At 35.0% G+C, this 72089-nt stretch overlaps 2 protein-coding genes across 4 annotated transcripts; one reads left to right on the top strand and one right to left on the bottom strand.

Moving 5' to 3' along the window:
- Window positions 1–29026: 29026 nt before the first annotated feature.
- Window positions 29027–31102, bottom strand: Gpr15 (G protein-coupled receptor 15). The gene has a single exon (XM_003469238.2). The coding sequence runs from the start codon at window positions 30957–30959 to the stop codon at window positions 29880–29882; it is 1080 nt and encodes a 359-aa protein (XP_003469286.1). The 5' UTR covers window positions 30960–31102; the 3' UTR covers window positions 29027–29879.
- Window positions 31103–38976: 7874 nt separating this feature from the next.
- Window positions 38977–46616, top strand: Cldnd1 (claudin domain containing 1). Of its 3 annotated transcripts, none has more exons than XM_003469237.5 (6): window positions 39081–39156; window positions 40247–40297; window positions 40490–40799; window positions 43439–43549; window positions 44919–45056; window positions 45225–46616. In XM_003469237.5, exons 3-6 carry the CDS (start codon window positions 40508–40510, stop codon window positions 45443–45445), a joined length of 762 nt encoding a protein of 253 aa, XP_003469285.2. In that variant the 5' UTR covers window positions 39081–39156; window positions 40247–40297; window positions 40490–40507; the 3' UTR covers window positions 45446–46616. The 3 variants fall into 3 exon arrangements, with proteins under 3 accessions (XP_005003449.2, XP_003469285.2, XP_023420622.1); XM_023564854.2 differs by having other exon boundaries at window positions 39093–39156; window positions 40254–40297; XM_005003392.4 differs by lacking the exon at window positions 40247–40297 and having other exon boundaries at window positions 38977–39156.
- Window positions 46617–72089: the final 25473 nt, after the last annotated feature.

Below are 72089 nucleotides of genomic sequence, written 5' to 3'. Positions count from 1 at the left end.
ATGGCAAAGTCCACCTCAGACTGTAGGGCACAGAGCCTTCGGGTACATCAGATCATGTATTCTACAAAACAAGGCAGAACCTGATTTTCTGATTCATTCTCTGAGGTCACTTCTTCCACATTTCCCTGGGCACAGTGAGTCACTAAAGCTAGTTCTGGATTCAAGCGGAAGAATTCAATCCCAACTGTTTAGGGGAGAGGCGTCAAAAAATTTGTGGCTTCAAAACCATCTCCTAGCTTTTCAAAGCCAAAACCACAAAATAGATTTGACTCTTCCTCATTGCTCTAGTCAGTTCCTGTTTCTGCCTTTGAGACATCTGATTTCCTTCTTCCTATTGCCAGCACCCTAGTTTGACCTCATAGTATCTCTCACTTAAGTTTTCCCAATATCTTACCTCCATTCTTTTCCTTCAGAATTATTATCCCAAATTCCATTGTTACTATCCTGATGAAAGATTCAGGGCACTTCTACTAAAAGGGTTTTAAACTTTACCTCACATTCAGTACACCCCACCATTGGTCTCTTGATTTTTTTTTTTTCAGACTTCTATATTTTTCTCATGTGGTTCAATATAAGACTGTTTTTTTAACCATCTCAGAATGACATCCTATCTGGCTTATCCTCCTAGAGCTGCTCTCTCGTTAGAATCTCACATACTCCTGTCCTTTTCATGTCCTGTTCAGATCCCCTCTCGCAATCCTTTGGAAACAATGTCTTATATCCTTTCAGCACTTTTTAGTATTGCTTTCACCACAATCTGTATTCACATAGTTGTTCAGTGTACGCAACACTGTACAAGATATTTAAGATGTTTTCCTTTATTTATAATACCGCCTTATGAATGACCTGTTAAGTTTTGTTTTCCAACATTATTTTTCAATGTATTGTGTTTCCAAAATTAGTGTGGGATGGCTATCAGTATAACCATCTTATTTGTAGTCTATAAAAGCAGAGGTTACCAATATACTTTTCTTTAAAGCCCATATAGATTTTGTTTTCAAGGGTGTATTTTTCCTACCAGAAGCATTAATTATGTAATTGAAACCACATGTAAAATTTAATTCTTCCCAAAGAAATACACATTAAATTCTAATGTCATAATAAATCTTATGTAACACATTCCAGTTAATGAAGCTTAGCTCTTTACAAATGACTAATTCTTTTTTGTTATAGGGAACAAGTTGCATATTGTACAACATAAAACTTAACAGACTAGTTTCTACAGGTGGTTTTAAACTCAACGTGTCAGCAGAGCAACGTAATTAAACCACATTCCATATTTTCATCAAGGTACCTGGTTCTACCCACTGAACCAGTATTTTAAAATATCTCTCACCTGCTAATAACCTTCCACATTTCAAAATATGTTTGGATATATTATTTGACAGAATTTAACCCACTGTGGTTCCAATGAGTTGACAGAAAGATAACCACTTAGGCAAGCAAATGGACTTCGTAGTCATTTAGAATTGTGGTATCATCCCTTCACAGATGGATTTGCTTATAGAATAGTTGGAAATCTATCAAACTTAAGTTTGATAACATAGCAGGTTGAATGCCTCTGTTATTCAACAGCAAGTAAATAATGCATTACAAATTAAAACCTTCATGTTGATGCTTAGGTTAGGTCATTGTTACTTTCATTCTCCAATTCAGTGGGGCTACAAGCCTTCTAGAATTTGTTCCACCCTGGGTTCTTGACATTCTAACTATGAGTATGATATGCAAGTCTGAGCCAACTTAATTTCTGGTAGTTCATGTTGTATCTGAACTGGTTTAGTAAATATCCTCAACAGATATTTTAATTACTATCTGTAATACCACAAACTAACATTTGCTGAAAATAGTTTTTATTTTCTAATATGTATTTAATTTTATTTTATATGCCAGTGGTGATGACTCTGTGGCACACATGCTGTAGTGGACTGTTTGTTATTGAAGGATCGAGGTCCATCATCACTGTTGCACACTATTTATATGAAGATATACATAAATGCAATGTATTTTTAGGAAGCAAAGAACAAGCACCTACTTTTCATATTTCCACTCTGCCTTTGCCCCTGCCCGCTTTAGTAATATGAAGGAGAATTCATATTTTCCTTATAACCTCAAAAGCCAGTCTTAGCTGACAACTTAGCTTGTGCAGCGGGAACAAGACCTCCCTTTTGTGCCCTATTGAAATCTATGACTCATAGACCGTCTGGACGTGAGAAAATAGTTACTGCGATGTGTCACTAAAATGGAATGGTTTGTTAAATAAATCTATAGCTAGAACATGTTCGATGCCATTAACAAACAACCCAGAAGAGTCGTTTTAATGAGCTAGAAATGCCTGCAAGTCTTCTGTGCTAGTATTTAGGAATGTGAGGCTGCAGCTCAGCTTAGAAGTTCAACCAAGTAACACACTTAGCAATTATTTTTGTAGAGGTGATAATTGAAAAAATAGGCAAACCACCTTAGGAGGTATAGGTAGTCTGATAAGAAAAGAGGTAACAGAGTTAAGGAGTGAGGCAAAGATATGAAAAAAAATGTCAAGGAAGGGGCCTTAAAGCAACTACAATGGGTTAGGGAAGAAGCAAATCAAAAGGCAGAAGTTGGATGTGACTGTAGTAAGGGTGAAAACATAGCAACTGTTTGAAAATAGAAGGTGTTAACATGGTACGTATGCCATTTGAATACCTTTGGAAGTAAGTTCTGAGTTAAATCCACATTATAAAAATGATCCTGGTTATTAACATTGATAAAGCCTCAGATACTAAAATTTGGGTAATAAAATTATTTCTGTTAATGTGTCAGACAGCATCTCCATTTTCTTAAACTATGCTTACACATGACGTCTTTGAAAGAACCAGTAGGTGGAGCTGGTTTGCTGGTGTTTTGGAGGGCGAAGGAGAGGAGAAAGTAAAGAGAGGTGAGGAAGAAGTGAGGGAAGAAGGAAGAAAGAAAGGTAAAAGGGGTAAAAGGAAAGACTAGAAAAGAAAGACACAGGAAAGGAGGGAACAAGTGAGAACTACATGAAACCCACGTTTTTGTGAACTGTGCTATCAGATTATTTAGGAGTCACTACAATATTGAATCAAGCTTTGCTGCTTATGTCTTGCTAGTGGTTTCAGTGTGTTGCATTTCTTACACTGTTTCTGGGATGTTCTGAAGCTGGCAATGTCTACAGTTGCAATGTATCCAGGGCAGAGTTCTTTGAGTTCCTAGAGAGTCCCTGAACTATTTTACCTGGAATCATGAGACACAAAATGTGTACATTTTCCTGGGTCCTTGATTTTCTATGCATGTTCAACATAAATAGCAAATAATGGTAGTTTGGCTCTCAAAGCATACTCTATCCAGACAGTGCATATGATACTGTAATATATAAAGATAAGAAAATATCTTTATCATTTCAATAACTTTGTGTGTAATTTAATTGTATTTATAATAAGTTAGTATACTATTGCATACATTTATACAGATAAGAGCATATTTGGGGAGTACAAAATTAGCATATAATATTCAAAATTTATTTGCAAATAGTTTATAGTTTTTTTATGTTTTGGGGCACTAAAAATGAAAAGGTCAGAAGGAAGAATAGAGTATCTTGATTTATCAAAGACAAAAAAGGCTGGATTCTTACTTACGGTTGCAGTTATAGGGAAGGAAATGGAAATATGCTATAGTACTATCTCAAGAAATGAAGAGCTAAGAAATTAAATGATATTATTTAAAGGTAAAAATGTAAACCAAAGTGAGAGACTTTAGACTAAACACAAAATATGCTGATGTTATTGCAAGCATACCTATCCCATATTAATAAAAGCATTGTATCATCCTACTGAAATACTATATTTCAAATGTAACTATAAAATAAAACCCAAATATGTTATATAAGAGAAACACAAGACAAAATGCTTCAGAAACTAAAAAATGACAGCTAAACAAGGTAAGTACAAAATTTTTTAAAATGAAGGGGTTATAGCAGCCACCATGGAATTGACATCTCAATGCATAAAAGAAAGAAATTAACAGTACTTAAAATGTGAATGTAAAGAAGTATGAATACTAATAGGCCAAATAATTGTTCTAAAAGGAAAAAAAAGCAACTAAAATAGTCATAAGGAGCAACTGAATTGAAGCACATTGTGAGAGATAAATTACTGTACTTCTAAATACCTGTCAAGAATAAATAAAGTATATAAAAATGTAAAAAATTTAATTCATGTGGCTAATAAGATATTTCTAATTTACACACATTTTAAACTTTGCACTCTGAAAGTGGAGCTAACCAAACTACTTGTGAGACATTTACAAAATTTGTCATATTATAAATTATAAATTTTTTTTTAAAATAGAAATTTTATTGGCAATTTTCTCTAATCATAAATGATCAAACAAAAATTAACAAATGCATAAAACAATGTCTCATATCATGTAAATTAAAATAATCTTTATCAGCCCTGGGCCAAAGGGGAAATATAAACTAAACTTACTCAATATCTACTAAATACTGTTAATATAAACAATATGGTCAGGATGTGTGGATCATATTGAGCATTAAAGATTTTAATATTTATTTTGATAAAAAGATAAAAAGAAACTTTTTAACCAAGAAGTTACAAAAGACAATAAAATCAACCAAGGAAAAGTGAAAATATTTAGACAGAAAATGTTAATTATGCTGAGTTTCACTAGTGTTATTTAATATTGTATTAGAAATGCTAAACTCATAGAACTATTAAAAATAAAGATTAAAGAAGTAAATAGATTATAATAATAAAAACTTGGAAGTTAAATCAATAGGAGAATAGATGAATTTTGGCATATTGATAAAATAGGATGCTATAGGTTTCACATGATGAGATCTCAAACATAATATTGAGGGAAAATAAAATGGCCTTCAGGATAATAATTATATGATACTTATGATTCCCTTTGTTGAAAACTCAAAACATGGAACGCTAGGCCATAGGCTGTTTAGAAACAGTGTGATGAAATTTAAGAAAAAAACAGAGAAAAATACCAGACTCAGGTGAGAGCCATGGAATTGAGGCAACATTCATGAAGGACTTCACAGTTTTTAGTAGATTTCTACTTTTTGAGCTGGATTATGGTACATAACTGGTTGTTGACATGGTTTAATAGCCTATTTCCTAACTTTCTACTTCTATTTTGCAAATATTAAGGTATATTAAACTTCGTCAGAAAACCTTTTTTTTTCTAATTAAGAAACTTAAATCAGAAAACCTCTTTTTTCTTAACAGAGATATTAACATCCATCTTGATTTGTTGTTGGCATCTTGATCTATGTTCCTTTGAAAATATTTCCCCCTAATATTTAAATTAACTTACATCCTTTATGGGAATTTTGGAAAATAAAAATTTCAAGGAGATAATAACAGCCATATTTTATTCCATCACTCAAAAGTAACTATGACCACTCAATATTTTGGTGTATTTTTTTCTATGCCACATATACCATATCTATATACCATATCTATGGTTTTGTATCTTGGTTTCTTCCTCTGAACTTTGCTCTTTTTAAAATATTCCTCCTTACAATTTAAACACTTCAAAGGCGAAAGACAAACTGACGCTGAAAATAGGGGCTTTCCTGAAAGCAAGCTACAGTGGTGGGTGGTGGTGGTGGAGGGGCTCTAACTTAACTGCCTACCGCTTTCCTCCTTGGGGACTTGACATCTAGCTGGATGGGAGATTTAAGAACTTTTTTCTGCAGAAAATAAATAGTTCCTGAGAAAAGAAAAGTACTTTACCCCTGGAGGCTTTAATATTGATATCCCCAGATAACAAAGGACAGCTTTTCCTTTTGACCCCTAGATTTCCCCCAGAGCTTCCGATCATCTTCTTCGTGTCTTTTTATAGGAATGAATGGCTAAGCATCATCAGACCTTTGTGGAAAATCTTCAGAAACAGACCTTTGTAGAAAATCTTCAATGATGGAGAAAAAAAAAAAATAAGCCAAGAGACACAGATTAGGTAGATCTCTAAAATACTCAGACACCATGAAAGTGAATAATGTCAATTGTGGAGATAAATAGAAGACTGAAAAGACTTAAAAGTGGTTGCATGTAGACAGCAGGATAAGAAGTTGATGAAAGGAATTAATATTTTTGCTATAAACTACTATTAATTGATTTTAGGATTTATTTCTCATTGTACTTATCACTAAACATACAGAAAGGTAAAACCATGGAGTTTTTTAAGCTCTTGAAACATCATTGTATTTATGTATATGTTTCCATCACATAAGTGATTGTTATCAGAAAGAATTTGCCATCGTTACATTAAATTTTTCATGAATTGGCATTACTTTATCAGCATGCTTCCTGTTTTGACCTCACTGTTAAGATTCATGATATACACATTATTTTTTAGCTACTTTTCATTTTAGGAAGTTCAGTTTGTTGTAGCTAGTTTTCAGCTTTCAGAAATTAGGTTTGTTCAGGGGAAGTAATTATCTAACAGTTCCAAAGTTCTTAAAAGTTTCATAGAATTTCCTGATTGGTATCCAAGTATGTTTTCTACCTAGTCTAATACGTAAAATGTTTATGAAATGCGATCCATTGAACAAATTTTGTATACCTCAAAGTACGTGGCAAAAATACTTCAGAGGGCGAGTGCTGGTTGATACTGGAGATCAGTGACTGCTTGAATGGTTTTTGCTTGAGAGTTTAGAGTTACATTTAAATTAATGACTCCTGAACAATTTCACACTATTTTGGGGGTTAGATTTTCTTTTCTTTCTTTCTTTCTTTTTTTCTTTCTTATTTTTATCGGTACCAAGGATCGAACTCAACAACCACATGCTTGCAAGGCAGGCGCTTATGCTGCTGAGCTAAATCCCAAGCCAAGGGGGGTTTTCTAAACACAGCAGCCCACTAACTTAACCATGAAAATATCTCCTGAGTGCTAGACAAACAAGTATATCATGTTGGTACAAAAAGACACCTTGAAAAAGAAGACTAGTTTTGGTCACTTTACTTTATGCTTTCTTTAAATTATATTTTAGTGAGAATTTGAAGGAGATGCTAACAAAACTTAAAAACTTCACGATAGTTTTCTTGGCATTCAGTAGAAGAGGAAAATGAAAAGAAAGTTAATTAAGGAAGAAAACTCCTCAACTACTTCCTGCCCCCTTGGTTACCACCAAATTAGAGAGCTTGTGTCCCTTGATGAGAATCTATTTATTTAAACTTCTAATTTCCCCCCCCAAAGGAATTAAGGTGACATACAATGATGTATAAAATTTAATGGAATGAATTTAATTAAAAAATAAGAAAAGTTAGCAAAGGTGAAATCAGAGCAGGAAATTAGAATTAGGCAGGAGTGAAGTCACTATCCAAATTTAAGAAGCCAGTTTGGCTTAGTGCTATGTTTCTGGGTATTTTGTGTTTTGTTTTTTTGGTTTGTTTGTTTTACAAACTTTAAATCCCTCCCTTTGAATGTGATGACCACAATGTACCTGTATCAGGGCTTTCAAGAGATATAGAACCAAATATATATATATTTACTTTTTTAAAGTGAAGGAATTAGTTCATGAATATGGCAGGTGGCAAGTACAAAATCTCCATTTCTAGGGTGCTGTACATTTACCTCTTGCTTGAGGGAGGCCAATCTTTTGTTCTATTTTGAATGTCCACTTTTTGAATGAGACCCATTTACTCATGCAAGGAAAACTGCTTTTTACCTTTTCTAAAAATCCTGTCATAGAAACATCCTGAACAATGAATATCAGACCACATCTCCACATCCTGGGGTCAAGCTATACTGTTAGGTAAAACTCATCCATGGCTTATACTACTAGAGCCTACTACTTGCCTTTGCCCTCGATCTTGCTTTTCTTTTCTTTTCTACCCCAAAAGTTTCTTTTACATTTTACTCCTTTTTCCCTCCCACCTTAAACTAAAGAGACTTGTAAGAATTGTGCAAGGACTCTAGCCATGAACACATATTTCCCAGATTGGGTGAGGTTTCTCTCCTTATGCCAATGAGTGCTTATGGGCTAGCTCCTGGGGTCTCCTGGCTTCCAACTTAGCTCTCTTCCAGTGGCTCTGCCTCCCTGTCTTCTCCATTGCCAGGTCTTTGTGCAACTTTCTTATCTTACTACAGATCCATCATGAAGCATTTCTACTAAAGAGTTTTACAGTGGGAACCAGGTTTGCTGTGCTGGGCCATATTTTCTAATGTGCTAATGAAGTACACAAGGCTGTGGCATTAACAGTTGGTTTCTCATGAGGGTGGACAAGCAGGACAGTTAGTGGGAAAAGTTCCACCAGACCACGTAGTCTAGAGCATCTCTAAGGTGGGAGGAGTCAGTCTGCCATGCTAACTCTCACTCCCTTGAGGAGTAGGGAGCCCTGATCATAGCCAGTGGTTACTGCGGTGAATTGCTTTCCTTGACAGGGCTCTGAAGTTTATGAGGAAAGGTAGCTTTCTAGCTTTTTTTCCAGAGGGAAAATAAAAACAAAAATGAAAGAAAAATGAGACAAGTGGCAACACATGAAATTTTTTAGGCAGAAATCCACATTATCTGCTTCCCTCTCCCAATTCTTTTTTAAAAATATGTATTAGAGGACCGGTAAATAACATGATGATCATTTCTGAAAGTTCATAGTATTCCCATAAGAGCTAAGGCCAGATTTCACTCAGACAGTCAGAAACAAGCTAAGAAACATCTGAATTTAACTCACCTGAAAAATTAAATGTGTGCCTCCAAAAATTACTTGCAGAAATAAAGGAAATACATTTGGGAAAACTGTAAAGTGTTTATTGAAATTAGGTATTTGGTAAATCAGTTAAAACAATATGTAAATATTAAAACAAATGATCCAGTATTTCATATAGGAAGCTGGCCCTATACCTATTAGCACTTTAGAGGTAGGAAAAAGTTAAAGATTAAAGAGAGAAAAATTTAATCATTTTCACATCATGTTTGCTTCCTTACAGTGGAAAATATAAATGGCCATATATCAAAATAACTTTTTTGAGAATAACAAATGTGAGTAATCTGATGAATGAATTTGGCTGGAAAAGTAAAAATCAATTCAATGAGAGGCATTTATAGATGTATCAAAATGTACATTATTTTATATGTACATGTTGGGAAAAGATAGCTTATTACTCTTCATATATTTTAATTATTTTGTGGTGTTGTCAGTTGTTTGACATTTTCTTTTTTTTTCCTTTGTGGTCAAGTTTACATTATAGAGCACCATAGCTTAGCTGAGAACATCGTACTTGTGATAACACGAGCCACATCAAAGGTGAACAAAATAATCTATTTTCTGGTCCTGCTCAAATCTTCTCACCCTAAGACACCACTACCCAGTGGCCCCAATCACTCCCACCAAGAATATCTCACCTCACTTTGAATCTAGACATATTTAGTATCTAGAACTCTTATCTGATTTCTCTTGACATTTGATAACTATTACTTACACTTTGTAAATTTAAATCTGCTTTTAAATGCTACATTTCCCCTCACTCTAGCTCATACTAACACAAACTGAGGGGTTACTATGTGTCAGGCATTGTTCTAAAGTTACAAGTTAATTTATTGACTATTTAAACTAATCCTATGAGGGGCTTGTTCCCATTGGAAGCATAAGACAAGTTGAGGGGTGGAGGATGAAGTATTTGCTCAACACTGCAGGACCAAAGGTTGAGCCAAAAGATACCTGGCTATAAAGTTATGTAGAGCCATTGACTAGGATATGAACGTTGGGTAGGACTCAAGATCTTTACTCACAACTCGGCTACTCCCAGCCCTTAGCCAGTGCTTGCATTCAATAACAGATCTGTAAATGTCTTTTTGATGCTCTGTGAAAACAAATTCTAGAGCTATGGAAATAAACAAATAAACAATAACAACAAAAAAACTAGAGAACTTGTATTTTATGAATACTCGAATTTTCTCTTGAACATTTTAGATGTTAAATTTAAAATTATAGATTAATAGGATTTTCTTTTAGTTGAGAATTAATAATATTGAGGCTTCTCTGGCATTGATTTTTTTCAAAGTGTCAACCTGTGATTTGATGATACAACTATAGAAATATGTATAAAAACTCTGTTATTTAACAAACCACTTCCTGCATGTGTTTATTCATTTATCTGCACCATTTATTTCTCTACTGTTAAGGTCATGTGCTTGAAACTATGTCACCACATAAAGCATATATTTCACAAGCTTAGAACAGTAAGTAGCCAGATTTTTAGGTTAGTATCCCTTGTGATTCTGTGTAAATATAGGTATCTTGATATAGATCCATATGTTAATATAAAATATGTTAATATGAAAAAGATCCATATGTTAATAAATCAAAGCACATAAATCAGTGTCAGGCACATAATAGGTACTCACTATTATTATTAAACTGTACAATTTCAGGGCATGTATTTAATTCAGTATTCTGCAACCAGAAGTTTCAACTCTGTCCACTTTGAAGGACTGAAGTGAAGACTTTATTCTCATAGAATCATGAGATTAGTTTTGGAAAGGACTAGTCTTGGTCCATTTGGGATTCTATAACAGAATACCTGAAACTGGTTAATTATAAATAAAAGAAATGTACTTCTTACAGTTCTAGAGGCTGAGAAATACAAGACCAGGGGATTTCCTCTGGTAAGGGCCTTCTTGCTGGTGACCTCTTCAAAGTCCTGAGGCAGTGCTAGATGGCACATGATGAGGTAGAACAAGGGTGCCAGAGATAGCTCATTTTTATAACTAAGCCATTCCTTTGATCTACTAACTGAGTTCATTATTTCATGCATGTAGAACTTCCAGGATCAAATTACCTCTCAAAGGTTCTACCTATTAAGTACCATTAACACATGACTTTGGAACAAATATATTTGAATTTAAAAACATTACAGATATAAAGCATAATACATAAAAAACTATGTATCTCTAATCACTACCATCTCTGATTCTGCTCAGATCTTCTCGCTTGGAGACTTTACCCTGCCTGCTGGTTCTGCCACCTACTGATACATAGATCTCTTAAAAAAAAAAAAAAACTGTCACAAAACAATTTTCCCTCTTTAGTGTAAGCCTATTTTTGTGAAAAAAAATCACTGAAGAAATCTTTTCATATGAGTATGTAAATATGTACTTCCATAGTTTATAATGTATTTGGGGCATTTTTTCCATAGCATCACATTTAGGTTGTTATTTTTCTTTTTAATGGATCTATAATACAAAACATTTCAGGAAGTTAAGAGATGTATATAACCAGTACCATGTAAATGGATATTGAGCTGTTTCCCCATTTTTGTTCTTTGATACTGTGGTAGTGATCACAAAAGTTGACTTCCAATGAGCCTTATCTCCTGATATTCCTAATTTTGTGTATTCCTTTTCTTTTCTTTTTTTTTTTTTAAAGCCAGTAAAATTTAGCAGTGTGTGTGGGGGGGTGGTATACCAACTTTAGTGACACTAATGTGAATAATACTTTTCTTTCTTGAGTTGAGCTGTGGCCTACGTAACAAGAAGATACTGTGGACATGACTGTACATGATTTCCAGAACCAGGCCATAGAAAGTGAGAAGATTTCTGCCTTGCATTTTTCTGGATCACTTACTTTGGTGGAAGGTAGTTTGCTTTTCTCTGGGTCCCTCTAACAGTTAGAGCAAGAAGTCTGCTTGGTGAGGTGCCCAGGCCCGCCCATAGGCTGCCATCTCCCTAAGTGAGTCTCACCACAATTGGGTCTTCTGGTCCCAGTCAAGCCTTCAGATGACGGCAGTCTCTACCAGCTGACTATAACTTGCTCTCCAGTCGGCAAGGCAGAAACTATATGAGGCAATTTGATGTTTATTATGACTTTCTGCTTTTATGTTTTGAGGTAATTTTTAATGCAGCAATGAATATATTGTAAGCAATGCCACAATGATCAGATACATGTTTATACAAGTCTGAAGACAATTTCAAAAAGAATTGAAAACAACTTGAATTGTAAATTTTACTTAATAATATTCAATTTAATTTAGCAATGTCTCACACTGAATGAGTTTGCTTCCCCATACTACCTTTGAACATTGTGGCTTATTCTAGAGTTTTGGCATTGTATAAATTTTAAAGGATTTTTTTTAATTTCAAATTTTTTTTATTTTAATGAGAAAAAATTTTAAAATGATACACAATTTTAAAACAAGATAGTTGGAAAGTAACAATGATAAAAAATGTTGTATATTGTTATCTATAAAGTAATTGCTTATATTATAAGATATAGGCATGCAAAATTAAACTATATAAACAAATCTCTCTTTACAGTGAACTAATAGCAATTAATAGTATAACTATCTTAACTATCATATATATATATATATATATATATATATATATATATGTTTTTTCTTTTCCCTTCCTTTTTTTTCTTTCCCCCATCCTAGTTTCTCTTTCCTTTTGAAGTTTCTTGCCATTTCACAACATCTCTTGTGCATTTTGGATCTTATTTACTCTTTCAACTTCTTAAGAGTATGGAGACAATATGATGTTTACACATGCATGTCTGATTTATTTCACTTAGGATTATGGTCTCAAGTTGTATCAATTTACCTATAAAAGTCTCATGTTTATCCTTCTTTATAGCTGAGTATTATTTCATTGTATAAAAATGCATCTTTTCTATCCATTCCTCAGCTGATAGGTATTTGGGTTGTTTCCATGATTTAGCTATTACAAATTATGCTATTATGAACACAAATGTGCATATATTCCTGTGGTATGATTTTTTAGTTCTTAATTATCGATGACATGAGCATTTTTCCATATGTTTATTGGCCATTTATGTCTATATTTCTGTTAACTGCCCGTTGACTCTTTAGGAATCATTATATTGGATTGCTCATCTTTTTCCTGTCAGAGCTCCTTGTGTGTACAATTTTTACATAATGTTACACCTGTGCGTGTTGGTTCCCACTGTAAAATTTTTATTGTAACATTATTTATGAGTAATGATGACTGGAAAATTGGTGCTCAATAATGATAATAACATCAGCAAAAACCCCCAATTTGTAGTTTTTTTTCCAGCTTTCCACATGTAATTTCCAGCTCCCAGTGAGACTTCACTGAACAGAGAATTAACTAGGAGGAAAGATGCGTAAGTGGTCCATATCAATTCCAGGACACCACAGCACAAGAAATATATTTAACATAGGGCTGAGTGAGACACAGCAATTTTCATTTTTTTTTTTTTCTAACCAGCTGAGGTTCACAAAGACTGTATTTCTTTTTGAAGTAGATGAATCTTAATGCTAACATTTACTTATTTTGGTTACATACTTAATTATATTATGTGTATAAATGTGAGCTTTTCCTTCAACATGTTTTCACTGTTAAAAAAATGTATAAAACCCACTGAATCTTCAACAATATGTGAGGATGGGTGGGGCGAGGAAAGGCGTGTCTCTCACTTAGAAAGGTGTTGCAGCTTCTTGTTTTAGGCCTTCAGGTCCCTGCAACTATCATCAGCTTCTCTAGTTTAAGTACTAAATGCTGTCATTCTGTGTATATGTGGTGTGTGTTTGTGTGTGTATGTGTGTGTGTGTGTGAGAGAGAGAGACAGAGACAGAGACACACAGAGACAGAGAGACAGAGACACACAGAGAGACAGAGGCAGAGAAAGAGAGAGACAGACAGACAGACACAGAGAGAGAGACAGAGAGAGACAGAGACACACAGAGGGAGACAGAGGCAGAGAGAGAGACAGACAGAGAGAGACAGACAGAGAGACAGAGAGGCAGAGACACAGAGAGACAGAGGCAGAGAGAGAGAGAAAGACAGACACAGAGAGACAGACACAGAGAGACAGAGAGGCAGAGACAGACAGAGAGAGAGACACAGAGAGAGAGACAGAGGCAGAGAAAGAGAGACAGACAGACAGACACAGAGAGAGAGACAGAGAGAGACAGAGACAGAGACACACAGAGAGAGACAGAGGCAGAGAGAGAGACAGACACAGAGAGACAGAGAGGCAGAGACACACAGAGACACACAGACAGAGGCAGAGAGAGAGAGAGAGACAGACAGAGACAGACACAGAGACAGAGAGGCAGAGACAGACAGAGAGAGAGAGAGAGAGAGAGAGAGAGAGAGAGAGAGAGAGAGAGAGAGAGAAATTGGGTCCTACTTTGTTGTCCAAACTGGTCTTCTAAGCTTAAGCAATTCTTTTGCTTTAACCTCCCAAGTATCTTGAGTGACAATGTGTCAATATAGGTTCATTAACTGCAGGAAATGTAACACTCTGGTGGGGAAAATGATCATGGGAGGCTACAGGGGATCTCTGTACCTTCTACTTAGTTTGCTATAAACCTGAAAATTCTCTAAAAACTAAATCTATTTAGAAATTAACATAAACAGCAACAAAAATTCATCTCGTATCCTCTGTTACACAAAAGTAAAATGAAAGATAAGAGAAGGAGGTGCTATCTTTTCTAAGAGACTGTCTTAACAGAGAAGGAAACTGTTAACAGGTGGTAGAGTAAAGCTCTGCTTCAGACAGCAGGTGGGTGTGAGAGTTTACTGGTCTACAGCTTTCCCACAAATCATAAAGAGAGGAGAGGAGCAGACAGAAGAGGCAGGAGACAAAACCAAAGAGCAGAGGATTAGAAGGCACAGATTGGGGTTTCAGTTGTGGCTGGATCACTTCCTGGATGAGTGATCTGGAGAATTCCTTGAGACTCATTTTTGTCACCTGAGTAAAAATAAGAGAAGAGTAGAACATGTTTTTCCTGCACTCTGATGAAGGTAAGCTAGGACAACCTATGAGGACGTGCTTCATTCACTGGAGTAACTCTAGTGTTTTGATTGTCAGTCACAGTGAAGACAGATGTGCTTTGGAATCATTCAGATTCTAGCTAGCAATGGGGTCCATCTTCCTGGGTTCCCTGATTTTGTTCTCTTTTTCCATTAACTCAGTGTGTCAGTTTCCTTTAAAACAGGATAACAATATTTAGTTGGTGGTTTTAAGGGTCAAATAGATACACTTGTAAGGTATTTAGAAAAGCACCTGTCCCAATAATGGCTCAACAAAATGTTATTCTTTCCTTTCTCTCTGAAGTTTAACTCAAACATCATGTCATGTCTCACTGCCCCAAGAAACAAGAAAATATTGATTTTTCCCATTATTTCTCTAGGGCTTTTAACAATTTCTCCCTCTCTCAGTTCAGCATTCCCACAGTCATTCCTCGACACCGCATAGAGGGGAAAAGCTTCCTCTCTCCTCCATGAGGGTTCGATATTGAGTCTACAAAAGAAAATGACAGTAAACACACCAACAGGAGAAAAAATTATGTACATATGCATGAAAGTTCCACAAAATATGAGACTTGAAGAAGGGCTGATGACAACATTTTAAGAGCATCCTGCTAGAAAAACAAATATATGGATTAATGCTTCTGAGAGGGTTTATGGCGGGAGCTGGAGACAACTTATGGTTGGGATGAAGGGAGGAAATTTTGGCGAATAAAAGTTGTCTAGTCGTGCAGATAATAAAAGTTGTCTGGTGCAGTTCTCAAAAGAATAGAGCCTGCGAAAGAGCCTATCGGGGTATAATTTCAGTCTCGACCCCTGTGATACAGTCAGCCTTTCCCAACTCATGAAATTCCTAGGTGTGTGACTCAGGTCGAGTTCCTTTTGGGGGATCTATCCTGAGGCAAATGAAGCAACTTCAGAGAAGGTGCTTCTCTGCACACTGCGAGTAAAAGAGGACTAGAGACAGCAGGGTAGGAGGAGGTCAGACAGACCTAGTGCTAAAGCTGCTTCTGAGGCCTTCCAGTCTCAAAGTACACAGCATCTCAAAATGCCATACTTTGGAGTGCTGTTTTCTGAGCCCAATGGCCTCTTGGGTGTGCCCTCATCAGTATTAAAACTGCACCTGTTTGAAAGGAAGTAAACTATCAAGGGTGGTTTGGACAGTTCAAAGTGGGCTCATACATTTTTAACTAAGAAAGAGTTTTTAAAAACACAGAATAGTGATCAATTCTGTTGAAATTCGCCATGTACAGTAAGAGTATGATCCATAAATAGGAACTACAAAAATTCTGGTTATTCATTACTGTTGTTACATTTTTGAAAGGGTGTTTATTTTTTTCTTCACGTCTGTATTTTTGTTTGACACCTGTCTTCGCGAGCAGAAATAACTTCCTTTCTATGAAGCTGCTGGGTTTCTCTGGGAGTGGGGGTTCTGAGTCTTGCGTGTGATCGTCTTTCTCACTTCAGTAATGAGATCAGTCACCAAATTACCCTTTGCTGTCCAGTGATGGCTGCTACCTCTTGATTTCAAGAAAAATAATGAAACAAATGAGTCAGCCGCTGGGACCCTTCAAGAATGGCACGCGATGCTCAGGCTAAGTTCAACCTTAGCTGTAGCTAAAGTTCCCAAAAAAAGCTTTTTGAACCCTTCTTCCAGGAATGCAGGCATGCATCTGGCTTTCTTTTACTTTTCCCTCTGCTTCTTTCTTGGCTTCCATTTATATTGAAACAGTTAAAAATAAGTTTTATTTTGAACAATAAATAGTAATTTGCCCTTTGAGGTAAGTTTCTGCATACTTGTATATAAAGACAAGATATTTTGAAAAATAGAAGGAGGCAAGTTCTTTTATCACCTCATTATCAGTCACCTTCTAGTTAACAACTAGAGTTTTAGGAAGATCGAGCTATTGATTCCCTCTTCTTCCTGAGATAAGCTGCATTTCAGTGACTGTTTTCATAACCTATGCCGTGTTTTTTCCTGTGTTGTTTTCTGTTTTTTCTTAAATTACAACTGTTCTCCTTGTTTTAAATACTTAGTGTATATGAAATAATTTTTAAATCATGGGAGAAAAACAAATTATAAGACTGAAGAACTGTAAATAAACCCCAAGTCTGAACTATGTTTTCAATTAGCTTTACTTTCCTTTATAAGGAAATCATTATTTATGTAGTAAAAATTGGAAGAGGGATTTTGGACTTTTATTATTGTTCTTATAAAATATGCTCTGGAAAAAAAGGAAACCAATATCAATTTGGAATTGTTTAGTCACTAGTCCTGATCTATTAGCTCTTTATCTTTTTTATTTGCTAGAATTCACTGGATAAGTCTGAATAAAGTGAATCCCTGCTGATAGAAACTTTAGGTAGCAGAGGGTGAACTGGGGTGGCCAAAAAGGATACAGGAGAGATTAGGATACAGCATAGAAAAACTATTTGACAGAAGCATTCATCTTTTAAATAAATCAAATTTTATTTTTTATAAATAGAATTTTTATCAAGTGAATAAAGAGGAATTCAGTCTGAGTGTTCATTTGTATCTATATACGTTTAAAAGATAGATTAGATCGAAGAATTCAAATTAAGCAGCATTAAGTATGTACATTTGAGTATATCAATATACACAACCTAAATAGTGTAAGATTACATAGAAGAAATACTAAACTAGCAAGATATATGTTCTGTTCAGCCTAATCTTACCTATTTCAGACTGATCCAAAGTTAATATGCCTGGAGGGACTAGCAATTACCCATCACACTGGATCTAAAATTTAGGAAGAGTGTTTGAATCATATCTAGCATAGTGCCTGGAATATGTCTTGTTTGTAATAGTATTTGTTGAATAGCATGGAAGATAAACCCTACCGTTATGTAATTATTTTCCTGAAACTAATCTTATTTCTTGTATAGGACAAATGTTTAAACATCTTATGTCGTTTTAAAGTGTTTCCTGCCTTAAGCTGTAAGAAATTTTTCCAACTTTGGTGTTGCAGGATTTTATTTGATCTTAAAACATAAGACAAAGATAGAATAATGAACCCTATTTGCTATACTTCTTAAACCAGTTGCATACCAGGCTCATTAGAAATTGAAAGGTTCCTTGCTTAGGCTGTAAACAATCAATCCATAAGAGGACAAAGTGTTTTGCAGAGTATGTATAGTAAGCATATCCTACCTGAAGGATAAATGTTAATTAATTATGACTATATTTTAGCACTGGTGATACTATAAGACTAATAGCAGATGAGAAGCACTAGCATGATTTATTAGTAATACTGGTTAATTACAGAGAAGTAAGCTATTATCATGTGGTAATGGTTTATTGCAATATACTTTAACAAAACTTTTATAGTATACATTATTACACTTTTTAAAGGCCTGGAGGGACTCAATGAAGAAGGAAGCAGAACTATTTCTTTGGCCAAAAAGAAGAACTAACTTCCATATTTTATAAATTCTAAAACTAGCCTGGTTGATTAGTTACATCTGTTAAGAATGAAAGTGAAAGTACTTTGCAATGTTTTTGCTAATCCAGACTATTCCTTGCAGAAAACTTGGTTAATTCTCTTGGCCAGAAATGCATTTACCAAATAGATACAACTGGAATTTTTGGGTTTTTTTTTTTTGGTCTTTTTGAGACAGGGTGTCCCTGTGCAGCTCTGGTTGGCCTTAACTCACTTTGTAGCCCAGGCTGGTCTCCAGCTTGAAAGGATCCTCCCACGTGCTGGCTTTACAGGCCTGTGCCACCAAGCCCAGCTTTACCACTGGAATTTTTGAATGAAGGAATATATATTAAGAGAGTAGAACTCCATTAAGGTTCTTATATTAAAACAACTCTGTGGCAAGTTTGAGGCATTTTGACCCTGGTAGCCTCCTCCTCTTTCTCCTTTTCTTTTAACTAATTTTTAAATTTTTATATTAGGCAGGCCTTCTGAAACAATGTTGGAGCTTTAAGATCTTTAAAGAATGTAGATCTGCTTTTTTATTTTTAAATCTAGGAATTTGGACTACTTGGTTACTTATGTTTTCATTGAGTATTTGCAAAGAAAACTCAGCATTATTTGGAGTGGATATTGGTAGAAGAGTTTTTTTAACCTTCAGCTTATCCTCACTCAGGATACACTTTAAACAGCCTGGGACATGAAAAGAACTGAGACTGAGATGTTTTCCAGACACTTTGTACCGCCTTCAAGGGCACATGCCATCCTTATGCTCTCCTTGTGGTGCTGCTTTAGGTCGGTTGCCTTTTCTAGGGAAGACCACACACACTGCTTTTGGGACTTGAGACTGCTCTTCTTTTTAGGCAAAGATAGAGTTTCTGCTTTTTATCAATCCCCAGCTACTGCACCATTCCTTATGATTCCCTTTTAGAAAACTGTTTTGAATTATTGTAAGTTTGTTGAGCCATATATTCATCCCAGTATCCCAATATGTAATTTAATATTACAAAAGAATCTGAGGTATTTTCAGTGGAGAGAGAGAAAAAGAAGTAGAGAGAGAGAGAGAGAGAGAGAGAGAGAGAGAGAATTCCACAATGGATCACCCAGTACTTTTTTGGACTGAAACAAACAGTGAACCACAGCCAATGAGCCAGCTATAGTGGGACACAATGAGTTTTCTGCTTGCTCACCAGATTCACTATCTGCAAGTGGCTCGATTTGCTATAGCTACAAGTCTTATGCCTTTAGTACTTCCCATTAGGATCAGTTAATAGTCTAACATTTTCCTTAGGAATATACCACATAAAAACCCCTCTCTGTCTTCCTTTGTAAATCTCATTATCCTTCCAGGAAAGGTTCTTTTAATTCTGAAAATTAACCCAAGATGTAAGACAACTGCAGTATTTCTATTCTATGCTCTTGGAAATTTAGAATCAAATTCATACTATTTTCCATTTGGATCATTTGAATTCATGTATTCCAACCTCTTGTCACACATAAGAATCTGAGGTTTTTTGGGGCTTCCTTACCCAAAGCACCTGAGCCAGGGATTATTGTTACCATGAAACCCACAGGCTTGATTTCTTTGGCTTCATCTTTCTGTTTAGAAATTTCAGGTTTAACACTAACTAAGAAGCCTGAAAATGAAAGTTCTGTGTTCCTGCAGGATAAAGTGAGAGAATGGAAGAATATATTTTTAAAAAGGGAAGATATTTTTAACTCTTGTAAGAACTGTTGGAGGACTCCATAGTCTTAGAGGACTATAGTTTCACCATTAATCCTACAGTAACTCAATCACCTACATTTTTTTCCTAAAAGTTTTTCCATTTTATGTAAGGAAGATATTTCAAGTAAATAGTCAGTGGCAGAGGTTCTAGCGTAAGGAAGCAGTTCAGTTTCCCCTCCAAGTGTGCTTTAGTCATGCTATATTAAAAGTGGTGAGAATTTTCCCAGAAAAGGAATATATATAACAGAATGTTAAAATTGAAACTTCAGCCTGGCGCCAACATAAAATAAATGCAAAATTTCCAAATAAGTTGCTAAATTACAATATGCAGATGGAACAAGAATAATTTTTGGAACATATTTCATAACTCTTGAATTCCTGCAGAGAAAAGGGTTTTGTACAATTGCTTCAGGAGGGACTAGTAGCTGGATTCTAACCCTTTCCACCTGGGAAGGTTACTTCTGTGCTGAACCCAGCGAGAAGCTGCTTCAGTGGTCCTACTTGGAGAGGTTATTGTATGTTTTCAGTATGTCAAGGACACCGAGGACTGACTGACTCTTTCTGGGACAGGCTTATGCAAAATATTGTCTCATTTGGTGATCCAGGCAGGAGGTCAGCGCTCTACAGGGACAAAGATGTCTGGCTCCCTGTTTCCCATGGACAAAGGGTGAGTTGTAGAGATAAATGATGTAGAGTCTCTTTGCTGGTAGACCCCCACATTAAAGAAGGTGGGAGAATGAGAAGCATCTTTTTAGTTTTGAGAGTTGATGCTGGAGCAGTGTCTTGGCAATGAAATGTTCAAGGACCCCTATCCTTGTCCCACATGAGTCATGTGGGACAGCTTCAGCCATACCCAGGAAGCAGTCACATGGCAAAATATGGACTATGTATCCCCGTACCTTTTCTCCCTGTCCCCACATAAGGGGTCAGATAAAATACAAGATGCTCAATTAAATTAGAAATTCAAGTAAATGATGAATACTCTTTAGTATATGTATTTCCTAAGCAATTTTTGGTACGTATTTGTACTGAAACAACATGTTATTAATCTGAATCTCAAATGTATCTAAATGTGTTCTATTTCTGTTTACTAAAGCTGTCAACCTTATTTTCACTTCAGCTTTCCCTGAGTAGCTGATGAGTAGGTAAATGGTGAGAAACAGGAAAGAAAAGAAGTTGTTAGTTCCTTTCAAAATTGATGCTGTATTTTTTTTATTCAAAGTTCTTCCCAAAGGGTTAGCATAAAAGTCAATGGGTCTGCATAATTCTTCAGGCAAGGGTAGAGAAATATTGCTTTGCCAAACAAATTTTAACAGGATTAGATAAGGACAAAAAATTAATATTATGTTTTGAATATGTCACAAATCCTCTGTGTCAAATGATGCAGGTCTGTATATTTAATTTTATTTATTGAATGTTTCTTCTTTAGAACCATAACTTTTTGATCTTTTAGGTTTTGTGATCTTCAGAGATTATTTAGGAAATTTTACTTTGTGATATAACTCAGGCACAGCTAATTAAAGCTCTGTATTGAATAATTGCCACAATTTATCTTTTTTTTTTTTTGGTGGTACTGGGGATCAAACTCACAACCTTGCACTGGCCAGGAAGATGCTTACGCTGCTGAGCTAAATCCCCAGCCCACCATACTTATCTAACTAAGTCTGTACTGAATAGTCACCATAACGTCTTCTGAGAAAGTGTATGCATGAAGTCCTTAAGTACTGCAAATAAAAGAAAATTCAACACAAGTGAATTTAAAATAAGTTTTCAAAGTTAGCACATGAGAGGTCTAAGTGTAGGAAGATTTAAACATTGTTTGACTTACAGAAAGGATTAGTTTCAGCAGGGTTTAGTGGCTGAGAAAGGAACGCTATAGTGATTCTCCACACAGCATGATTGCCAGGTTTGGCCCACCACATGCTCACCCTGCTATAAATGTGGTCAGAGAACAGATATATGGAGGAACTGAAATCTGTCAAGGGGCTGAGAGTGAGTTCATCTTTTACCAAAACACATATAAATCTGTTTTGGAAAGTGCTGATAGATGATTGCCTGGAGGTAACAATGAATTTTCCACTATTTGCAGAAAAGAGAAAGTGAGTGTGTGTTTGTGTTTGTGTGTGTGTGTGTGGATGCTTGGTCAACCAAAAAGTGTCCACTGCAGTTGGAACTTTAAATTTCTGTCACTGACTGCATGCCCGGGGTTACCACAAAGCTAATAGTCTGTATTTTGCCCGCATCAGTCAATCCCAAAGGACACAAGTCTCAGTGCATTAAAACTGGGTTTCAAAGGCAACTTGTTTATAAGGGTTAAGATTTTAGTTACTTGACATTGAAAGGACCAAGAGATTCAAGGGCAGATAAAAGGCCATGACTGGGTGGGGCACTTACAGGACTTGGGGCAGTGGTTATTTATCTACTGGAATAATCACAGATCAACATTCTGACAACTTTTATCATTGTCTCCATGTGAGCTAGCCAAGAGTTTTGTCCTGTTTTGCTTTTAAACAAGAGATTTTGCTTTTGAATAGATGCTTCATTTCTCTTAGTTTCTTCATTTTAAGAATTAGATGATTTTAACAATTCCTCTGAAATCAATGTTTGTGTTTTACTCTGGGTAACAATTTATATAAACATGCCTTTAATTTTGTCATGTAGTATATCTGCCTTAGACTAAAGAGTTGTTCCAGATTTTAAAACACAGAGAACCAATTTATCATTTGAAAGTTGGCATATTAAACTTAATTGAATTTGTCTGACTTTAATTGAATCTTGGCACTAAATACTCAAATACATAGTTTCTAAGACATGAAGCATTTCTTGCTGTTTCTCATTTGTCATCGTTCATGGGAGAAAACCAGCCATTTAACACCTTACGAACCACCACTGGTGCAGAGGCACAAAACCAGATATCACTAAAGGAATATTAGAAATACGTGGCGATCATTCATTCTCCTGAGAATGAGCTGGTGGCTGAAGGGCTTCATGCGTAGCTGCTGCTCTTGGCAGGGTCACCCACAGTGGACAGACAAGGATGGGGCAGCATCACATTTGATTTCTTCTTCACTAGGTCAAATAGCTTCACAGAGTATGGCTTTTACCCCAATGCTTTTCCTGCCTGCTCTAGTGCCCTGAAAGAAGCCTACTCAACCTCTGAGGTATTGCTTGGCTGATCATTTTAGATTTTAAAAAAAGACACAAAGTAGGAATTATTTCCTAAAATAAATGAAAAACCAGCAGCAGTAATGACAGTAGTTCCTGCTCGCACCTTTTCCTTTGCTTTTTCCTCCCCACTCAGCTCAAATCAGAGTTGATTCCAGTTGGCCATGTTGTAGGCATAAGGAACTATAGACAAGAGCGAGCATATTATAACTCTAACTGGAGACACGCATAAAATACTTGTGGTATTTGGGATTACTGGTCTGTCTGACAGAGTATTTCAAATATTTGTAGATCTATATTTGTAGATTTTCCTGTAGTTTGTCATAAACAATGTCAAAGCCCAGAAAAGATGTTGACCTATCAGGAGAGAAATTCTTGCCTGTTGTGGGCATTTTCTACTATCTTCAGAGCAAAACCATGGGTCTATAGTTACATGGCCTTCCCCTCCCTCTTTATGTATAATTTGTGTTGTAGTATAATCGTGTGCAAAAACTTTTGAGACTTCTAAGGGAGTCATGGAGGTAAGTACTAACCATTTTATCTTTTTACATATGAGCTTTTTCTACAATATTAGATACAACTAAATGGTAAATATAGTCATACTGCTTTCAACAAAACAGTTCTCAAATATAATGTATAAAGCCTGATATCTTCTTCTGAGGAAATGTCAGCAAAGAATTATTAGGCTGTCTAGGGTTTTCTCAGCCTTCATTGAGTTTGCCTCCCAATCAACTATTTGGTGCTGAAATCCTGCTCTCACTTCTTCTCAGAAGTTCATCATAGCAAGACTTACATATTACCTAATGTAGATTATAGGCTTGGAGAATCTAGAAAAAAATTATAGTACCTATTAAAGCTGGAGGCACTCGATCAAACAGTGACGGCACATCATTATTTTTGGTTTCAAGTTGTATTGCATTTATATTCAGAAATGTCTTTCATTTAAATAAGATATCGGTGCTACACAAAGAACTGAATGGGAATCAAGAAAAAGTTACCGCAGCAATTATTTATTTAATTATAGCATAAATAGAATGATTTAAAATGTTAAAGTTGTAAGATTGTTTGTAAATAACTGTGATTGGGATAGATTCCTTCTCTTTCAGAGTTACAACGTACTAGAATCAAAAGAAATTCAATGCAAAAAAACAGGCACATAAACTTTTAATATTTAATGTTTGTAAGAATTCTTCATTGTAATTTTAGTCAGTGGTTTGCTGTCTCTGCCATGTTTGGCTTAGTTCATCAATCATGAGTGCCTGATGGGTAATAAAGGAAAATATGTATATTTTAATGTATATCCAAAGGTATATATATTCACATGGTTTCCCTGACTCACTTCTCATCCCAAAATTAGGGAAACTCTCTTTAGCTGCAAGACATGTGACACTAGATGATTTAATGTTCAGAAGGCAAGGAGGCATGGAAAAGATAAGAGACCTGCTTGAACGCTGAAATGGTCATCATCATTTAAAAAATTTTAAAAGGATAACAATTCACAAACCACTGCCTTTAAGTAACAAAATGCTTACAATGGTGACAGGGGACCTCCTTAGAAAGAACTCAAAGATTATTGAGGAAGTTCTTGAGGTGAATGTAGGTGTTATCCCCACAGCTCTCCCCGAGAAAATAGCAAAATAAATTCAAGAGGATCCATAATTCAGAATTTATGTTTCACAATTAATTTACTTTAGCTACTATTTTTACTACATCAGTTTTTAAAAAGGTACTAAATTTTAGCTTATAATAAATGTTATTTTTGAAAAATATAACTGATAATACAAATAAAAATAGAAATTACCTTACACTTAACTATCTAATGAAGTTTCTATTAATGAAAACAGTTAATGTTTTCTGTGTAAGATTTTAATATATTTGCTTTTTTATATCAATGAGTGATCGTCCCATGGATAATATTTTTTAGTCTACTTTTTTTTCTTTTATTTACATAATTATGATGACCTTTACATTTTTGTATATGCTACTGTATTTTTAAAGGCTATATAATATTTCCTAGCAAGATTACACACAAATCTTTACTTATTCTGTCAATTCTGGACATTTAGTTGTTTTTACTTTTCTATTTTTGCAAATAATTCTCCAAAAAATTGCATATACAAATATTTTCTCATATGGCCATAATTATTATTCAGGGTAAAACACTATAAATTGGAGTTGCTTTCAATATGGATCTCTAAATTTACTTTAGGAAACTTAATCAAATTACACTCAGTAATCCTTCCTAACACCTAACAATCCCATCATGGTAAAACCCAATAATAATGTTTAAATATTTCCTATTCTTATAGTATTATGTTCTTAATTTTAATTTGTCTATCTTTATTATCTGGCATTTTCATGTTCATTAACAGTAGTTTTTCTGTTTGAATTATAGAAAGGAAGACCTCATGATTTCAAATCCTAAGGACTGTGAAAGTTATGTTCTTCTGCACTGACTTTCAATCCTTTATTAATTTTCCTGACTTTAAAGTATTTTTACTAATGTACATAGGGCAAGTCTTCCTGTCATAAATGCCTTTTCCATTATAAATAAAGTAGCCATTTCCATCCACCTTCAAGCTTTCAAAATTTGTGTTTTTGCTTTAAAAATGAAACCACAGGCCACGTTTCATTTCTCATTTATTAGTTCTCTATCTGAGTTTAGTTTTGTTTTTGCTCTTAGCTGAGGTTAAGTGAGAGGGCATCTTATCAAATCACTGTATCTGGGAAAGGTTCTAGTGGATTTACACAGTCTTCACACCATTTTAGTTTGTCATTTAAAAATAAATCTCAAGATATGTGTCTGGAGCTGTGTTCAAGATGTTCAAAATGTGTCATTGTGTTTATAGTAATCTGTAGCCTAGGAATCTTTAAGGGCATTGAGAAGAATTTCACTTGGGGATGCTAGTATGAATACTTCTTTGAAGAAATATAACAGCCTTTAGAAAATAATCATACTGTAATGTCAGTTACACAGCAGTGCTTCTCTGGGGAATAAGTATGGGCTTTTCCTTAATGAAAAAGATCAAAGAAGTTATTTTACTAGTAATTTTATTTTGTTCTTTTCATTAGTATATATTTGCAGTACATAATATTTATATTCATTGTGATAAGGTGATACATGTACATAACACATCTTAATTCTTTTACACCCCCTTCCCTTCCCTTCCTCTTCCTCCCCCTCTCCATCTCTTGGTCTTTTTATTTATGTATCCGCTTTTACCTGAATGTCAGTAATTCATTCTTTTTTTAAAAAATAACTGTGGATTGTATACACTGTGAGGAAATAAGTTCTCCTTCTATCTATTTAAATCTTAAAGTCTAACACAGTATCAGATAGATTATCAATAAAAAACATAAAATATTACAGAGCACACTATTTAACACTTTAATCAATTTATGTGTATTCTTTTAGATGTCGATATATTTTGCATATGCCGTTTTATTTTGTTTTCTATTTACTATATTTTTCTTTTTATATTTTATATTCTCTTTTCTTATATTCAGTATCAGCCAGATAGATATAAAATAACCATACTAAGATGAAATACCTTAGTCTGAATATTAGTAACAAAGGCAACTGATTCTTTTTCTCCTGCACACTAATATGTAAATTTGAATCAAAATTTGTTACTCATGTAATTAATAAAAACAAAGAATGTTGACATAAGAAAAGAACTTCAAATAATAAAACAGCAACAGATATTTTCAGGGGGAAAATCCAATCTAAACCAACTTTCATGGAAGCCAAAAGGGAAAATGTAGCAACCAGTAACTATAACTATGACAGTTAGAATTACCACCTATTGTTTGCCCCTAATGATTTCTCTTTCTATAATGAGACTGGAGTTATCATCTTCCTCACAAGCTACAGCAGTTACCTGAACTTGGAAGTGAATTCTAATTTTTCTTAGTACTGTTTTACTTTTGTGAATGAACTCTGTAGGGAAATGGAGGCATAGTCTTTTCTGGGGCATGCACACTAGACGACTCATTTCTCACTTCTGAGCTGGCTAAAGAGAGTGATTTGAGGAGTTATGATGAATCATAGAGGAAGAGTTCTTCCACTCAATTTACCATCATGCTGTATATTTAGGTACCTATTTAAGAATTAACTTGTGACCTGTGGAACTAGATCACTCTGTCACGCACACAGCTTCCCTTTAAAACCAGTATTGTAACTTGTTCACCACAGAAGCGACTTTGACTCTTTAGAATGGACAGGTAGTGACTCACAAGGAACATCAGGTTAGTTTTAATCTTTGAATTTGGCAATGTGTTTGGACTATATATATGTGTCTTGACAATATTTATCTTAAATTAATTCTAAATTATCAGAAGACATTTTACTCAGGGCTTATTGGAGAATCTTTCTGAACTAAATCCAAGAAAAATCACTAGAGACATACATTGGTGATTACTATCTTTTTCTATTGTCATTAAAGCCCTATACTATAGTAACTTTAGAGTGCCAAATCAAATTACAAGTAATGCTATGCTGTAGTGATTTTCTTATGTCTTTACTCTGGCTCATTAAATTTTGATTTGTTTTTCTAACTTAGGATACAACCTGTAAAACATGATTATGTAACTACTACATGTTTATGTTTGTACATATAGCGCTATCTATATGTGTGTAAATTGAACTCATTCATAGTAACATGTTGAAATATGGTTTAAAAATACGCACAGTATACATGACTAAAAAATTATAGTACATTTTTAGTGCTACTATTAATTACATTTCATAACAGAGAAATTTATATATGATACAGTAACATGTCGACTTTTTGAACTTTTTCTATTAGTTGCATTATCTATAAAATTGTATACATTTTTCCTTCTGTAATGGACATGTTATAAATACGAAATATACTAAAATTTTTTTCTATGTTTACAATTATTATTTCTATTTATTTATTAAAAAGTCCAGTAATATAATTTTAATTTGATGTGACCTTGAATTTTTGCCATTCCCTGCAAAAATTAAAGGCATAAAATTAAAGTAAGTCAGATTCTAAATAATTGTTACATGAGGATGATTAATTTATCATTTAGTATTCCAGGTTGTGAATTTTTAAGCAGCATTTAGAAGTGAAAAACAGAAATTCAATCGCAGTTTAGCAGTAAATTTTTACTTGATACTTTTTTACTTAATGTTTCAAAAATGTATTTTTTCTTAGTCTTATACCATTCTTGATAACTCCTTAGACATAGATATTACCACTAAAGTTTAAATATGAAATAATAAAATGACCTTCTTAATGTCTTAACATTAAAGATAAAGCTAAAACAAAAAACCAGGAATTTTCATTTTTTTTATATACCTTGGATGATTAATTCAACTATTTTTTAAAAAAGTAATGTTTCTAAAAGGCAATAACTTTCAGGATTAGTAAAAGTGTTTTTGCTGATTTGTTTTTTAAAAAACTGTGTCTTTTACCTCCTGTGTTTTGTTTTGATTTAACATTGGAGGTTTACTTAATTATTTTGAAATTTGGTTTTAGATTTTCTTAGAAGCTTTATTTATTGTGATTTATATAGTTTTTATATAAACATGATAACTTATTAAAAGGCTGTCAGAATATTGGTATTAACATTGATATGGTATTAGAAATTAATATGTATAGGTAGAGGTTACAATATGAGATGTCTATTATTTGAGATTTCTTTTGATTTGAAAGTTTCAATGGTTGAAATAGCATCACCTAATCTCTGAAAAGATTGTACTTGTTTTAAATTTCTAAGTCTAATATTTAGAAATAAAGTTATTCATTTGGGTTAACAGTGGAGATAAAAACAGTGCACTCTTTCTTGAATCAAAATAGTTCACAATAGTATGTCTGCTGCTACACAGTCTTCTGTGGGTGCCACTAATTGTACGTTTTTCACTTTATGGTCTTTAAAAGAGTACAGGTACAAATTGAATATAGACATAAATTGACTCAATAAATATTTTATTATATTAAGCAATTCAAGAAGGCCTATGGGTTTAGAAAATGTCTATAGAAAACTAGTAACATTTTTGTTACAGACTTCTCAATTTGGACAAATATAGAGCAGCCTGTCTCCCTTTATCTAACTTTTAACCTCAAATTATACAAGCAAATGATGCTATGAGGAATGAACAAAAGCATCTCAATTAAAACACCAGATAATTATTTGCTGAGGGAGGATCTAAGCATGTGTCAAGCTTCAATTATATTAGTATTAACCTTCTCATTTGATAGCCATATAACAACATATAATTAGCCAAAGTCAAATCTTAGCTTATGAAGACAATGAAAACAAAGGACATAGTAAAACTCCATTAAAAGCAGTTATAGAATTATAATGAAATGCATCATCTCTACAAATATATCTTATAAGGCAAATAAAGGTCAAATCTTGCTGCACGCTTACTTGTTAAAACACTCTAGAAAACCAGATGACAAAGTAGGCTCCAATCACAAACACAATACAAAATGATTTTTCCCTCATAGATCTTTTTCCAGTCCAGAGTTACTATGAACAACTGATACAAAAGCAACCTTTATCTGAGCTACAAAAAAACAGATAGAACTTGTATTTTGCTTTGTTGACTTGGTTGTCAAGTGTTAAATAAGGCCACTCCACTGAAATTACACTTGGCCTTCTTATGTCATGACACAGGACTTTTTGTGCTCCTTTTAAAAATTAGTTTTCTTGGATTTATGAAGAAATATGAATCTTACTAGTATTTTTCTTCTTTGTTGTTGACAAAACTTAATTCTCTTTAAGAGCACCAAAGGAGCTTGAAATGTCATAGATGCTTTTAGAATGACACAGATCTCTTTCTTCTTCTTACAAAATCATCTGCATGGACGAAGTTGGAAAGAGCCTTGGCAAGGTGACTATCAGATGTCTCAGTGCTGCTCCCAATGTCAGAGTTCCTCAGGCAAGGGCACAAGCAGTGCACGATGGCCCGGTGGATGTAGCTATCAAAAGTATAGTAAATCAGAGGGTTGACGCAGCTGTTGGCAAATGCCAAGGGTCCACTCACCTTCATCCCAAGCTGAAGAGCAGCTGATGAAAAATAGAGTTCATTTTGCAATCCAGAAACAATGGCCAGGAGCTTGAAAGTATTAAAAGGCAACCAGGAGAAGACAAAGGCTGCCACAACAATAAAGATGATCTTTATGGATTTCCTCAGCTTTTTGTTGTGCTTTCCTGACTGCTGGTAGTGAGTATACAGCTTTCTTGTGATGCAACAGTAGCAGATCACAATGCTCAGCAAAGGGATAAAAAAGGTGAAAATTAAAGTGACAAGCGCCCATGTCAGTCTCATTGAAGTGGCTCTCTTCTCTGCACAGTATGACTTATCCTCAATCAACGTGAGCTCTCTGGACAAAAGAGTAGGCAACCCAAGAAGGCAGGAGATAAACCAGATGCTGGCACAGACTCTATACGCACAGTCTCTCCTTCTGAATTTCCTGGATACAGCTGGACACATGATGGCCAGGTAGCGGTCAACACTCATGCAAGTGAGCAAGAAGACACTGCAGTGCATGTTGACTGAGATCATGTAAGAGCTGCCTTTGCACAGAAAAGAGCCTGTTCTCCACAGTCCAAGGGATGCTTCTTTATCCACCCAAAGAGGCAATGTGACAAGAAAAATGAAGTCGGAGGCAGCCAGATTGATGATAAAGATGTCAATTAGTCTTCGGCTGCCACGTTTGCAGTGCAGTGCACCAATGAGGATGAGGTTGCCCAACACTCCAGTCAGGAACACAGCTGTGTAAAAGACAGAAAGGAACACAGGCGTGTAAGGAACTTGGGAGCTCCCCTTGATATGAGAGTTTGGGCTTGTAGCATAGTAATAATCCAAATAATCTGAGGTGGTTTTCAGGTCCATCACTGAAGATCAAATGCCAAGTCTGGTAAGTTTCCTTACCTATGATGTATTGGTATGAATTTTAGGATCTTCTTTTATATAGTCTCTCTGTCTCTCTTTTAAAGATCTTGGGCGAGCATGAAAACAGATTAAAACCTGCAGTTTCTACCAATCTTTAGAAAGGACCCACAAAGAGCACCACCTTTGATTAGTGTTGGTTGGTTGTGGTTGTGGTTTTGTTTATTTGTGCTTCCCCATGAAACTGAGTTACTCTTTTGACTTTTTATTCAAGATATTTGAATTGTTTTTCTTAAATCCAGAAATTAAGAAATGAATTAATGAATCAACTTTTTATTCTAACCTCTTTTAAAGATCTTTGCTTTTCTGACTGTGATTTTTTAAATCTAGTTTTCTGTTTCATGTTTAAGAACTTTCACCTTTAGAATTATAAGATGATGACGAAGATACTCTTATTTACATTGCTGATGACATATGAAGAAAATTGATCTTTTGTTGCATAAAAAGTGAATCGGAGATTTTTCATCTTGCACCTAGTGTAAACATTATGATTGCGATTAGGGCATGAAATTTTATTTGTCTCTCTCATAAATAACCAACCTTGTATCATTCAATACTTTTTAAAATCCTCATAAGACTAGATCATGTCTTTCACTTGCTTTTACTATTTCAGACTTTCTATCACATTTAGCCTAGCATCATATTTATGGTTTGTGCCTTATAAATGTTAGTTTATTAAAATTAATTCAGAAAATTCTTGTTTTTGAGATCTTGTACAATTAGCAGAATAAACAAGTCTTTCTGTAGGCATTGATGTTATTTATAAAATTTATAATCATATTTAAAATATACAAGCTCTATTTTATCCTCTTACTGTTTTAATTCACCTACTGAAGCTTCTTTTCATAAGAATTAATATCTTTTATTGGAGATTTTCTCTATTAACCCTCAAATTTCCTTTTATCAGATTCCAGATACTGATCATGCTCCTTTTTACCTTTGCATTATCTTTACCATACTCCACCTTTGTAGCAGTGATTGGATAGCTCTAAGCCATGGTTTTTTATATTAAGTATTTCTATATATTAGCAAATTTCACTTTACATTGTTTGTGTGGCAATAGGTGTAAATATCCATAATAAGTGACATCATACTAGAGAGATTTTGAGAAACAGCAAACCAGAGGTTTCTATCGTGGGTTGTTCATATATTTTTCCTTTTATATTACAAAGACCACATAAAACACAATGAATTTGAAACTGACTTTGTTGATTTCAGTTGTGTACTGGCCAAGTGATTCAAGGCTCTCCTCCCCTTCTCTCCATCTCATTTAATGTTCAATATTCCAGTCTCACCTTGACATTACCATTGTGTAGAAGAATATATGCCTGTAGATAATACTGCTGTCAAATGTGTAAAGTCCATTCTGAATGATTTTTATTTTTCCAGTAATTCATATATTGAAAAGAACGATCTTGTCTGTTGTGTTCTTCTCTCCTTCTTGATGTGTTTAATGTCATGTCCTCTGGGACAGCACTAAGAAGTCGCTTTGGAGTTGACACACAGACTTGAGTTGGTTTCTTCTTTGTCGCTAGCTGATCTGTGCTACTCTTTAATTTCCTGGAGGGGCATATCTTCACTAAATATAGACTACAGATCAGAGAAACTAATTAACAGCTTTGACATTTCTGGGGCAGAAATCTTTCCCACTGGGTAAGCCTTAATTATTTAATAGAATAATTCATTTCAAATAGCTTAAAGTAGGGCAATATTTACTTGAAAAAGATAATAGAGTAACAGAATATTTAAACACTACATCTATATGTGTTTTTGTTAAAAAGTACCAACCATACATACTCTTTATTTGTAATTGTATTTCAATATTAGGATTACAATTGGAAGTTCTTTGGCATTTGAGAAAACCAGGTTGATTCTGATCTGAGAAATTTAGGTTGATTCTGATTAGATATGTCTAAAGAATTCAACATAAAAGTATAAAAAAAGTCATGCTAATATTCTGAGGAAAACATTTGACTCTTCATTATGTAGGTCTTTCTTAAATCTTTCATGTTTCTAAAGACACTGGATTGGTGATGTTAAACTATCTCAAGTCAATCTGACTTCCTGAGAATTACTGAAGCAATTATAAAGTAATTTTCTTTATCATATATGGCCACTTTGATGTGTAATATTTACTGATAAAACACTGCAGTATGAGACTATCGATCATGGATTAGTTGCATTGGGTGATACAAATTGGGAAACATATTAACCCCCCTCCCCCCCATTAAGCCAATAAAGGAAAAATAACATGGTTCTGGGCTTTTAATAACAGCATAATCCTAACTTAAGGGAGAACCACAATGAATGCTCAGTAGATAAAATAGAGGAGGTCATAGTTCTCAGTAAGCTAAGTACAATGGTTATTTGTAGGACTTTGTATGTCCTTTGAAATACATTCAAAGATAATAACAAAATAATTACTTACATATTGGTCAAAACTTAAAACTAACACTGAGTTCCAAAAGAATTTGAAAAAGCAGTATAAGGTGCTGACAAAGCAGAAAAAAGAATGTAAATATTAGTAACTGAATTACAGCATACAGTCACCTCTTAAGAATTGTTGTCCTGAAAATATTTTCGTTAATCTCTGACAGAAATAATTATTTCTGTTTTTGAACTTTTAAAATACCCTTATAAAATGCTTACTATCTCATTTCAAATGTTTGGTTGCCTTGGTATCTGACCCCCTGAACTGATCATGAACTACTTAAAGGTAGATCCTGTGTTTGTTTTTCCGTTGTCAAAATAGAAATCAGCAGCCACCAAATAAAGTCCTTGACTTTTAAAAACCATTGTTTTCAACTTGCAGTTGTCTGAAAATGTCACTTACATTACAGTCACCTGGAAAAATGTACTACTGGTTCCCAAATCCTGTCCTAGATTCTAGTGACACAGAATCACTGGGGAAAGATGTACATTAGGACTTTATAGTAAGCAGTACTCTACAGTTACACACTTTTAGAATCATAGTTTATATTTACATAAATTGGCCAAAATAATAGGTTTTGCTATTACTTTGGCTATTTATTTAAGTTTAAAAGCTACAACAAAATTTGAAACTATGGAAGTTTTTTAGCCTGGATCTCAGAACCCTTTAAAAATTAACTGGCTTTTTATTCCCTAGCTATTTATTCTATATTCCAGTTCTAAAATATGTTCAAAACTTGGTCGGATATTGAAGATGAAGATGTCTCTATTTAGACATTTGCTCAAGTGACTCATATTTACTTAGACACCAATGATGTTGTCCTCTGATATGGCTGTAGCTATGGCTTGCAGTCTCTGTTTCACACACAGAATGAGGATTTTGTGGTAATGGAGTCACTCAATTGGATGTAATCCTTAGAATTAAGATTATATTATTTTGGCTTCTTTTCTGTCACTAATTCTGACCCTTATAATAGGTACAGAGTATCTCATCAGATTATATGCACACAAAAATTCCTGGATATAAAGCCTTCATTCATACAGGTTCTGCTGATGCATCCAGGATAAATGACAAAGAACACACAGCAAACTTTTTCTCATTGATCTATTCAGGCAGACAGCATGATTTATTTGTTAGCTACATTTTCTTGCCACGTTTTGAACATTACAAAGGTGTGTAATCATTTAATTGGCTCAGTTTAAGAAATTTGTTTCTATTCTAAAAGTTTAATTATTGTTTTTTATCCTTTAAGATATTTGGAGAATTTATTACTATAATGTAATATCATAACAAATAAGTGGCATATATTCACTGTTTTCACTACACACTCTCTTTGTCACTTTACTTACTGGATTATCTCCCTTGTTAACTCACATTTATATAGCTATCAATGATGTTACTCGTTCCAGAAACTTATACCTTATACCTTAAGGTTCTTCATATAACATGCAGATTTAGTCTGCATGCATAACAAAAATTGTTTGTGAATATTGGTGTTCCTGGAAACCCAGCACAGTGTATGCTGTGTGGTACATGGCCAATAAGTGTTTGCCAACCTGGACTGAGTCATGCTTAAATTCTGAGTAATTCTCAGTGCATTCAAAATTTTCACAACTTCTAGAGTAGCTTTCATTGCCTGTCCAGTCCTGGGGTTTTTTTTTTATCACATCCTAAACTAATATGAAGAAGTTTCTAAGTTAATATAGCACATCTTTTAGTTAATTTATAGTAATGTTAGTTACTTTAGTTTATAGTAATGGTTTTACTCAGCACAGTTTGTTAAGTCAGAAGAAATTCACAACCCAATAAATATGAAACTACTTATGGCCTCATAATGAATTTGGAAGGTTGTGCTTAGGATCAATAGAGAGAAATATTCACTTAGTTTATAAATGTTGAAATTAATTTATCACATTAGTTTCCTATCTGCAATGAAGATTATCTTGAAAAGATGTTGTATGGGGCTCAACATTTTCACCTGTATTGGTATATGATGAATGGCAATTAGAAAAAAATCAAGAAAATCTTTCCATAATTTCTATCTTCTTCATTATTGCTGTTTATCTTTGAAACAGCAGGGGATATGTTGCTGTTTATTTTTTGCTTTTTCTCTGCCTTTTCTGCCCTGTTTCTGTCTTTTCTCTGTTTTTTGCATTTTCTATTATCTCTGCTTCTTGTACCTTGTCTAGGATATAGATGTTGTATACACAAATTTCCCGATGAAACACTAATGCTGTGAATTGATGACAGTCACGTTTTGTAATTACTTTATTATAGAATTTTGAATCATAAAATTTTAGAACTTCAAGTGATACTGGTAAATACTAGTACAACTATTTTCCTAAGGAAGCCACAGGGGCCCAGAAAGAAATTGTTTCTCAAAGAGTTGCAGTGATGATTTTTAAATTGTTGGCAATTTGAGAATATAAATTTGTTATTTACATATAGTCATTCTATGTCCTTAAGAAGCACAAACATTCAAATAAGTATAGGTTACTAAACTGTGAGGCACTTAACAGAAATTGCTAAATGAAAAGAATCATTTTATTTGGCTTTCTGTTTGGTTTTTTTCTTGATTAATATTTACCATTGTTCTGTAATGAATAGGTACAAGGAAAATTATGGACTGATAGAGTGTTTTGAGGATAGTTTTGGCTGAAACTGAGAGCTTCTATGTATTTCTAATTTCCTTCTATCTGAACTCCAAAAGGAAAAGTTAGGACAAAATATATAAGAAAATCACAGTATAGGTGTATCTTGCCTCATGTAATTTTTCCTAACAATGAACAATTAAATAAAATCACAATTAAGTATAGTAGGGAATTTGGTATTGAAAGGAATTCTCATATGAAGAGTTGTACGTACAAAATAAAAACAAGTTTTGACATCAGAAATCTAATTTTTAGTTATTAGGTTTAAGATGCAATGTAATTATAGCACCTTCTTGCTGAAACTAAAAACATATTTAACAAAATAAAAAAACTTAATTTGATTTTTGCTTTTAAACCTAAAACTGTACTTGATTGCATTAAACCATCTCTAACTTTTGTGAAAATATGTAACAGCAGCTACTCTTTCTTGAATAGTAAAGCAGGAAATAGAACCAGAAATTCAGCTCCATAATTTATTAAGGTTTTATTTTATGTAAGTTAGCACAAGTAGAAATTATACAACATCAAAGATGCAGAAAACCACAAATATGGCTGCATGATTGCTGGAACTGTATGTTCAGGTTTTCTGTGTTTAGATGGTCAAGTTGGTCAGAACCTCAAACATACAGACACTTCTACATCAGAACCAAGTTGGTGATTCCATTTGTTTTGTAGGCACGCTGAAGACTTGAAAGGTGAAAGCACCATTGACCTTTACAGGAACCTCTGCCTCTGGAGTTGTGATGACTTATGTATGATATGAGCCAAGGCCTTGGAATTTCCTGAGCACGGCTAAGCAAGGAAAGCAGAAATGCCACTCTGGCAAGTCTTTCCTACTCACTTGGCAGGTAGTCCAGAGAGTCATAACCCACTGAACAAGGACACCTGTCTGTCAAAATCGTTTATTTCCTACATGCATGGGGCAATCCAGGAGTTTTCAAGAACTGTTTATACTAACTACAGTAAAACATTATAGGTATCAACAAATATTTCCAAGTACTAATAATTTAATGATTATTAACGAATCCACAGATCTTATATTAGGCATTTTTTATATATTTCATTTTTTAGTCTTTACAAGATCATCTGTATTTTTGTGGGCCTGGTGACATATTCCTGTAGTCTAGCTTCTCAGGAGCATGGGAGCAGGGAAGACTGCTTAAGCCCAGAATCAGCCTGGAAACAAAACAAGACCCCTTTCAAAAAAAATACATATATTGTAAATTTAAAATGAAAACCAACAGTTAAAGATGGTGAAGTAATTTTCCAAGGTCACAAAACTACCTTACTCCAATATTCGAGTTTGCTAAGTCAAGTATGAGGTTGTTTCTTTTTATCTCCTACCTTTGTATTTATCTGGGTTCACTGATGTTGTGACTTCCATGAAGTAGACCCAAAAAAGCAGGGGATTTCCTTTGAGGGCCAACAGATATGATAATGTTTTTGTGCATAAATCCATCCAAAAGTCTTCCTGTACATTAAGCATTTGCACTTTTCTTACCTGATGCCTGTGACAAATTCTTGTTGATTAGATACATGACAATATACAGTCAGTCATATTTGAATAATTATGATATATTTGCTTACTGGTTTATTTTTATTTATGTACTAGCTATGAATAGAAGTTTACCAATGCAAGCGAACTATAACTACAGATACAAAATAAGTATCAGGCTTTTTAGTATGTTGGGGTGTGAGGAATGTGATTTCACCTTCAGGTTCCCAACTTCCTCCTGTGCAGTATCGAGGTTCCAAGACCTACGAGCATAGAGGAGGATTTCCAGAACTTCCTCTGCTCCTTGAGTCTACTGTTTTTGAGTAGTATCTTTGAGAAGCCTGTGCTTTGCTGGTCTCAGGCTACCTTCATGGGTCTACATATATTATTGCTAAGGTGTCCCTGACACCCTTTGTTTCTCTTCATATGATGTGCCATGCCACCACCAGATACATCAACAAGAATTCCATCACTAGATGCTGCCCTTTAAACTTAGATCAGAATTGTAAACCAAAGAAAACTTTTAAAACTAATTTAAAACAAAACAGAAAAACTGTCTCTGCTTCCTGTCCACAAGTTGCAGTCAGTCATTGTGTTGCTTCTTTTACACACATCATTAGCAATGTTCTATATTATCTAAGACCTTTTCTGCTGGAAGTGATGTCCTCTAAGCTTGTCCTTTTTTTTTTTTTTTTTTTTTTTTTGGTATCGGGGATCGAACTCATGACCTGGCACTTGTCAGGCAGGTGCTTATGCTGCTGAGGTAAATCCCTGGCCCGTCTTTTTCATTCTATGTTCACAATTTTTATTTTGTTTTGATATCTTATCTACCCTCTGTATTTAATACTTTTAAATCAACTAAAATATATTTTAATAGTCAACTTTACTATAACAAAATGAGTTTCACTACTTCATGCAGCTATAATGAAATTTTATGGAACCCAAATAATACCATATTCTAGAAGGATAATAGCTACCAGGTCATGTCCCTCTTAGTCTAAACTTAAGTAAGCAAAGCAGATTATCTGCTCTATTGGAAGAAAGGCTGTGTGAGAGTGGAAAAGGGAACTGACGTGTTAAAAGTATCCTATTGCTCTTCGTATGTATGGTATATATAGGCAAGATAATGCGATACGGAAAGCACAGGACAAAAGTCTGACTGAGTTATAAAGATCACAGTCTTCGCTAGTGGTGACCGATGATGGGTCGCCTTATGTTCTGTCTCTCTCTCTTGATTCCTGAGCTATAAGAAAGCCCTAGCCCCCTACCTTCACCTTGCCTGCCTCACGCCCTTCGGAGTGAACTACAACACCCATGATGCCTCGCAAGGCGCCAGGCATGCTGGGCGCCACCTCCTGCAGTTTTCTTCGCGTCGGTCCTACAACCCCCACAATCCCTCGCGGCCTCGGGCCGCGGCCCAGCTAGTGGTGGATGAGGAGGCGGTGGCGCGGGAGTTATGGAGGGGGCGGGCTCTGCAGGGAAGTGCGTCAGAAGAGGCGCGGGGAGAGTAGGGTGCTGTGGTCCGAGCTAGAAGGTGAAGCTGGTGGAACAAGAGGATGGGCGGTGAGTGAGTGTAGCCGGCTTTGCCGGTGAGGAGCCACGTAGCCGATCGGCGTCGCGGCGGTTTAAAGCGGGGCTGTTGGGCGTCCAAGGCTGGGGCTAGGCGTTTGTGCACGGCGTGCTTGGCGGGGGATTTTGCGGGGCTAAACGGTCCGAGGAGGGCCCGGCCGGTTCTGGGGGCCGCAGTCGGGGGCGCGCTGGGCCGCCCCGCCCCGCCCCAGCCTGGCTGGCTCGGCCTCCTCTGCCCGCCCGCGCTGGGAGTCCGCCCAGCCACAGTTCCCGATGCCTGGATCCTTTAAGGTCATGTGAGAGCACCAAAATAAAAGAATTTTTGAAAAACCAAACTACAAACCCAACTTCTTGAGTTATTGATTATCATAATTGCCCTGATCTTCCTTGAGTCATTTTCCGTCTTCCAAACTCGACCCCAGTTTTCGAACACCTTTGCAAGGTGTTTGGTGCGGTCGCGGTGCGTATTGGTAAGATTTGACTCAGCGTGATTCGCCTTTGAGTCATTTTGCCGCGGCCATTTACTACTGCCGGAGAGCCCCTGACCACGCCTAGCGAGGGCTCACATCTTGCTTACTTCATTTTTCTCACAGGCATCATTTAATTTCCGTGGATATAGATGGGATTTAGGGAAGGAGCAAGGTTGCACTTGAAGAGATTCAAGAACTAATGTATGAGGAATGGGAAGAGTAGTGAGAATTTGGCAGTGTGCAGAGTCTTGGCTTAGTTTTAACAGATTGGGAAAGATGTACATGTAATGTTATTGTATGTCATTGTTCTCTTTCTTGCTTCATACACCTAGAGAAGCCTTTCCCTCTGACTTAACCTCTTCAACTCTAGCTTCTAAATGGCTCCTGACTTTTTGTCCTTGGTTTGAGAGACTTCCCTTTTCTGAAGAAATTGGGAGGAGCCGATTTCCAGGGCTTGCTTTTCCAGTTGATTCCCAGAACACTTCAAACTTTACTGCATGTGTGAAAATTCAGCCTGTAATTAAAAATGTGTGCACGATGCACTGCTGACCATGGGCATGTCTGTTTTTTTGTATTTGTAATGTGTATGTCCATTTCAGTGTTGTCTGTTTTAGTATGCAGGTGATAGACTAGAGAACAAGACCTCTGTCTCCGTAGCATCTTGGGTATGTGAGCATTCTATACGTATTAAAATAGTTTTGCTTTGCACTTAATGTTTGCTTTTAAAAAACTTCTTTTGTGATTATTACTTTAAATAAGGGTTGGGAAATAAGATAAAGAATGAGTTCAAGAGAAATTCTTTCAAAATAATCTTGTTTGTGGAGACTGACCTTTCTTTTTTCTTCAACTTTAAACAGAGCAGTCTGAATGCCAGAATGGATAACCGTTTTGCGACAGCGTTTGTAATTGCTTGTGTGCTTAGCCTCATTTCCACCATCTACATGGCAGCCTCAATTGGCACAGACTTCTGGTATGAATATCGAAGTCCAGTTCAAGAAAATTCAAGTGATTTGAACAAAAGCATCTGGGAAGAGTTCAATGCTGATGAAGCAGATGAAAAGACTTACAATGATGCACTTTTCCGATATAACGGCACACTGGGATTGTGGAGACGGTGTATCACCATGCCCAAAAACACACATTGGTATGCACCTGTAGAAAGGACAGGTATTCTACTATTTAAAATTCTCTCTTTACTCAATGATAAAGAAAATGCCCTGACGATTATCTAGTCAAATATGAGTAGGTTTGTGAATTCTCTCCTTCCCCAAGAATGTATCGTTTCCTATCACCTTCTCTCCTTGACTTCTGGACATTAACATGGTATTAATTACTATTGACTGGATAAGTAACTTAGGAAAGCCATTTTACATCTTTGTACTTATGTATTCACTTATTAGTATGCCTTTCTTGAGAAAATAATTGGAAAAGTATATGGGAAGACTTTAAATTTTAAGATAAAATAACTGATATTAGATCTACAAATGTGAACTGATTGTCCATTTTGGAGTTATTGCAAGTATTTCACTTTCCCTTATATCTTATGGTTCATAATTTGAATGACTGCATGTAAATCTGTATACAAGATGTGATCGAAATATGAATGTTTAAATTTCAAAAAAATTGTTACAGTAGAAGACAATTGCCCTGAAAATACCGCCCTGTTTGAACACACATCCCATTGATTTGCCACTTTGCAAAGCAGCTATGGAAGTCCTCTTTCATGAGTGTCTTTAGTTGTATTGTTCTGACTGCCTCAAAGTCCTGAATCTATTCAAAACATTTACCCGTCATGTTCATTTTGACTTTAGGAAAGATTCAGAAGCCATAGGGTACTATGTCTGGTTAGTAAGGTGATGAGAACACACAGTAATGTTTTTACAAGCCTGCCTTTCTGTTGGATGGCACATGACAGCAGCATTTACTGTGTTTTTGATCATACCACTTAAAGATTCTCAGGATAGAGAATTTCCTGAGTCTTTAGGAACTGTTGCAGAAAGTGACAAAAGGAATGGGTTGTGTCTGAAGTGAGGGGGATTAATAACAATGTATATTTTATTGTTAATTTATTTAAACATTTGCTGATTATTATGATCACCTCTTGTAGCCAAAACAGTTTTACAGCAATTTTGATGTAGAATTTTTGTAGGTTAAAAATTTGTGTTACAGAAGAAAAGTTTTAGTTATTTCTCAGATTTATTTTGCAGGCATTTTTGTTTAACACGAAGATTTTAATTAACAGTTATTTTGGAAACCTTTGTGCCTATTGTAAGGGAGAAATTCTCAGTTTGTTTTTTTTTTTTAATTTTTATCTTTTTCCTTTTTATCGGTACCAGGGATCGAACTCACAACTGCCTGCTTGCAAGGCAAGCACTTATGCCGCTGACCTAAATCCCCAGCCCCTCTCAGTTTATTTTTAATCATGATTATTTCTGTTGGCCTCTTGGTGGGGATTCATTGTATTCAAATTATTTGCAGAACAAGCTTGAGTTACTATGCATCAGAATGATGATACTATGTCATTTTATATGAAAAAAAGGAAGTGTGCAAGGCAAGGAGAGAAAGTTGGTTAAAATTCATTGAAAATGTTCAGTCCTAATTATGAAGGTACAAGAGAACTTGATACTAGAATTTTACCAGTTATTTAATCATTCACCAGATAATTATTGCATATCTCGGTGTCTGAAGGGCTTCATAATTTAGAAAATAAATTTTTATTTTTCAAATACCATTTTAATAAGCTTGACAGGCAATAAATATAAGTAATATAATGAATAAGCACATAGTATGTTAAAACATGATATATACTGTTGAAAATTAGAGCAAAAATAGAGGAAGGGAAGGAAATATTGGTGGGTATAGGTTAGGATTTTCAGTAGCATAGTCAGGATAGGCTTCATTGAGAAGACACTACTTGGGTACAGAGTTGATGTGGGTAGACTATATGAGGGGGTTGGCCATCTGGGCAATCCAAGGATCATGTAGGTTAGATGAAATAGCTACTGTGGAGGCTCATTGGCAGGAGTGTACTTGTAATGTTCAAGGATCAGTAAGGTATTTATTAGGTTGGACTAGAGGAAGAGAGGAAAGATACAGTTGGTTTATTGTCAGAGATGTGCAGGACTTTAGGCATCATGAGGACTCTGGTTTTTGCTGTGACTATAATGGACAACCATGTAGGGTGCTAGAGCAATGGAGAGGCATTATCTGCTCACCCTGGATGTGGTAGGAACAGATAAGCAGCAGGCAAAAATGGAAGTTAGGAAACTGGTTGGGAAGTCATTGCAGTGATTCAGGCAAAAAGGATTATAAATAAGTATTATAAATAAGTAGCACTGAGCACCAGCTGAATCCTGAATATTTGATGAGAAAACCTCAAGGATTTCTTGTTGGATCTATCCAACAAGAAATGGGGAATGGCTCTAAAGTTTCTGTTTTGAGGAGCTGGAAGACTAGCACTACCCTTTGAATTGAGGACTTCAGCTGGTAGCACAAATTTGGAGGAGACGATCAGAGTTTTTATTTATTTCAGTCTTCAGCCCCTCCTCCTTAGTCCTCTTATGTATCTATTCTGTCATGTATTTTGTTGCTCGTACTTTTTTTGTTTCCTAGTGTCCACATCTTCAGCCTTCCACTGAGAACCAGTGGCGTGCATTGGACATCAGAGACCTGTGTGACAGTCAGGACCAAAAAGATTGCTTGTTCTCTTGAACACCTTTCTCCCATCGTTTTTCCTTTTGTAGGATAGTTATTGAAAGAATATTGTAAAATGTTTTTACAGTAAGCAATCATTGTTCTTATTCCAGAGTCATTTGATGTTGTCACAAAATGCATGAGTTTCACACTAAATGAGCAGTTCATGGAGAAATATGTTGATCCTGGAAACCACAATAGTGGAATTGATGTACTTCGGACCTGTGAGTACTTTGATCTCTGTGGGAAAACTGGGGTGAAAAGGAAATAATTTTTTGTGGATGATTGTATTCTAATTTTTTAACATGGTATATTAGTAGATCATGTCAAACTTGTTCTTTAGTTATTCATTAGTTTATTTATTCTTTTATTTAGTCTGTTCTTGTTGATAATGTATTTTAGGAAGTAGAAATGTACCTAACCAGATTTCATGTAGTTTTAAGTTGAGAGAGGCAGTTTGTACATTGGTGAAATCCAGACTTCTAATAGATGTCATTGATGGGCCCAGTTAGCTAAGAGGAAATTTAATAAGGATAAATAATAAATTCCTGTACTTAAATTAAACTCTTCCATTGGTGAGGTTCAGATAGACCTAGGTGAAAAAAAATTGCAAGCTCTTACTGGGTTACTGAGTATCAGGTGTGTTTATCCCTGCTTAGATGGTAGTTACGCAAATGAAATGGAGAGTTCAAAAAAAGTATTATGAGCATTTTTTTTCCTTGATGGCCAGGCTACCTATGAATTACTGTCATTAGATTTAAACCTCAGTTTTTAGGGCCATAGAGACCTAACTGGAGCTTGCCTGGAATAACAACCATATTATAAACAAACTGAAACAAAAACTTGCAATGAAGCTGGATAGATGTAATTAGCAGAGTTTGAAAGGAACTGAGAAGAAAGACATATTTTAATTTAAGCTTATTGGTGGTACAGAAGTTCCAAAAAGCCTTCCAAAAATACCTTCACCAGAAAGTAGAATTCGGTTAAAGTTGATACTAATATATTACTAGTAATTAAAATTATCTGAAAATCTAATGAAATGCTTTGTGAGCCATCACCTTTCTTCCCACGTTGATAAGAGAATTTTTGATAATTACAACTTCTGTTGAACACCTGGTTATATTTCAGATTCACTACATTGTGTGCTTTGTGTATTTTCTTTCAACAGCCCTGTAGGGGCTAATCATTCTTTACTTGCTTTTACTCCCTTTAGATTCTGAAAGTATAAGGTATTGTTTATATATTGTGGTGAACTGTTTGTTACTTTAGATCCTGGCTCTCACTTATTTTCTTCATAAAAGTTGTTTATGCCTCTTGTCTTAGTTTCTTCAATTATAAAATAAAGAGTACTCAATAATAAGAGTTACTGGAACATGTATGTGTAAAACACGGCACACTGAGACTTTGGTAACTGTTTCCTGTTAGTAGCTTTTTGCTTTTTTTTTTTTTTTTTTCCAGAGCCAAGGACCCTTTTGAATAATTTATTAAAGAAGCCTCGATATTAAAATATTTCTAATTATAGTATAAAAGAAATGGCCAGTATGGAAAAATGACCTGAAACATGTCTGTTCTTTCTTTCCCTTTTAAAACCAGATCTTTGGCGTTGCCAGTTCCTCCTACCTTTTGTTAGTCTAGGTTTGATGTGCTTTGGGGCTTTAATTGGACTTTGTGCTTGTATTTGCCGAAGCTTATATCCTACCATTGCCACGGGCATTCTCCATCTCCTTGCTGGTGAGTCGTGTGTCATACTTAAATTTTAACTTCCTCCTGTCTCTTTAGGGACCACAAAGTTATAATTCATAAAGATTCACATATTATCATAATGTCATGTTGCCTGAAAAGCTCTGTACTGTGCTTTTATCAAGTCATGTTTTGTTTATTTTCTAATTTCCCCTCAAGGTCTGTGTACGCTGGGCTCAGTAAGTTGTTATGTTGCTGGAATTGAATTACTCCACCAGAAACTAGAGATGCCTGAGAATGTATCCGGTGAATTTGGATGGTCCTTCTGCTTGGCTTGCGTCTCAGCTCCCTTACAGTTTATGGCTTCTGCTCTCTTTATCTGGGCTGCTCATACCAATCGGAAAGAGTACACCTTAATGAAGGCATATCGTGTGGCATGAATGAGAAGCTCCGTTTTACCATGGCTATTTTTAATATTTTTGATATTCATATTTTCCCTTGCCTCCCAATTGTTTTTAATTTTTATTTTTTTGTGAATATATCATTTTATCCTGAAAATCCATTTTATTTATATACCCTACTAAATGCGCACTTAATAACACTAAAATTTATGTGATTTACTCTTGAGTGATTTCATCTTTCAAATAAACCAATCAGTGTCAGCGTCTAGACAGAAAGAAATGGACAGAGAGTTGATACAGATTTGTGAAAGAAAATTGAAAGTGAGAAAGTGACCCAGAACAGGTTCTGCTAATGTCCATTTTAGACTTTTTGGTAAAAGTAACTCCATCTGTTGATCTAGAAAGTTTAATTTCTTTGGGAAGCCTTTTATGAATGCAAAACAGCTTACTTTTCTTTTATATTTAGTCAGCCAACGGTATTAGTGCTACTTTCAAAGATGTTAACCTCCATAAAATTGGGGAATTATCTGTAATCTTTTTCCTTAAACTTTGGCACATACCTTCATCTAATGTGAAATATGGTAGCTGTTTATATCTACAGTATGTGTCTCTACAAGAAAAGAAGTGAAAAGACGCAGTATTTACTTGGATTTTAATTTTATACCTGCAAAAGTTCCAATTTAACCAGATAAGTGAGTTAATCTTACTATATTTAGTTTTTCAAGGTCATTAGAGTTTTCAGTACCACCAACCCATTTTGAATTTTTGTTCCTTCTTACATACCAGGTTTATTAAAAGTGATTTATTTTTAACATTACATTAGAATCACAAAGTAAAATTCCCCAACACTTTTCTGTTTATTCTAGATAAGTATCACAAAGTTCTACCATAATGACCCTTCAGAGCTGGGAATACTACCACAAGATCTAAAGCTATGACTGTCCATTGACCTCCAACTATGGTCTTTATTTCTTGTGGTGAAATGATGTGCCTTTCCTTGCCGAAATCCCTCCCTGGTGTATCAACATTATATAATGTCTTCTAATTCAATAATTTTTTTTATAAATGTCTATAAACATTGAAGTTTTAAAAATCTTATTTATTTATTCCATATTGTAGCATTTGACAGATTAGAAAAAGTAACAGTAATTTCTTACCATATCCTAAATCTTGTCTTTTTTTACAAAATAAAAATGAGAAGAGACTCAAAGATTTGTGTGCAGTGTCTGAATTGATTTAAATCTCAATGAATTAAAATAATGGGGTCTCTGTGGAAAATGCATTACTACTCTGCATTTGTCTTTATGTACTGTGTTTGCATTTGTTTTAGCTTCTGGGAAATACGGCAGCCTTTACCACTATTAGAAAATGGAATTTTCTTTTTTATGTTTCAGAATTTTAAAACAGGTTTTCTAACTAGTTTTGTCATCTCTATTTAATGATTAATTTCCTGTGAAGTCATTTAATAGTCATGGATGTTTGTTTTCTAGTAAAGAAATCAACTTCTGACTTGTAACAGCCAGTATTACTCTGTACATAGTTGCCTGTGAAAGGGCTGATTACTTATGTGTGCCCCCGGCATGGTTTTTTTTTTTTGGTAGTAGAGATCAAACTCATGATCTTGAACTAGGTAGGTGCTTATAAGATCCTGCTAAATTGCAGGATCCAATTCTCTAGCTTCCTCATCTTCCAGTAGTCGGGATTAAAGGTATGCACCATTGGGCCTGGCAGATTTCTACCTGTTTTTAACTCTTAACGTTTTGTTGACTGACAGCACCTGTAGAAGGTGAATAGGAGGAAAAGCTAAGTGAACGAACAGAACATTAAGAATAGGCTTGAAAAATTATTGGTAGTATACATTTTTGTATTAGGAAGTTACTTTAAACACTGTTCCTGCCTTTTTACCCGCAGGGTTAGCTACACAAGTGCCTGTAAACCAGCCCTTAGTGTAAATTGAAAGGCAGAATTGTATTTCTGTGTTATCTAGCCTTACCAGTACCCTTAAATTTAGAAAGCACTATAATCCCTACTTGCTGAATAAGTGCTGTAATTAGTATTTTTAGCCTAATGCTAAGTCTGAAATCACCCTCTTGCAAAGACTTGTCTGCGATAATACATAATGGCCATTTGCTCAATGTAAAAGTTTTTCTAAGGCTAAGCCCATGTGAAGTTGCTCATTGACAGTTTTTGATCAGTCAGACTTAAAGTCAGTGGAAAGGTAAATTTTAATTTCCACTGAATCTTTGAAAACAATGCCCAAAATTGAAAAACATTTTCATTTTTTTAAAGAATGTTAAGTTGTGATAAATGAAAAAATCTTTTAAAACCTTGATTTGCAGCACCATTAATTAAAGAGACTTTCTTCCAGTGAGTGTGTTTGGCCCCTTTATCAAAGATAAGGTGTCTTGAGTGTAGTTGTAGTTGTATCTTCCAATCTATTCCATAGATCTTTAGGTTTATTTTTATTCCAGTAATAGTGCTGGTTTTGTTACAGTACCTTTGTAGTCTAACTTTTTTTTTTTTTTTGTCTTTTTCCTTTTTAAATCGGTACCAGGGATCAAACTCATGACTGCCTGCTTACAAGGCAGGCAGGCAGGCGCTTATGCCGCTGAGCTAAATCTCCAGCCCCTTTGTAGTATAACTTGAAGTCAGGGATTGTAATGCCTCCTGCCTTGCCTTTGTTGCTTAGAATTGCCTTGCTATTCTAGGTCTCTTCTGTTTCCAGATGAATTTTAGGAGTGATTTCTGTAGATCTGTGATGTATGCTAGTGGTATTTTGATTGGGATTGCATTAAATCTGCATAACATTTTTGGGAGAATGTCCATTTCCACAATATTCACTCTTTCTATCTGTGAACAAGGGATATCCATTTTTCTGAGGTCCTCTTTGATTTCTTTTTTTAGGATATTGTAATTTTCCCTGAATAGATCTTTTACTTTTGTTAGATTGATTCCTAAGTGTTTCGTTTTTTTGGATGCGATTGTGAAGGGTGTGGCTTCTCTTATTTGTGTCTTAGTGATTTTGTCCTTAGTGTATAGGAATGCTATTGATTTTTGAGTGTTGACTTTGTATCTAGCGACATTACTGAATTTATTTATTATACCTACGAGTCTTTCAATGGAGTTTTAGGGGTCTTCTATGTAGAGTATCATGTCATCTGCAAATAATGATAATTTAACTTCTTGTCCTACCCCTAATCCTTTTATTTCTCTGTCTTGTCTAATTGCTCTGGCTAGTATTTACAGCACTATATTGAATAGGAGTGGTATAATGGACATTATTGCCTTGTGCCTGATTTAAATGTAAAGGCCTTCAGTTTTTGGCCATTTAATGTGATACTGGCTGTTGGTTTGTCATAGATGGCTTTTATCATATTGAGATAAAGACTATTCCAATTTTCTATAAGGCTCTTACCAAAAGCTTTTTCTGCATCTATAGAAATAATTGTGATTCTTTTGGCTCTATTGATATGGTGATTACATTTATTGATTTGTGTATGTTCAATCATTCCAGCATTCTTGGAATGAATCCCACTTGATCGTGATGTATAGTCTTCATGATGATTTGCTGCATCCTGTTTACCAGTATTTTATAGAGAATTTTTGCATCTCTGTCCATATGCCAAAAACTAAAACTAGACCCATGCCTGTCACCATGTACTAAAGTCTAAATGGATCAAAGATCTAAATATTACAATAGAAACACTGAATCTGTTGGAAGACCAAGTAGGTAGGTATCTTGAAGTCATAAGGGTAGGTAGAGAATTCATGAACAAGAGTCAAATCACACAAAAGTACTTAACAGAATCAATAACTGGGATCCTGTCCTACTAAAGACTTTTTGCATGTTGAAAGAAATGTCTGGCATAGTGAACAGAAAACCCACAAACTGGGAAAAAAATGTTAGCGAACAGTCCCTCAGACAAAGAACTTCTGTCTAGAACATAAAGAATTAAAAATAATCAGATCCCCCAAATTTAAAGACCCAATCCAAAAATGGGCATGTAAGATAAATTCACAGTTCTCATGAAGAAATACAAATGGCAAATAAATACATGAAAAAAATGTTCATAATCATTACTCCTTAGAGAAATGCAAATTAAAACCACACTGAGATTCCATCTCACTCCAGAAAGAATGGCCAGGATCAAGAAAACTACCAACAACAAATGCTGGAAAGGCCGTGTGGAAAAAGGAACTCTTGCACTTTGAGTGGGAGTGTAGACTAGTGCAACCACTGTGGAGGTCAGTCTGGATGTTTCTCAAAGTGCTGCGATTTGAAGTCTGATTTGACCCAAGCTCTTCCACTTCTGGACATATTCCCAGAAGAACTGAAAACATAACCACAGTGATATATGTGCACCCATGTTTATATTATAGCAGTACAATTTGTAATAGCCAGATCTTGGGAACAACCTAAATGCCGATCAACTGAGGAATGAATACAAAAGACATGGTATTTTTATATAGTGGAGAACTACTCAGCTACAAAAAATGATCACAATAAAATATTTATAAGTAAATGGATGCAACTTGAGACCATACTTAAGAGTGAAATAAATCAAACTCACGTGGGTAAACCATATAGTCTCCCTAGTGTAAGAAATGATGAGTACATAAGATAGGAAGTACTCAGTAAATGTAGTGAAAGGATAAGAATCTGCTTAGAAGTGAAAAAATATCTCAGGGAAAATGAAAAAAAAAAGGAAAAGAAAAAATATCTAAAACTATATAGGCACAGGATAGCTAAGGTGATTGTGCTACAAATTCAGTTAAGTCCTTGGAACAAAAAGTTAACATTCATAGAATTGGAACAAATGTGCATATTATTGTATGGTGATCTGAGGAACTTTTGAAGATTATGTAAAACAACAACCCTAGTTATGCTCCTCCCATCTTCTTTGGAAGGCCTAAGTTGTCAGTGTTTTGGGCTCTTTGTTATTGTATTTTTTTTGTTTCATGTTTTTCTAGGAATTTGTTTCATTTTGTTTTGTTTTTCCCTGTAATACAGAAAGGGTAAGTATACATATAGAGACTCATATATGTGTAGAACTTCTAAACAGTTTATAAGAATATTATATAATGCATGATGAAATGAACAGCTACTCTGAAGAAAAACAGACATTATGGTATCCAGTGCTGATTCTGTAGAATCATGCCATGAAATCCAGTAATACTATTATTCTTTGTTCAGAGTGATTTTAGTCTGTTTTTTCTTGTTTAATTTCAACATACATGAAGGTATGGACAGCTATTTTGAAGAGAAGGACAGACATGGCAGCCATTGTTGATTTCCCTATTGTCTGATTACTATTTTGTTTTGTATGAATTCATTGTCTGAGAAGATATGGACAACTATTTAGAAGAAAACATGAGAATATATGGTAGCCAGTGGTGATCTCCTATTGTCTTGCTTTGAAATTTGTGTTACTTACATTGTTTTCTTCTAATCTACTTTGTTCTGTTTTGTTATGTTTAGTTTTACTCTCTTTAAAGTAAAATTTTAAAAAATAAAACCTTGATTTCACAAAAGACTTAGTTTAAGGATAGCCATAGATATACTTAATTTTGGTATAATAAAAAAGGCAGAATGATCCTAGAACTTATTTGAATAACCAAATGTGTGCAAGAATAATGTGTTAAAAATAACACCTATTAGTGTTATACATTAAGAGAGAGGAAAGAATTAATAAATCAGATGAATTTATTGAGTAGCATGATTGAGAAGAGGTGCTAGTACTACAAAACTATTTGGTTTTTGATTCTGGAAAGAAATATCACCAACTTGCAGACTTAGCATGATTAACACTTGTGGATGTAGCCATATTCAGTTGACTGAAGATGTGTGAGGATATTTTAATGTTTAATTCTTATCACCTAAAGTAAAAATGCTGAATTAACTCACTTTAGGCAATTCAGTGCTTACCAAAGTTTTCAACTAATGGGTGCAACTCTGGTTAGTTGACAGGATAGATGTGACTGTCCTGGCACACATGGCTGGTTTCCTTTTAGCCCTCTTCTCACAGAATAGTAACTTGTACCTCAGAGGCCAGAATAAAATATGTATATGAATTCATTTTTTTTCCATCAGGTGTCCTCACACTTATTTTAATGAGGTGTTTTTTTCTTAGGGTCAAATTATAGATAAATGCCCAGGACTTGTGAATAAGTTTTGTGACAATCCTAGTTTGCAAACTGGATCAGAGTGATTATTTGTTGTATAGGAGTTACCTTTATTGGCAAAATCAGTACATTACTTGATACACAAATGTGCACACACTCAGCAAATTTAGGTACAATGTGATCCAATTTATATTTATCTTTGCAGAGGTTTAGAAATATACAATAAGAAGAGAAAACTTCCTTTCTGATTTGTCTTCAACTTTTAAAATATCTTTGGTACTGACTCATGCATTTATCACCTTTTATCCACTGTCTCAGTGTTGGCTCAGGATGTAAAATTTACTTACTGTTTTGCAGTATTTTAGCCCCTCCCAGGCTACCAACTTTCTGTTCTCATTTTTCTTTATTTAAGCTGATCTTTCCATTGTATGTACACAGACATCTTTGATGTTTTGCTCCTACATCTCCCATAGGGCTTTCTCTCACAACCCTTTGTCTTATTTTTATAGACACTGCTATCTAGTTTTCTGGTCCCAATCTCAGAATACCAGAGATGCCCTTTCAAAACTAAAAATTTCTATAAAACATGCTATTTGCTTTTAACTGCTTCATATATCTAATCATATGATTTATGCCAATCTGCCACATTTTCTAAATGTTTTTATTAAAAAGTTCTGAGAAATTTATTCTTCATCCTCAACTTCATGTTAGACGCTTACACTACACTCTCCTTCAGAAGGGAATATTGCAAGAAACTCTTGTATTGTCTACAGTGCTTATCTAGTCTGCCCTTTAAAAGAAGCAATGAATTACCTGATTAGAGAGAATGCTGGTATTAGCAACTACTGAAGTAGCATGGTGGATGGTAAAGAATGTACTATAAAAGATGCTAAATTGTAATCTGTTTCAGCTTTTCCAATTACCCTCTTTCACCTGTAAAAGATAGGCTAGTATACCTATCTCATGGGGGTGTAATGCAGATTATGTACATTTTTCAGCACAGAGTAACCACTCAGCACTTCTTGCTACTAGCATTGCAAGGGAATGAGATTACCAAGCCTTTAAACTGGTTCTCAGCCTAGACTGCATGTTGGAATTTCCTGCACAACTCTAAAAATTTTGTAGACGTATCTCAGAGAATCTGATTTAATTGGTCTTTAATTTATAAGGCCAAGGGTGTGGCTGGGTTCTAATTTTTAATTTTAATTTTATTTTTAAAATTTTTTAAATTTTATTTAAGGAGAAAAAGAAAAAAAAGCAGAAAAAGGGTACAAGTTATACAGAATTTCAGAAAAAAATAAACAGTAGGAAATCACTAGTTAATGGATCACATATTGTCATCTTAGAAATATTTGTTCAAGTTACAAAATTAAAGCATGTAAAGTGGACATTCAAACAGTGAGACTGCAAACAGTTCTGTTCAATGATCCTACAAAACTCAGTAATATCATTGTCTATCTTATACACTTAAATATACATGCAGTTATATCATTTAGAGCACTTTCTTTTCCTCTCTTTTGTACAATGACTATTACACTTTTTGGGTTTTATTACTCCCACAGTTCTTATTACTTTCTTGGAAGAAAGTAAAACAAAATGTGACATAACAGAACAGAGTTGGTCAAATCAAAAGGGTGGGCATAATAGATAATGTAAACACATAATACAAGGTGATCAACAATGGTTACCATAATGCCTCCCACTATCTCCAATAGAATTGCCTATATCATCAGTTATAATAAAATTGAACAAAACAGTAAAGAATGAAACCAACAGAACCAAAACATTAGAGACATTACAGGTCTTCAAAAGTAGATGTCAACCAGAATGGGCGTCATAATGAATCCCATTATCTTCACAGCTGTTGCCTAAACTTTCAAACTTGGTGCCATCAAGCAAAACAGAATAGAGGAACATCAGTCAAAACAAGATGGTGAGAGCAATACAGGGCTTCAAATCAAGTTAATAGAAAATCAAACTGGGTTACTATAATATATCCCGCTATTTTAAAATTTATTTTTCCCTTAATAAAAAGGATAAAAATAAAAAAGTAAATAATAAAATGGAGATTGAGATAAAAGAGGGCATAACAGCAAAACAGCGCAGATCAAAACATAACCATTTAAGCAAAATAGTGTTTCACCACAAGATAATCCTGACATAAAAGTAGTTACCATATTGTCTCTTTCCTTGAAATCTTTGAGTATAACTTCGTTTACTGTAGCATCAAATATATCAAAACAATGTAAAACCATTCAAGAGAATGACCATATTACAGGGTATTTAGGATCAACTAACAGAAAACGAACAATGGTTTCTGTATAATCTCCTTGTCTATAAAAGTTTTTGTTTATACTATCACATATAATAAAATCCAATAAGATACAACATGTTAAGACCTATGGAGACAGAAGAACAAAAGCTTGATGGGACTTCAAAACAAGATGATATTAAATCAGCATTACCTATTATGACGTCGTTTTCTCCAAAATAGCTGTTCCTATCATCCAATCTTCTCTGCCTCATTTCTGTTGAGCTCTTTTTCTGTCATTATTGTCAGTTTGTCTTCATTTTGTTTTCTGCTCCATTCATTGTGGCCTCTCTGCCGCTATTTCTGGATTCTTCGTATTTTTCTTTTTTAGAATATCCTGCAGTATTTTCTGTAGGGTTGAATTGGTGGTTGCATATTCCCCTAGTTCCTCTTTATCCTGGAAGCACTTTGCTTTTCCATCAATTTCCAGGGATAGTTGTGCAGGATATCTCAATCTTGGCTGGAGGTTATTATCTTTCAAAGCTTGAATTATTTCCCCCCATGCTCTTCGTGATTTGATGGTTTGTGCTGAGAAGTCTGCTGTAATTCTGATGGGTGTTCCCTTGTAAGTGATCTGTTTCTTGTCTCTGACAGCTTTTAATATTCTGTTCTTATATTGTATTTCTGGTATTTTGATTATTATATGCCTGAGTGTAGCTCTGTTTGGGTTGTAGGTGGCTAGGGTCCTGTATGCTTTATACATCTGAATATCTTTACCTTTTGCTAAATTAGGAAAATTCTCCTGGATTATTTCTGCGAGTAGCTTTTGTAGTTCATTTGTTTGTGTCCCTACTTCTTCTTTTCTATTCTTTATTCTTAAGTTATAGATCCTTTTATCATCTTCTAGTCTTTGTATTATTGCTGTTTGTTTCTTTGTTATTTTTAAGAAGTTTTTCATTTCATGCTCCCATATTACAAATCTGCCCTCCAGTTCAGATAATCTATCCTTAGTTTCTTTCAAGCTGTTATGCCAGTTTTCGATAGAGCTTTTAGTTTCCTGGTAATCTCTTTGAACCTGCTTCATGTATTCAATGTTTTCTCTATTTTCTCCATCAAACAATTCTGCCCTTTTTTTCTGTTCATCCATTCCATCATCTGTTTTTTCTTGGGTAGTGCTTAGCATTTCTCTAACTATTCTGCTTATGTCTTGCTTCAGGTCATTAATAACTTCATTCCTGAACTCATCTATGAGGCTCTGAAGATAGCACTTTATGTCTATTGGTGCTGTGTCTGCTATTGCCTGCTTCTCAGGATTGGTGCCAAGGAGCCTTTCTTGTTGCTCCCTCTTCCCATATTTTTTGTTCCTTACATACAAGCCTATATAGGAGGTTCAGCTTCCTTCCCTGTCAGCCACAGTATGTTTGAATTGCACCGGCTAGGTGTTTCCACCCACTGCAGTGCACCAGGGAGTTATGGACTGAGCAGCCTTTTTGGGGCCCACCCTTCCAGGTCAACCTACTGAAGGCTTCACCGCTAGGGTGCACCTCCAGGCACTGGGGCCTGGGTTGTGCTAGCCTACTGGGTCTCAGCCAGCAGCATCACATAGGATAGGCACTGCTCACCAATCCCCCTTGAGAGGGGGATATGTGACTGAGTTCAGTACAGCGCCCTGATCCGGCAAGTCTGCCTGGTCCCAGAATGTCCTCTGTTGGAGCCTCCTAGACCACGTAAAAGTCCCAGTTTCCCTCACTCACTGCAGGTCGATGCACAGCTCCCTGCCTGTCCTGCTTTCAACTCCGTTCACCGATTCCTATTCTCAGAGCTTTCACGCATCTCTCTCCCTGCTGAGCCGATTCAGACGCAGCAGCGGTGGCAGGAAACCCAAATCACGTCTTCCAATGGTGCGGGCTCCAGCTTCCACGCTGAGGCTTTATCTGTTCCTGTTATAGCACCACGATTGCATTCCCAGTTGGTTTCTCTCAGCGCAGTTCGTTCTTGGGTCAGCAGGGTATATCTCCTCTTGCTTAGGATTCCTCACTCCACACCATTCTTGGATTCTAAGCTGAGTCTCTCAGGAGGCCTCGGTAGCTGCTGCTATCTGTCTGCCATGTTCTCCTGGAAGTCCAATTTTAATTTTAATTTCTAATTTTTACAAACTTTTTAAGTAGTCAAGTGATTCTAATGGGCAACCATATTTGAAAATTACTGTTTTATTTGTTTTTGTAATGCTTGGGACTGAACCCAAGGGCTTTCACACCACATCACCAGTCCTGTTTTGAGATAGGGTTTTGCAGGTTATCCAGGTTGGGCTCAAGTCTGGGATCCTCCTGTCTCATCTCCCCAAAGTGCTGGGATTAAAAGTGTGCAACACTATGTGAAGGCTACTTTTAAAAGCAAGAAATGGGATTCTGTCTCTCAGGCAGATTGGTAGAGAGAGTGGAGTAAATTGAATGGACACAGTGCCTACCTTCTAGAAATCATTTCCCACCAGTCTTTATCTGTTGCTCACTGGCCATTTTATGAAGATCCCAACCCATCATTTCACTGCTATGTGAAGAGTCCATAAGCAGTCCAGTGCCCATCCTAAGTTCAGATTTGGCAGGAAGTTACAGAAAGTCTTGTTTTAGCCTCAATTCTGAACCATAACAGGCTCCCTTTATACATAGATGGCTAAAATTGCAGGTAACACAAATATATATATATATCCCCCATAGTACCTCTGATAAAATTTAATTTAGAATTTAAGGAATAATAAGAAATACACATGGGTCTCTATAATAAAAGCTATCTTAATGTCTAGTAACTTTGGACTATAAGTTAAAAAAATTGAAAACAAAAGCATGGATAAATGAGGATATTGTTTGTTCTCTAGTAGTTACATGCATCCTGTAGTTTGGATTGATTAGGCCTTCAAAGAAGGTGAATATTTTAAAAAAAATTATAAATGTTTACTTAAAAAGTGACTATACTTCCATTTCATAATAACCAAATTGAAACACATTGGTTACAAGAGTATTAAAATATAAAATAGTGACCAACCTTATCACAAAACTTGTAAGACCTATATACATAAAACTAGAAAAGATTACAAAAATTAAAAATTTCAAGAAACATTTTAAGGTGAAACACTTGAAGATAACAATTTTCTATGAAAATAAAAAATTAAAATATTAAAAACAATTTTGAAAAGGAAGGAAAAGCTTTGGGAGGCTAACATGATGTTTTCCCAGAATTAATATACATTTATAGTATTTTACTCTTTTAGCGTCTCCTACTAGGCAGACAATATAGTGCTTGTACATATGAGTCTGATTTATTTCACTTACAAGTATGAACTTGAGTTGCATCCATTTACCTATAAAAGTCTCTAGTTTATCCTTTTTTATAACTGAATAATACTCTATCGAATACTCCCCAATCTTTTTTAATCCATTCCTTGGTTGATGGTCATTTGGGTTGTTTTCAAAATTTTAGAATTACAAATCACGCTGCCATAAACAGATGTATGTATATCACTGTGGTATGATATTTTTAAATCTGGGAAAATAGAAGAGGAATAGCTGGGTCAAATGGGACTTCTAATCCTAGTTTTTTGGAGAAATCTCCACACTGATTTCCACAGGCTACCCTTTCATCAATGGTGGAGAAAGGCTCCTTTTTCCCCACAGCCCCTCCAGCATTAGTTGCTGGTTGATTTCATGATAATAACCATTGTTTCTGAGGTGAGATGGAATCTGAGTGTTGTTTTAAGTTTCACCTTTCAAATCACCAGTCATACTGAATATTTCTTCATGTATTTGTTTGCTATTTGTATTTCTTCATCTGAGAAGTAGGTATTCATCTCAGATGCCTATTTTTGGATTACATTTCTAAATTTGGGAGGTCTGATTCTTTTTCTTTTCTTTTCTTTTCTTTTTTGAGTTCTTTATATATTCTCAATGGTAAACTTTTGTCTGAGGAACATCTGACAAACATTTTTTCCTAGATTGTAGGTTGTCTCTTGTCTCTGTTGGTGGTTTCTCTTGCTGTGCAAAAAGATTTTTAATAAGATAAATCCCAGTTGTTGATTCTTTATGATAATTCCTGTGGGTTTTATTCACAAACTCTTTACCTTCACCAATGCCTTAAGAGTTTAACCAATTCTACCTTCCAGCAGATTTAGTATTTCTGCTTTAATATTTAGATCTTCAATCCATTTTAAATTTAGGTTAGTTTATAGAGGAAAGATATGGATCCAGTTTTAATCTTTGGCACGTTCAGAGCTAGTTTTTCCAGCACGATTTATTGAAAAGTTTATCCTTCCAGTGAATGTTTGGCATCTCAGTCAAAGATAAAGTGACTGAGTATCTCTGGAGTTGTATCTGCATCTTCTGCCCTGTTCCATTGATCCTCAGGTCTTTTTTTTCCCTCCCCAGTACCATGCTCTTTTATCACAGTAGCTTTGTAGTATAATTTCAAGTTGGAGATTACGATGTCCCTTGTCTTGAATTGCCTTTGCTATTTTAGGTCCCTTCTGGTTCCAAATGAATTTAAAGATTATTTTCTCCAATTCTGTGAGATATGCTGTTGGAATTTTGATTGGACTTGCATTAAATCTGTGCAATGTTTTAGAAAGAGGAAGCAGCCTCTACTTGGCCTTGTGTAGTCAGGTCCCAGGTCGACAGAACCCTGAATTCTTGTGACTGCAGTCCAGTCAGAGTTGCAGCTGGGACTGGTGCCAAGGCTAGTCCTTTCCAGTTAAGGTTCACTCTGAAACAAACAGATAGAGCGTGGTGTCTGGGAAGGCCCTGGTTTATGTTCTGCGATAGCACCTTCAAAGCTGCATTCTGCAGCAGGTAGGAGCACTTTTCTCTTTGACTAAAGAGCAAAAGGGCAAAGAGGACAGAGCAAACAACAGGGAAGGGCTCACCTTTTATAAGGCTGTTAGTACCACCCATGAAGGTGGGGCTCTCATGGCCTGATCACTTCTCCAAGTTTTCACCCCTTAATATTGCTACAATGGCAAATTTTGAAGGGGATAAATACTCAAAATTGTAGTCCCATATTTGTCTCATTTAAAATTGGATACAAGCCATTTCAGGAACCAGAACTCCTGGCTTGTTGGCAAGCTCTGGAAATAAAATATTACCATGAATAATCCAGTTTGACTATTCAAGTTCTGAAGATGGCAGGGGATTTCAGAGAACCACACTATAGATTTAACTACTGAGTTAAGGTGGGATATTCATGACCACTTTACAAAATGCAAAATCCAAGTGACAGTTTTCTTGCCTTGGGTTCAAAATACAAAAGATGAAGTTACCTTAAAAATTTTTGGAGTTCAAGCATTTTGGGATGAAATCCCCTTTTGGACTTATTTGGAGTTAACTGAACCAAATTTTATCATCTTAATCTTCACTCCAGACAGTGACCTCCTCCCACGTCCCCCCGCTTTACCCTTCCTGTCCCCATTTGAAATAGGAACATGATAGTAAGGAGGAAAGGGGGAGAAAGACCTTGAATGTGAGCTCAGGGTGCTATGGCTTTCATCACAGAAGTTAGATAATGGGCTCCTGTTATGTGATAGACACTTTTTTAGGTGAACAAATAGAGATCTTCCTTTGTTAATGAATAACTGACATATACAGAGCAGCTGTGGACTGAAAAACATCTGCTTATAATCTTCATTATTTGACTGATTAAGAAACTGAGCAAGCTTAGGCAAGTTCTGTCATCCATAAGGTCTCTGTAGGATAATAATGCTCAATTTTCATGTTTATTGTGTGGCTTAAATAAAAATACATGTGGTGATTTTAAAGCACTTAACACAGAATGGTAGGTGTTTGTAATGTGTGGATGATTTGAAATCCACAGCCCTGCCTTCTAAACTCCAAATCCAAAATACTATCTGCTTCAAGGACTCCCTAACTTTAGTTCTTGATCTTGGACTTACTTCATTCACAACTGTAAAAACAAACTTCTGTTCTTAACAGTCTATTCATTCTCAAGTTTCTTGTTACAGCAGCACGAAACTAAGTAAGACACACAGATTTTTGATGCAGTTAAGCTTTATTTACCAACTGAAGGTCTTGAAATCCATTAATCCATTAACTGATTACACTTGTTAATCATAAGTTCCATGTGTTTCTTTTGGGACACTATATTAGCACACTAATTGTGAACAGTGCTTCTGAAAGCTCTGAGTCCAACCTAAACTCCCAGTTGATAGCCATTATCACTTGGCCCTGTGCATACAATATCTTGGAGCTGTCCATCCCTGATGAGATTTTAGATGTCTTTAGTCCTAGCTATGATCTTAATACAACTTTATGAAACTATTAATAAAAACTTAGCTAAACTGAATGAACAATAAGTTAAAGTCTTGTGTTACCATTTGCAATAGTCACAGTATTAAAATTGTGTATGTGTGTTTTTTTTTTTTTTTTGAGACAAGATCTCACTCGTTCAGGCTGATTTTAAACTCATTATGTAGCCCAGACTAGTCTTGAACTTACAGCAATCAACCCTTCTGAAAGCGTCTTGAGTGTTGGGATTACTGGTGTGAACTACCACACCTGGCCAAATAGTACTATTTTAAAAATTATTTATTTATTTATTTATCATAGGTTTGCAAATGTGACCTATTTTTTCCCTTCTTCATGAATGGGTTTTTCTGATTTTTCATTATATTCTCTCTCCTTGTTCCTTTTTATCTGGATAACTCTTATTTTTCAGATTGAAAGTTACCTACTTCTGCAAGTGTGTTTTTCATAAACAACTTACTTTGTTTGGGTCATTTCCAAAAACAAGACAGTGTAAGTGACACAGAATTGCAAAACAAAATTATAGGAAGTCAACAGTGGTTACAATAATGCTTCCTGTCTTTAAAATAGCTGCCCATACCTTCAGACATAGTAAAATCAAACAAAACAACAGGATACAACCAATAAAAACAATACAATGAATGCAAATACAGGATTTCAAAGCAAGATAATAGTAAATCTAAAATGACTACCATAATTTAACCTGTTATCTATGAAATAGGTGCCCATACCATCAAATACAATAAAATCAAACAAGATAAAATAGAATAAAACTCAACCAAACAAAACCATGAGAATGATACAGGATTTCAAAATACAATAATAGGGAATTAAAAATGGCTACCACCTTCAGAAGGAGATTCCCCACATATGCTACACTGTGTATTGTTTATCCTCTTAATAGATGATCAGACTACTGTCTTAAGGCCTGCAAAGTCAGTGAAACACTAAACACTGCAAATATTAAGTTGTATTTTACTTCATTAGCTATCATCACAGCCTGTGTTTCTCCAGATCAGCAGGGCACTTAGGGGGAGTGGGAGGACACTAGCTTTTCTTGTCTCCCTGGGGCTAGTGTCTGGTTCTTCTCCAGTCAGCCTGCACATGGTGTCAACTCATAGGAGGTCTTAGCTTCTTGTTGGCTTCTTATTCTCCTTCCCCAGAGTTTGTGAATGGCACCAACTCAAAGAAGAGGGCTGGCATCTGGATCTTCCCCAGGCATCCTGACTCAGTTCTTATATTTTTAAAGTATGATGAAGTCTTGAATTTGTTAGGTTATTAAATGCACTGCACCTTGAAATTCTTACTATAAAGGTGATTCTACAAGTCACCACTCTTGTGAAACTCCACACATCATCTTCTCATATCTTGAAACCTAAGTGTTTGTATATGCTTGATAAGGGAGTGGAGTAAAAGTTTAGTCTAGTCAGTTGAATTAAGTAAGAAATTTTAATGTCATTTAATGGTAAAACTCAATTCTCTCAGTTTCAGTTTACATCTGGTGGGTGGTTCCACAGTAGGGGAGATGACTTGCTCAGCATCTCTCTGTCCCCAGTCATTTCTTCTTACAGTGATAATGTTCTCTGGTCCAGTGTCCTCTGGCTGTCCCAGCTTTCTGAGTCCCTGAGACTTCCTTGATATGTGCTTCATTCTTCTGGGCTGTTTACTATTGAAGAGTGAACAAAATACATTAATTCATTTGTGTTACAGAGTGTTGTGGCTTGTATCTAGAGGTCCCCTTCAAGCCTCATGTGGTTATAGGTGGAATTTTTTAGAGGTGGCTGGATTTACAGTGTGTGCTGCTGGGTTTAGCGATGTGATGCTGGGATTGATTCATGGTGTGTTGCTAGGATTAAGAGTACCTTATCCTGGGTATGAGTAAGAGTGCCATGACTTGGGTATGAATACGGGCAGGTAGCCCGAAGAGAACATATAGCACAGAAAAGTTTGTAGAAGCCTTGCTTGCCCTAATTCCTTTCTCTTCCCTTCCTCCTTCCTTACCTCTTCTCTCCCTCCCTTGAGCCTTCCCTTCCTTCAGTGTTTGCTTATTTTCTTCTCCTCCCTCCCTTTTTTCCTTCTTCCTTCCTTCCCCTTTAATATCCTGGCCATAGAATAGATCACTGCTATTGAGATAGAGAAATATGATTGGTATAGTCTGGATGCCCCTCAAATTTCATTACTTCACCTACATATACAGCTAGCTACATATACAGCTAGCCTATACAAGTTTAATTTTTAAAGATGAATAAATCAGTTTTCTCTGTGCTATTATTTCCAAATGTAGTAACTCAGAGGAACTCTGTCTGGTCTGTGTTCAGATATTTTACAAGCATTGCATTCATTTCGAATACCTTGACATGCCCATCAGTGTGACACAGCCAAAAGACTTCATTTTTCTCATGTTTACTCTCCAGTTTTATAAAACATTAACTTCACATAGATATTTCTGTATGAAATTGAAGTTTTAAAATTCCTAGTTCTTTCCACAGTAGAAACATTTGGAGTTTTATTTCAGCTTTCTTTTATTTCATGTATGTTCTTTTATTCTGATCTTCCAAAGAGAGTACCAAAGAATTATATCTGAAATAATTATCAGTATGACTCATTTCTCCGGGATCATCATACCAATCTGATAATACATTGTCACATTAGCATTTGTTTTTCTTCCTTTAAGAAAGGCGGCTACCTTTGTTGTTACTTGTTTAAACAAGAATAACTAGTTTTGTTCACTGTGTTCCTGAGATTTTGATTCACCAACAAAAGCAAAACAAAATTATAAAACAAAAAGGTGAAGATAATTTTAACCAAAAATATTAACTTCATAGTTAATGAAAGGGAAATATATATTTTCTTGGAATGAATTATACTAGGAATTATTCTATCACATTTCTGTCAAGTTCATACCATATTTCCTGCCCAATAAAACCAAAATAATTTTTATAGAAAGAATGTGTATCTCAAATTTTTGGTGTACTGTAGAAGATTTTCTCTGAAAACTACTGAATTTAGCTCATTTATTGTTTTTTTCATGACCCACTAACTATATGATTATCGATGAATTTGTAAAATACTGTTTCTGGGCCTTTTGGTCATTCTTTTTCTTTAATATTTCACTGCAAAAGTTAAAGTGGAAGAGTGAAAAACTGTTCAAATCAGTCTGTCTTGTAATTTACAATAGTGACATGTTTTTCCTGAAAATTAGTATGGAAAAAAATTTTCATAGTGCAAAATTATATATTCAGATGCTTAGAGATGACTTGCAGGTGGCGTAAGAACAGCTAATTATTTTCAGGTCTTTCAATTTTTCAAGAAAAGTTAGAATTTGTTTTTATAAAAATTTTCCTGATTTTTGGGGCTGGGGATTTAGCTCAGCGGCATAAGCGCCTGCCTTGCAAGCAGGCAGTTGTGAGTTCGATCCCCGGTACCGATAAAAAAGAAAAAGACAAAAAAAAAATTTTTTTTCCTGATTTTTAAATACTTGAAATTAATTTAAAATAATTTTCACTATTGTTTTCAATATTTCACTATCATTTTAAAGTAAAATATGATGCTGTTTTGCACTGCATGGGTTAAACAATTTCATGCAACTCTTAGGTGACCTTTGTGATTTCTTATGTGATAATTAAGAGTGTGGATTTTGTAGTGGAAAGTCTGAGATCAGATTATGCATATTATACGACATGAGCAAGTGACTTAACCCCATTGTACTTTATTTTTTCAGCTGTCACTTGGGTAATAATTCTACCTTATAAGATTTTAGTGGGAGTTGAAAGAAGTAATCTTTATGTATAGCTTAGCACAAGTGGCACATAATAAGTGTTCAAGTAAATTTGATGGTGCTGATGTAAATATAAAGTTTTGGACTTCATTAATTTTTGTTGTTGTTGTATCCTTTAGGGCACTTTTCTTTCCCTCTCTTTATTATAACAAAATTTACACATTTTGGGTTTTATTGCTCCCTTAGATCTTATTACTTTTTTTTGTAAGAGAATAAAATCAAGCATGATAAAACAAAGCTGTCAGTCAAAACCAAGGATAGATATAGCACATGATGTAAAAACAGAGTACAAGGTTATCAACAATGATTACCATAATGCCTCTTGCTTCCTTAAGAAGAATTGTCTATCTCTTTAGGCATTATAAAGTTAAACAAAACAGTAGAGAACAAGACCAATAAAACCTAAACTTTGTAAATCTTACAGAACCTCAAAAGAGGATAATAGTCAAACCAGAATGGGCATCATAGTGAATCTTATTGCCTTCAAAGTAGTTGCCTATACCCTCAAACTTGATACTATCATACAGAGCAGAAAAGAGTCTAATCAGTCAAAACAAGATAACGGGGGTATTACAGGACTTTAAGTTGATAGGAAATCAAAAAAGTTACTATAATATATCCTGCTAGATTTTTGATTTTTTCCCCTTAGTTTAAAAAAGAAATTTAAAAAATTAAATAATTTTTTAATGAATAAGGGAGAGGTTGAGATAAAAGGGGGCATAACAACATAACGATACAGGTTAAAGCATGACACTTTCAGTAACCTAGTGCTTCACCGCCAAATAACCCGACTTAATAGTAGTTACCATAGTGTGTTTTTCCTTGAAATATTTGAATATAACTTGATATGCTATAGCATCAAACATATCAAGACTGTGTAACACCATTCAAGTGGATGAAAGCATTGTAGAGTATTTAGAACCAGCTAACAGAAAAAATGATCAATGGTTTCTATATTTCCTCTTTGCCTATAACAATTTCTGTTTATACTACCACATACGATAAAATCCAGCAAGTTACAACATGATAAAATCAATGGAGACAGAAGAGCCATAGTTTGGTGTGGCTTCAAGACAAGATTGTATTAAATCAGCACTAGCTATTATGATGTCTTGTTTTCTTCAAAATAGCTGTTCATTACATCACAGGCCATAATATCAAACAGCCCCAAATAAAGCCATTCCAATTAATGAGTGAAAACTTTATAAGGCTTTGAGGCCATATAATGGGGAATCATGATTACCACATACTTTTATATATTTGAATCATTTCCTACACCAGGGAAACCATTCGGTGTTCACAGATGCGAGTTTGATTTAGTTCACTTATGAGTATGGTTTCAAGCTGTGCCCATTTATTGATAAATACCTCAATGTGATCTTTCTTTATAGCTGAGTAGTACTCCATTGTATAGAAATGCCACAGCTTTTTTATCCATTCCTCAGTTGATGGAAATGGACTTCATTAATTTAAGTATATTAAATTCACTCATGCTTATTAAAAGGGATTGGGGGTAGAGAACATTTAAGTACTCTAGATATTGAAGGGTCAAACTCACTTTGACTCTTTGGTTTGGCTTTTGTTTCACAGTAGTCATCTTATATTTATTCAGGGAAAACAGAATGTTGCACAGAAGAAATGAATTAAATGGTCCTAATATTTTCTTTCTAAACCCAGCCCTAATTGTACCCTCACCCTTGCCCTGTCATCTTCTGCATTCATAAACTTTTGTAGTAGTGACAGGTTGTAATATCTGAAGATGGCCAATAGTATGTCTCAGTTCACATGCTACCCTTTATAGGGTAATATGGACACTTTTCCCAAAAAGAGGTTTATTTCCCTTAAAACATAGTGATTGCATCAAACACTGTGATTTCCTGTTTTCATGAAAAATGAGAAATGAGAGAGAAATGATGCTACCTAGCATCACTTCAAAAACTGGGTCTTCAAAGTTCCATTTGCTTCTTCCTTGTTCTCTCAGTACGTTTCTTCTTGAAGTCTAGAAGTCACACTGTGAGGAAACTCGGGTGTATTCTTTTCCCAACTACCACAACAAAGCACCATTAATAGGATGGTTTAAACAATAGAAAATGCTCATTTCACTATTTTAGGTGCTATGAGTCTGAAATTAAGCTGTTGGTAGTGCCATGCTACCTTTGAAACTTGCAGGTTCAAATTCCTTGCTTCTTTTTGACATTGCTTGTCTTACTTCAGTCTTCCATCTTCACGTGGTATTCTCTGTGTTTCTTTGCATGCTCTTCCCTCTGTGAATGTCTGTCTCTGTGTTCAAATTTCTTCTATTTGTAAAGGACACCAACCGTACTTGGATTAGGGCTTATCCTAATGACCTCAGCCTCCCTAATGAATTTGACTACCTTAGTAAAGACCCTGTCTCCAAATAAGGTCACATTCTGGAAAATTGGGCACCAATCTATATATTTTTGGTGGAAACAGTTCAACAATATAAGACACCAGTAAGGCCTACATGTTGATTGAAATGCCATCTGATAACTGAAATCCACTGCTGTTCACAAATACGAAGACACCTTTGAGATGATTATTGTGTCAGCCATCATCTAACTGCAACTGAGCAAAAATTTACCTAAATGAGCACAGTTAGCATTTGAGACAGTAACATAGTGATAGTTGTTCTTTCAAGTTACCAAGTCCTAATGCCATGCAGCAACAAATGAATGAGGCATATCATGATAAGATAATAAAGATGTTTCTCGCCACAGGGATGCAACAGTTTAGTCTGATCCTGTAGTTGGGTTTGACTGGGGATGACTCTTGCCTTTTCAAATTGGAAATAACATTGTACTTTCTTGAATACTTAAAGCTTCATTTTCTAATTTTTGTCAACAAATCACTCATTCCTTATATGCAGCCATCCATCTGTACCTCTTCTTCAAACCCAACCTTGGAATATATGGTACATAGTCTCTTTCTACTTCATAGAATAGTATACTTTTCTCAAAGAGTTTCTGTTATTTTTGATGGACACAGGCCAAAAAGAAGCTTGGAATTTCAAGTATTTGAAGCTCATATCTTCTTCTTCAAAAAATGTTTAGTATTTACCATAAACACTGGAAATGGAAAGGAGCAATATGTTCAACCTCATCCAACTTAACAATGTTTTACAATTTCTATTTTATTTTTATCAAAGTAACACATGTGACTAATTTGGGGAATCAGATAATTTTACATGGTTCAAGTAGAAGAATACTACTTATACCGTGTCCTTAATTTCTGTTTTCCTTAATCCTCAGCCTCCCAAATCTATTTCCTCTGACTTTACTTTATTGTTACTAAACAATATAAATATACTATTATATCATGGCTTTTAGCAGAAATATATAACTATTTTACTATATCACATGTGATTCAAACATGCCTTTCCACTTCATTCACCTTCTCCATAGATTTATATCACCATTTAAAAATTCTTTTTATTTTTATTTTTTGGTACCAGGGATCCAAACCCATGATCTCATGCTTGCCAGGCAGGTGCTATACCACTTAGCTAAGTCCCTGGCTCCTACCATTTTAGAGAAAATAATAGGCCACAGTTTGAGTCATATAAATTTGTACTTATTATTCCTACCTGAGTCATGTAGTGTACTATGATTTTATTTTTCTTACTCAAAAAGTTTTGTCATATATTAATCAGTGCCTATTTCTCATTTGATTATTTCCATCATCTTGCTTCAAAATTATTTTACAGAATTTATGTATCTTATCTCAAAACAGCGAAGTACCTTATTAACTATTTAAATTGAGAACCTCTGTGAAGCCCATTCTTTTTTAGTCTTGATCTTTTCTTCTGTTTTGTCTTGAGATTTTATGCTTCACTCAAGCTTGGGATTCCGTTTGGAGATTTTCAACTTGAAATATCCCTTTTGTGGACTTAGTTTTCCTTTTCACTTTTTGAGCCCTTTTCTTTTAAAATATTTGATAGCATATCTAATTCTTTGGAAATCTGTCTCAGAATTTCAAAGATATTTTTCTGTTGATGAAGGTTTGTAATTGACTATTGCTTTTTAACTGTGATGATATTCTTACTTCCTGATCCTTTTTCTGTGGAAGATTTTTTCCCTTTTCTTCCCAGGTGTTCTGATATTCACAATATTCTTGACGTGTATCTCCTTTCTTTTTTTTCTCTCTCATTTACTATGCACTTGATAGGCTCTATGCAATTATGTGAAGTATTTATGCCTCTTTTTCTATTCAAAATTTTTCTTTCTGTAGAACTATAAGTTGAATGTTGTACTATTTACTAGAAGCTGTTTATTCTTATTGATTTTTTCTGAGTGAGCACAGATTTTACTTTTCCACTTTTGCTTTTTAAGTTATTATCTGTATCAGCACACATTTGCAATACATAATGATTACATTCATCATGGGGAACTGGTATGTGCACATAACACATCTTAATTCTTTTTACGTCCTTTTCTTTTCCCTTTCTACTTCTATCTCTTGGTCCCTTGCCCATTAATTTTAAAACTTTTTGTCCTACATTATTAGAGCAGCTTTATCAATTAATTTAAATTAATTTTTAAAATTTTAACTACTGCAAGTTATAATTTCTGAATCTTTCTTTTATTCTTTTTCTCTTATTGTCTTATTTTGAATTCATATATTTTATTTCTTTGAGGATACAAATCCTTTCATTAGAATTCTCTGCTTTTTTTTATTGCTTACTTTCCTGTGAGTTGCCTGGAACCTTTTTAGTTCTAAATTCTGACAGTGCTGATCCAGGCTGTCAAAAGACTATAGTGTACAGGCCTTCTCCGTATGCCAAATCCTGGTTTTCCTTCCCTTCCATAGCAGGAGCATTTCTTTTTATGTTTTTATTTTATGGAAAAAAGGTAAAACAAAATTTCATAACAAATTCATAGAATAACAATAGTTAACATGTAGCATATTGTTACCTTTAAAGTAGTTATTCAGAGTACAGATATGGGCATATAAATTTCCCTACTTGATTATTAACTCAAACCTTCCTTTCCACTGAGCTAAGAAACACTACTACAACTGACTCGCATTTTCCACTTTCCCTTCAGTCCTTTCCTTTTTCCCATTCTAGATCATTTTTCCTTTTGACAGTTTCTTCCCATTTCATAATATCTGTTGTGTATTTTAGACCTTGCTTACTCTTTCAGTTTCTCATGCCAGAGAGATAATGATGTTTACACATGTGAGTCTGATTTATTTCACTTATGACTTTGGTCTCAAGTTGCATCCATTTACCTGTAAGTTTCAGGTTTAACCTCCTATATGGCTGAGAGGTACTCCACTGTAGAAAAAGACCACATTTAAAAAAAAAATCTGTTCCTCCATTAATGGGCATTTGGGTTGTTTCCAAGATTTAGCTTTTACAAATTGTGCTGTTATGGACATGAGTGGATGGGAATTGTGGTGGTATGATGTTTTTAATTCTTCTGGGAAGATACCCAGAAGTGGAATAGCTGGGTTGGATGGGACCTCTAACCTTAGTTTTTTGAGGAATCTCCAAACTGATTTCCACAGTGGCTGCAGCAGTCCGCATTCTCACCTGCAGTGGAGAAGGATTCCTTTCTCCCCAAAGCCCCTTCAGTATTTGTTACTGGTTGTTTTCTTGATCATGGCCATTTTTTCTGGAGTGAGATGGAATCTCAGTGTGGTTTTAATTTGCAATTACTGAATGACAAATGATGTTGAACATTTTTCATACATTTATATGCCATTTGTATTTCTTCATCTGAGAAATGAATATTCATCTTAGATGCCCATTTTTGGATTGGGTCTTTGAATTTGGGAGATCTGATTTTTTGCAATTCTTTATATGTGCTAGGTAGAAGTTTTTTGTCTGAAGGACAGTTGTCTAAAATTTTTCTCATTCTGTGGGTTGTCTTTTTTACTCTGTTGGTAAATTCTTTTGCTTTAAAAACCTTTTAATAAGATGAAATCCCAATTGTTGATTCTTTGAAATATTTCTCTTGTATTCTGGGTTTTGTTCATGAACTCTCCGTCTAAACTATGTCTTCCATATTTCTACCTACTTTCTCTTCTAGTAGATTTGGTGTTTCTTTTTTTTTCACTTAGGTATTTGATCCATTTTCATTTTAGTTTAGTGCATGGTGATAGACATGGGTCTAATTTTAGTTTTCAACATGTAGAAAGCCAGTTTCTCCAGCACCATTTATGAAAGAGGCTATCTTCATAATGTTACAGATTTAATCAATGTTAATCTGAAGGAATGAATAAGCCTTGTAAGTTTATAATCTTTGCCAAATAAATTGAAAAGTCATATTTCTAATATTAAAAATAAATGCATCAGTGCAAACTTCATGTTGATGCAAATATTTCAGCATGATAATCAGTTTCATTTTTATTTTGTTTTTGAGACAAGGTCTCACTGTGTAGTTCAGGCTGGCCTTGAATTGAATTTGTTACCCCAATACAAATGCTTTTAAACTTATGGTGATCTTTCTGCCTCACTTCCTGAATGTTGGAATTGCAGTGTGGGCCATCATGTCCATCAACTTAACATTTCTGGAAGTTATAGAAGATTCTAGCACATCAAGTATTTGGAATGAGGTCTTTTATTTGCTCTGATGCAAGAAGAGTTTAATAAAACTTTTGGTCTTATCCTGCACACAATCCTAAAGCAGACCCATCATTGAGTTAAGAACACATTGTTTTTATATTAAATGAGGTGCAGGCTTTATATTTCATTTCTCCACTGTTTCATTAGCACCACTTATTTCTCAACAGTTGAAAGTATGTGGTGAGATAACTTTCTCGATAAAGCAGACCTGTCTTAACCAGCAATGAAAATGGGCTGGAAATGGGTAAGAGGTGAAGACTCTTCCTATCCTATGAAAAAAAATATGTGAAAGGAAGCTAAATGGTGTTCCCAGAGGTTAGTGTGTAGAAAAAATATTCTCTGGTCCACCAAACTTTGCTAACTCAGACACTTGACAAATCAGCCAGATAATAGGAAATAACATGTTAGGGTTTAGGTAACTACAGTTTTAAAATGTAAAAAGAAAGTGTTTGAAGCATTAAAATACCTGCAAATTAGTTCAGGTGTTAATCTTTGTATATATAGTAAAAGAATATAATATTAATTGGTTAGTCAGCAGAATAGGTCTCAGTTGCCAGTCAAATGATAATGCCGTGTAGGGAAATGAGAATTGTCATAATGTATGATAGATTTAGAATAAAGTGAGGCTCCTGAAAAAATTTAAGGAGACTGAGTATTTTTGCAAAATTATCCAATTATTACTTTTATTTCTTGACATTTAAAGTTAAATGAAAGTTTCATTAAGAGATTATAATTTAATCTTTTGGAAAATAAAATCTAAAGAACAATTGATTCATTCATTAGTTTTAGAATTTGTACACATTTGTGTTTGTAATTAATATTTGGTTTAATGAGATAAAATATGTATTTCTATATAGTATTTTTTAAAAAATAAAATACTAATCAAATTTTTGTTTTCCTCTACTTCATATACAATATTAATGAAAAATTTCAAAGCACTCATTTAGTAAATCTTTTTTTCTTCTTCTTTTAACCAGTAATTATCAGGTAAGGCTTATTTTACTGTGACCATTTCTATCATTTTAGATAGTAGTATATTTGGGAAACATTGTAATGAAGCGAGAGATAATAACTTTAGCAATGAGAATTCATCTTGTTTGGAAAAATGCAAGAAGAGAACAGTTGGCGTTCACTGAGGTGGCGTTTCCCTGTGAATATAGAAAGAGCGACAGTCAAACACTTAGAGAAATGAGAATCTATAGGGAAAAAGGGACTTTCTGGAGAGGTCATGAAAGCAAATCACGGAGAACTATACCATCATTGTTGAGCATCAAAAGAACAACAAAAGTCCTTTAAATTTGCTTGGAACCAGAGAGAAGAAAGTCAAAATAATTCACTCATTAATCAGGGGACAACAAACAAGAGAGCCCAAGTCAATAGAATTTAAGCCTTGAAGACTTGAGAACCAATCATTTTAGCATAAACAATGTCATCTGGGGGCTAGACATGGATGTAGATACTTGATCTGACATTACACAGGCCCACAATTCAACACAGCTCATTCATAGCAAGACAACTGCACTCAAAACCATGATAACAGGCAAGGACCTACACATTTGCATACAACCTAAAAAAGATGGAGATGAAGTTAGACAAATCCTAAATTTTAAGTGCAAAGGAAATACTAAAATGTTAAAGTG

Source organism: Cavia porcellus, unplaced genomic scaffold (genome assembly GCF_034190915.1).
Source record: "Cavia porcellus strain 051 isolate PalLab524CR breed Dunkin Hartley unplaced genomic scaffold, mCavPor4.1 scaffold_15, whole genome shotgun sequence".
Lineage (NCBI taxonomy): Eukaryota > Metazoa > Chordata > Mammalia > Rodentia > Caviidae > Cavia > Cavia porcellus.
This window is presented reverse-complemented; position numbering and strand designations above follow the sequence as displayed.

Coding starts and splice junctions, on each gene's coding strand:
- Gpr15 (XM_003469238.2), bottom strand. CDS start 30,959: ATGGACCTGAAAACCACCTCAGATTATTTGGATTATTACTATGCTACA.
- Cldnd1 (XM_005003392.4), top strand. CDS start 39,025: ATGAGGAGGCGGTGGCGCGGGAGTTATGGAGGGGGCGGGCTCTGCAGG. Junction 43,550..44,918: donor AATTGATGTACTTCGGACCT/GTGAGTACTTTG, acceptor TTTTAAAACCAG/ATCTTTGGCGTTGCCAGTTC. Junction 45,057..45,224: donor CATTCTCCATCTCCTTGCTG/GTGAGTCGTGTG, acceptor TTTCCCCTCAAG/GTCTGTGTACGCTGGGCTCA.